The sequence below is a fragment of the Rhyacophila brunnea genome, unplaced genomic scaffold (assembly GCF_057557595.1).
Source record: "Rhyacophila brunnea isolate RB1 unplaced genomic scaffold, BYU_Rbru_1.0 scaffold_5, whole genome shotgun sequence".
Classification (NCBI taxonomy): Eukaryota; Metazoa; Arthropoda; class Insecta; order Trichoptera; family Rhyacophilidae; genus Rhyacophila; species Rhyacophila brunnea.
In genome coordinates this window covers 15,010,744-15,082,832 of record NW_028233170.1, presented here as the reverse complement: position 1 = coordinate 15,082,832, position 72,089 = coordinate 15,010,744, and the positions used below count along the sequence as shown (strand labels likewise).

General features: G+C 34.0%; 3 protein-coding genes across 4 annotated transcripts in view; 1 reads left to right on the top strand and 2 right to left on the bottom strand.

The window, feature by feature from the left end:
• The window catches only part of tim (timeless), a 16,839-nt gene extending 12,237 nt beyond the window's left edge, over positions 1 to 4,602 (bottom strand). The window contains exons 1-5 of the mRNA XM_085955719.1: positions 4,506 to 4,602; positions 3,855 to 4,393; positions 3,608 to 3,758; positions 3,142 to 3,299; positions 653 to 897 (exon numbers count right to left, since the gene is read on the bottom strand). Coding sequence (XP_085811845.1) covers positions 653 to 897; positions 3,142 to 3,299; positions 3,608 to 3,758; positions 3,855 to 4,393; positions 4,506 to 4,602 — 1,190 coding nt within the window. The remainder of the gene's footprint in view (positions 1 to 652; positions 898 to 3,141; positions 3,300 to 3,607; positions 3,759 to 3,854; positions 4,394 to 4,505) is intronic.
• Positions 4,603 to 29,899: 25,297 nt separating this feature from the next.
• Positions 29,900 to 36,794, bottom strand: Ccm3 (programmed cell death protein 10 Ccm3). Its single transcript, XM_085955580.1, has 5 exons — positions 36,586 to 36,794; positions 36,231 to 36,408; positions 33,744 to 33,876; positions 32,700 to 32,861; positions 29,900 to 30,831 (listed from the first exon to the last, which is right to left on the bottom strand). The coding sequence occupies exons 1-5, from the start codon at positions 36,655 to 36,657 to the stop codon at positions 30,747 to 30,749; spliced, it is 630 nt and encodes a 209-aa protein (XP_085811706.1). The 5' UTR covers positions 36,658 to 36,794; the 3' UTR covers positions 29,900 to 30,746.
• Positions 36,795 to 37,349: 555 nt separating this feature from the next.
• Positions 37,350 to 55,449, top strand: LOC147066074 (WD repeat-containing protein 55 homolog). Of its 2 annotated transcripts, XR_015071660.1 has the most exons (7): positions 37,350 to 37,499; positions 38,558 to 38,699; positions 40,700 to 41,022; positions 42,563 to 42,680; positions 45,238 to 45,412; positions 52,587 to 54,218; positions 54,714 to 55,449. XR_015071660.1 is itself a non-coding variant. In XM_085956111.1 (6 exons), exons 2-6 carry the CDS (start codon positions 38,558 to 38,560, stop codon positions 53,080 to 53,082), a joined length of 1,254 nt encoding a protein of 417 aa, XP_085812237.1. In that variant the 5' UTR covers positions 37,350 to 37,499; the 3' UTR covers positions 53,083 to 55,449. The 2 variants fall into 2 exon arrangements, 1 of the variants encoding a protein (XP_085812237.1); XM_085956111.1 differs by having other exon boundaries at positions 52,587 to 55,449.
• The last annotated feature ends 16,640 nt before the right edge of the window (positions 55,450 to 72,089 follow it).

The following is a 72,089-nucleotide window of genomic DNA, read 5'->3' as shown; positions in this document are numbered from 1 at the left end:
CCACAATAATATGTTACCAATCTATTGTTATAATATTGTCTTATAATATTAATAATTGTGACTACTGAAGTCGCCAAGTAGTTTGGTGTCGGCATATAATGTTGTGGATCTCGAGTTTGAATCCTGTGTCAGGAAAATTGACATGTTGATCTTTCAATGTCTGTTTGAACCCATAGTTTATGTACCCGATAGTTAAAGCAAGTTCTTAACATCAAATTCTAGAAATTAAAAAAAATAAATAAGAAACCTTTTACTGATGCGACTAAGATTCAGATCGGATTGTAGAGCTAATTAAAAAAATACAAGCTAATAGAATAAAATTGGCGCCAAAATATGTGTTGATTTGAAAGTGTATCTACCTAAATGTAAGTGGGAACTAGACAAATATAAATTATATTGTACTGGTTATTATATAACACATTATAATATATCGAGCGGTATTCATTGTAACACCAGAGTGGAGAGTGGGGAGGGTTAGCCATGACACGAGATCCTTGCTATTATGACACAAAGGTGCGGAACACATGTCCAAGCCACGTGAAGCGCGTTCTCGCGATTACATCCGACGCAATCTACGCGTTGAAGATTTCACATAACAGGATGCGCAGGACACTGTGCTTGGATGCTAGAGCGTGATAGATATGATACTTACATATTAGTTTTTCCCCGTTTCACCAACTTCTTTCTTCGTTTGTCTTTTTTGTCTTGTACAGAGACCACTGGTCTGACTTTCATGCTTAGCCAATGCTTTTGGTGAAATGGTTTTCGTCTCGGCGTCTCTTCTTCATTACTGGAAGGTGATATCGATTCTTGATTTTGTGTTACGTATCCACAGTCAGAATATTCCGAATGCACGGACATGCACTCCTTCTTTGCACTGCTAGGGCCACTGCACATCTGAAAAAAATAGCATGACCTTTATTTTCGATCTTTCTTATCCTGTGTGATTGTAGACTCTTAAGTATCATCAATTTCATACTATCTATAGTATTGCATATTCATAATTTATATTCAAAATTTAGCCGCCCTTTTTAATGATTTCGAATTTTATTTTATTGTTAATATATTTTGATCTAAGTTAAAATTGCGTTTTCCGAACACTGTTCGGCGCATCTATCCTATACACAAGACTACTATCGGTCGCTATCGAGGGTAGTTTATCATATGTTTGAATTGAGGTAATTACCTATTATAATTGTTACAATAAGTTAGCCATCTGTTTAGTCAAAACTGTATATCTCGCTCTAAAAGTTAGCACAGCCAAGAGAGATGCTGTTAAAATATTGCACTTATTGTAACAATAAATTACAACTAACTTATTGTAAAAATTATAATACTTCACTTCACAATTATAAAAACTATTGCCGATAGCAGTCTTGTGTATAGAATAGATGCGCAAGTATTCTTGTGCCGCGTGGATGATATATGGTCGTAATGTATACTTGTGCAAAAAAATGGCAAGTACACATATCGTTCACGTAACGCCGTTAGTCGGCTTTATATTATTATATACAGTTTCATTAGAAGGAATATAAAAATGTCACAAGAAAATGGTTATGTAACGTTCTTAACTTTATTAAGGTTACGAAAAGTATATACTTATTTGATTTAAAGTGTAAATGTGCCTTGTTTTCAAAATAATAATCATTATTATTATGGTTACATAAAGTTGTTTATGCTGCAACATATTTTTTAACTTCAACAAAAAGAGATTTTTCCGATAATTAAATTTCTTTTCATCCCCGATGAATGTTCCGGATATGAATTGTTCAATTTAAATTATGGCAATTCACATAATTAATTAACACTTTTGTTTTATTTATAATAAAAAAATACAACCCAACACTTATTTAATTATGGTGGGCATGAGGTACCAGTCTAATTAATGCAATGACATTTTTAATGGACGACGCACTTAATACAGTAGCTAGCAAGCAAATTCGCGCATTCGCATGTATAGGTAGACGTCACGCAATTTCCATTATGCGATATCACGCATCGGGAATTTATAGCAATATGACCTTTATTGTAATGGCGTTAGAGCAGTGTTTCTAATGTCAATGTTCATTTGAGCGAACCCGTTCGAACCGAACCATTCGGCAGACCCAACAGGAATTTATAGCAATATCACCTTTATTGTAATGGCGTTAGAACAGATTATGCCACTCGGCAGACCCGACAATAAAGTGAGTGTCATTTTCTTTTCCAGATGATTCGTCCATATTAATGTCATTGAATTAATGTAATGTTTGAAATATATCGTTTGTAAAATTAAAGCCAAAGAAAAAATCTACCATTATGCAAAGATAAATGAATAACTAAAGTTAATACATTCACTGCTGACCAGTTAATTACTTTTTTAATTACCAAATTTAAATATCATGTTAATTATATCTAATGGCCAACTACTGCAAATGCGCCAGTTGCGTTGTTAGCACTAAATGAATTAATCAAAAAATATAGGTAATTTAAAAAAAAATGAGATCCGTAGAGTGAGGTGTTTTTAGATGATAAAAATCATAGAGTATCTAAGTAAGGTCGATATGACACAAGACTGTGGTTTATGGTACACATATACATAGTTTAATGATCACTTACCAGTTGGGAGAGAGGAGTGGGAGGACCTCTTTTGCCAGGTCTGCTCTGTATGAATGAAGAATTGACGTTCATCTCTGCGCTCTAAATCAGACAACAAAATATCAAACAAAAATAGGTTTTAATTGACAAAATAGTTAATTATTGTAAAAGATACACAATAAAATAATAAAAACCATAATTTACGAACAAATCACATTTTAATTTTCATCTAGGTGAAATAAAAATAAATAAATACTAGCTGCGAAGACTTAAGCTTAAGTATATAGCTGATAGACTATGAAGAAAAATAAAGGCATTGGAACAAACATGTAGTAGATTACGTAGAATAACGAAGAAGTTTCTTGAAGATGATTTAGACCCATTTATTGACAGGATCAATTTCAATTTATAAATTCAAATATTATAGAATATTTTTTTAATACAAAGAAATTAAGCGATAGGACCTACCATTGTTTCTGTTTCTGTAAATTCTTGTTTTTCATAATCCGATGATCTTGTTAATTGTGATTGATTTTTGCTCCCGTTCATTGGAAACGTGCTCGCCCGGCTAGATTGACTTTTATGATTATCTGTAGATTGGTACGGCATTTGACCATGTCCACCATCGCCCAGTTGTGTCTCCATGCTGTTTCCACTTCCTCCGCAGTCAGAAGAGTCGGATGTTGGCTCAGATGTTAAAATTGTGGAATAGTCATCGCTCCCTGAGAAGGAATTAAAAAGTAGTACGTCAATATTATAAGTCTTGCAAATAAACCGAAACCATACTGTAGTTTGTAGTAATACGAAAAGATGCAGTTTTTAGTTAAAGATATATCTATTATCAATATTCAACACTTAATATCATAGTTTCTCAACCGGTGGTCTGCGGAAAACTATGATTTTTCACACACTACAGTTTAGTTTCTGGATGATGAATTATGTACGTACTCATGTTATCAACGTATAACGAATATGTAGAAAAGATTTAAGTACAATAAAATAATTATTTAATATTTATTGATATGTATACCTTGATCAGGCGATGTGTTGCTTTCATTATCCTCAGAACTTTCGGACACAGATGCTTCAAACCAAATATTTAGTAATTTTTGTAATGTACCAACGTGTTGATCTTTAAAAATGAGTGCGATAAGTTGTACCATGGCAACACTCCAATTGGGCTGAAAATAATAAGAAATATATTAAATTACTTATTCAACAGTTGAATGTAAATTTTTATAATGCTATGACGATAATATCAATAATATTGTATTTACCCCATGGCTGCTTGTAGATAGTTGCAAAATTATTTTGTCGATACTTTGAGTGAAGATGTTCCAAAGGATTTGATTCTGTGAAGAAGCATGGGAAGATGTTCCTTGGCCTTTACGAATTTCAGGTATATGCAAAATATTTCGCAGAAGGAGAAGACAGTTGTTAATGTTTTCAATATGATTGAGGGTGAGCTTTTCCTCATTTTCCAAAATGAGACTGATGTAATCCAAAACTGCTTTCGTCGCTCGGCTTTCTGTAAATGCCTCCTTACTGGATATTAGTATGTTGCTCAATTCATAGATGGTGTGTCGACCAACGTTGTTCTTGGACATTTCCTCTACGCACAGCAGACATTCTACTGGTATAGTTAGATTCACCAGGATCTTGATGGTCAAATCAACAATTTGTGGATTATTTTTAACATAGAGAAGGATGGGCACAAAGTCTTTCTTAATATTTTGCCCAAAACCGACCGCCCGTCGAAATGTTCTCAAGTTTCTATCTTCGCCTAAAAGCTTCTTCAAGATGTCTTCCAAAATACCTATAATAAAAATGATATAATATTAGAACGCAATATTTGTTAAAATGATGGTCATGTTGCATGTTTGTTAATACATATGAATAACATTGTGTAAGTAGTGATGTTAACTTACTTTGACAATCTTTGTCAGTGTGATAGTTATCTCCCTCGAGATATCCTAGCGACCCGAAAGCGCTATGGATTTGGGGGTTTACTAGTACCCACTCCATGTTTACCTGAAATGGAAAAAAATACGATAATTTTTTTTTTGTAACATCCGAAATATGGAAAAGACAATACACCATCAAGTTCTACGGTTCATACGAAGACTGCAGCATAATTATAAATCAATTTAAGACTGAGAGAAAACAAATCAGCAAATAAAGTAATCTAGTAAGGCACAGAAGAAGAGGCTGGTCAAAAACTCGTTGGTTAGATAAAAGCCACCAATGACTGTCGTATGCTTATGGTACTGAATTGGAAAGCGCCCATTTTAGGTAGGGGTTGTTGGAGGAAGAGAGACTCTGAAGAGTTGTTAGAAATAAGCGGGGTCCATTCCAGATTGTCGCGCACCTAATGATTATGATAATGACTAAAATATGGGATTGAATAAAATATGTCAAATAACTAATTTATTAGAGGGTATCTAAAATTAATATAGGTAGGTGATTAGACTGAATAATTAAAAAAAAAACTTCATTTCGGAAGAAAGTAAGTAGATGTCCTGGAAGTTTTTAATTTAAGAATTAATGTTACATACAAGTTTCATTCGTAATAATAAATGTTTTTATTCTGTTATTATAAAACATTTTAAGATGGCTTCTTGAGTGTCCTCTATACATTTAATGCATAACCTGTGATTATGCGATCATAAAAACGAAAGTCACTGTATCGTACCTACGTAATTTATATTGGAAATTGAGGGTATGACGTCAATATAATTTTTCCACAGTAAATTGTTTTTTCATTTTTGTATCTTGAATTTTTATGGCGGAGTGTGCTGTCACTATGCACATCTGGGGACAGAATTGTTTACTGTTTTATTTAATAAATATGTCTCCTACGTAATTTTACGTTAAGAAAAGAAAAGTAAAAAAATCAATTAAAAACTTGAGGCTGACGATTATTACTTATATTATTTAACATTTCAGCAGTTTCAATTGTTATTTCTTTTTAATGCTTATGTAGATACCTACATTTTGTTAACAATGTAATCGGTAAATTATATTTAATGGAATGTTTTTTAATACTGTCTCTTGGTGAACTCTACTCATCCCTAAGACATTTTGAGAATATTTCGGAAAATTACGATGTTTTCGGATGAGAGGGATAAAATTGCTTCGTTAAATATACAGAATAGAATAATACCTAATAATACGCATTCATTAATGGTACGAATACGTGGAAACACAATGGACAATAATTGATATTGACAACTATTTTTAAGCCGACAGAAAATTATATATCGCAACAAATAAAACTAGAGCATGTATGTAATGATGTTATTTTTTATAACCAAATCATATATTTTATGTACCATTTTATACTGACTTATGATTATTAACTGCAAATAAGGTGCTTTAATATTGTTTTCAGAACTGTGTGCAACAATTGAATGGTGCACAAATTTATAAGTATTGAAATATACTTGGTAATCTGTTATTGGGAAGGTATTATTGGACGGATAATTATTTATGTACCTATTGTTATATTATTTCTATCGCTTTGGATTTTGTTTGATAAATATGGTTTTAAAAAAATGTATTCAGTTGAAAATGTCTCTCTGAGGCGGACGAAACCGGTCCTAATCTATTGTATAAAAGTGGAAATTGCGTTTTATTAAATAAAAACAACAATACAATGCAGTTCCACCATGAATTGACAGTTAACAAAATAAAAGAAATATACTTACACCGAGTGATTTGAATATGTACAATTTTTATTAAATATTTAAAGAATGTTGTATCCAAAATATATTTTATTAAAAATATGCCAGCATGATTGCAGACATTATATTAATAGAACTTATAAAATGATGTTTGATGGAGGCATTTAAAGGACGGCGAATCTCACATCACACGAAAACACACAGTTTAATTAGTATGTAGGTACCTCCCGCAGTCACGCATGCATGTAAAACATAGACCCTAAAAAAGGAGAGATCCAGAATGGCATAACGTGGTATGGAGAGAAACACGTTGGGCATACAGCGTAAGGACAAACACGAAACAATTGCAAAAAGAAACATACAAGCCTATACGATGTAATAAAGTGTGTGATAACCTTAAATTGGTAAGAAACAACCGCCGCACAAATCTAGTCATCAACAATTACTGGTACCAATGATCTAGTTAGATACATGAGATAATTAGCTAAGTTATGAAGAGCTAAGTGGCAAAACAACTCACAGTTCTGAGAGGAATATAATGACATTGAAGAGGTCTAGATCTAGTAATAGATTAATCGAAGCTACTAATGATGTTGAATTACTATTCAAATTAATGTTATGTTTACAGAAAGGTATAAGAAATATAAAAGATTTCCTAAAATCATGTGCTCTTTATTGGAGACCAGTGGCTGTAATATATAATGTTAGGTATTTATCTGGATACTAAATGATTTGTGTGGGATTTACGTAAAATCATGTTGAAAGTGTCAATCGAGTCGACCTGATTTCGATTCCTCAACGGACGTCTAAAACACGCGGACCCGTGTGTACCCCGCAAATAACATTTGCGTAAGAAGAAACGTGGAAGGAAAATTTCCTGTGGCGGTGCAGGATCGCTGCATGTGACAGCCGCTCATTACAGGGCCGACTTTACGCATAATTTCTGGATGAGCGAAAAAATGGATGACAAGAATATTATTATTATCATATTTCGTCGTTGTAACAACTCGTCACGTTATACGACAGTGGCAACTTATGTGACAACGTCTTTTTAACTGCTTGATAGGTACGCTTTTTTAAATACATAGTTAAAATATTCAAAGGTACCTACACATACTAACCAACCAAAAATATTATTTTATTATCAATATCATATTCAGTTTAGACAAGATTTAATAAAAAAAAAATAAAAGAAAATTCAGGAAAGAAAATTGGATCCATAACATAGAAATAAATAGATTATTTCAATTTTCGTTTGAAATACCTTAAAGATAAAATATAACGACACAAAAAAATGATATAATATTTTACTTAGTATTTAGTAGGTAAATTTGTTAAGACTCGGATTATAACGGGAAACAATGCTAAGTAGTTGCGTAATCTAGGAATATTAAAATAATAAAAAATGAACATCCGGTATCTGTGTAGTTGACATATTTCCTACATAATATTACATTATTATCAATTGCAACAACTTTTCAGGAGATAATTTTATTTTTATAAACTATAATTACTTAATTACTTTATTATTAAAATGAAAAAAATGAAGACCACTTAATAGAATCTTCATATTTATGTTATATTCTCGATGAATTGTCAAAAATAAGAAACTGAATATGTTTTTTTTTGTAATTTAATATAAATTTTAATTTTTAACTTTATGAAGATTATATACCTACCCAAATATTATAAAAAAGCTCAACCTATTATTACGTAAACACAATTTTAGTATGTAGCACGAGAAATATAGAACCTTATAATAAAAGTAATTTAATATTTCACTTTAAATCTGTTTAATTTAATTTTATTTGTTATTGTTTTCTAAAATATAATAATTGCATTGTTTTTCTTCAACACATTTGTTGTATTCTAACGATATGATTAGGTAATTGGTCGCCATAATAGTATGATAAATTTATAATATATAAATACCTGTAAATAAATGTTTTGTAATATTCTCGAGTAAATAGTTAATTAATATGTATTATAAACCAGGTTTATGGTACGAAAAAGTATATCTTATAATATCTCAATATGATTTGGCTCATATTAAAGTAGCGTTGTGTGTTGCGTATGTACCTATAATTAAATTAAAAGACTTCTAATATGTAACAATATATCGATTAGAGTTTTTTTTTGTGTGTAGTAAGCTGTGGTTGAAACGTAGCCCGCCAAGTTTTCATTACACAATATTATTTCCGTTTCTTTAATTCTCCTAATCCGCTTCTGACAACGCTCGCCTTCGTGTCAATGACGCGCGCAGACGCTAGTCGTTCGCTCACGGGGCACGGCAGGTGCTAATCAGTTTTCCTATCGGTTGCAGACATAAGATATTTTCTGGGATGTACTAAATAAAAGAATGCATATCAAATGCCAAACCTTTGAAAGTAGTTTTTTTACTATTGATTGAATATAAATATCATTACTTACATTCAAATTCATCACATCAATGTTAAAATAATGTTAAAAAATAAATGTATTAATTTGGGATGGAAAAGTGTGTTCTTATTATTTTTACGGTGGCTTCTATCAAGAATTAATAGCCAACACTATTCTCACTCTTAATTCTTTATTGAACGTCAAAATTACTATATTATAAATTTTATTAGAGGTATTCCACAATCAATTAATATAATACAACATATGTCATTGAATACAACCAAATCCGGTTTCATCCTTCCGAATATTTTCAGTCAGTCAATATTCGTTGAAACCGTTGGTATAATTGAAGAGAACCCGGTCGGGTTGATTGGATTATAACGATCCTGGAATTAGTACTAATACACAGTGTCGAGTTTAGAGAGATGGGGGTCCAAGGCACTGCCTGATTTTGAGGTCCGTCTAAAGTCTAACTACCAATTATCTAATATTCTCCACCATTTACATTATTTACATTACATCCTGTAACTAAAAATAATTATTACTTATTGGAAATGAGAGTGATGACACATTACAATAATATTAGTGATTTATTATTTTCTATATAAGTATAATATACATAATGTCTATTTTTGAGTCGACCCTATAATGTTGGCTGCAAGGATTCTGTTATTCTTTAGAACCTCGGTGCTGCTAATAAAACTTTTACCTAACTAAACATTTGAAGTATTTGTTATTTTTAGTCATATTGATAATGTAAAGTCACCAATTTAAAATTTATATACGAACAGAGAAAAAGTAGCTTCTCAAAACCATAATATTTTACTGTACACATGCAATTACTTAACGTGAGTTCTTTCAAAATTTTCTTCCCCCCAATTTTTTTAAAGTAAATATTATCATGATGATGTAAAAAGAAGTAGTACCCGCTTCAAGACGTAGCATATGAAATGTTTTACAACCAAAGGGACATACAAGGATCTGAGTAAAACATGATGTAACTAATTTTGACCAGCTATTGGACTTTGACAACATTGAAACGTCATAATATGACAAATGCCTTGATTTGTGAACATACAGGTATATACGATTGGGCCCTTCAACAGATTGTTGACGTACTCTTATTGACTTATAAAATTGAGGTTCGGTATTGTGGTTATACGCCATACCATCAAAATGATTTCAACTTAAATACAATTGATTTTTTTGAATAAAAAACCGATATTTTAAAATAAAATTATAAATACAGTCTACATATTCGAGAGAACTTATCAAAATACATTTAAATGGTAAAAGTAATCATAAATAATAATGTTATAATAAGATAAATTAAAACATTCAACGAACGCTCATTTTACATAAGTTTCATACAATAATTATTGTAAATGTGGCTTTGAATTTTTCTTTATAATTATTTTAAGGTGCATATGGATAACATAATTTAAAATGTACACTGTATAACTAGAATACGAAATAATTGCATGGTACATAATTCCACCACTAAGAAGATATATGTCACTAGTAATGTTTTCTATATACAAGTTGTTAAGATGACAACGTGATAAATATTATTATAAATTACGTTCATGTCTATGTTTAGGTAATTATTGCCAGGGCAAACTGCACAGTCATAGATATTAAATTATTGTTTTATACATAGGAAAATACAATTGATGTACATAGGTATATCAGAATAGCAGACGCGCACACAAGTGAGTAGTTTCGGTTAAAAAATACAAATTATTCAGTTAGGTGAATAAAACATTGCTTCTTCTTCTTCTTCGTCAGGAGTTGATGACCACGTGATCATTTGGCTGTCAAACAACCTTTTCAACGGATTGGACTTACTTCTCTCGGCGACACATAAGGTCAGTGTTAGTGGTCTAATGTAGTCTTTTAATATTCAAGACAATTTTAAAAGACAAGACTGCGCGAACCACATAAATGGACGTTAACGACATAGGTAATACTTATTAAAACCGTTAGGCCGCTCGCACTCGATAACCACCTGTCAATGCAACAAGTTGCAGTAGCTTGTACGTGAGTGTTCGTTGTTGTAGCTTCCAAGTGTTCATCGCTAGAGTCAAAGTGCGAAGTGTCTAGAGTATAGGGAATGCACTCGGAAAAGTGTGGTGGTCCGCGTAGGTAAGTGCGAAAATTTGTGGCACCTTAAGAAGTCAATAATAAATTATTATGGATATATTTTCCAATGGTCACCTCCCCCATATATTTTTTTGTGTGCGAGCCTGATTAGTATAGCGTTTGATATTAACATCTCGCCAATGTGAGTAGATTTTAATTTATTTGTAACTGTTTAATAATAACTTTCATTCATACGGAAAGCATTTTGTATACAATGATAGCAACACATAATAATTGACAGTGTGAGAGGATTAGATATTGCACTGACGCGCGCTACCTAGCGATTAACTTATCACTCTTATCAGTTAGTTTGTTAGTCAGCTATCTAATTATTTTGTCAATACTAGTATAGTAGTAGAATAGTTGGAATAACATTTGAGATAGGAAGATAAACATTTATAATCATTAACGTCGATGTTGTTATAATTAGAAACAGCGATATTGAAATGTTTCAAATATAATAGATTCTGTAAATTTAAAAATATAACGTTTTATTTTTATCTTTATTTATTCGGCTAAAATGACTTTCATTGGAAAAAAGTAACAGCTATAATTAGTACTTATTACAATTACTTAATAGGTAACTAATTTAAGAAATAATGCAAAAAAACATAACACAGCCGATTTAAAAATATACAACACGAAGATCTATAAATAAAATACATTGCAACACTTTGATTATACGTATGTTTTGAAGTTTAAAAAAAGGTGTTACGCTAATTAATAATTACAAGTATTGGCATTTTTATAAATTATATTTAGGTACAGCAATAAATAAATAATATTATACCATCATGTTTTACACGATAGAAATTTGATTCATCTTTAAGTAGTTATTGGTCTAATTCCTTACATTTTTATAACGTGTGTTTATAATGTAAGAGTTGTGTAAAACTATTTTTATGAAAGGATATATGTACCTATAGAGTATAAGTAAAATGTATGTCCCTATAGTACTTACTATAGTATAAAATATTAGGTGACAAAAAATATGTAAATAATATAAACATCTTGAGGAGATAGATGGTGAATACATATATAGATTAACGGACGCGTCTTTGCTACGTTATCAATTAATTATTACCAACACGAACAAAAGAAAATTCATATTTTGTAAATCGTCATCTTCATCAGAATCAATCCACTGCTGAATGAAGCCTTCTTTACTTTAGTAAATTTGTCTATCTCAATAAAAAAGGTTTTTTTTCAACATCTTTGGTTGATAGTTTTATTATTATATATTATGTAATTCCGTATTATATCTACTTGAAATTATAACTTGAATGAAAGACCTGATTCCCGAGATAAGTGAAAAAATAAAATATATTACAAAAATAAATTTAATTTTAAGTGAGTGACCACTAAGTACCTCTTCATGTAGAAATAACCGTAGTACATACATATTTACAGAGGTGCTATTATAAGCTTAGGAATACTATCTAAATTGGGGTTATTAATTATTGTTATAATAAGACACTAGTTATTTTATCCAAACCACTTAACCACTTTTCAGTGTTTGATAGCTTGAACGAAAGACCTAGGTCCCAAGATGAGCGCAAAAATATTTTTTTTTACAAAATAATAACTAAAAAGCGAATTTGCAAGACTAATATAATAGGCCAAGATTGCTAATGTTCTAACATGCCAGTAGAATGTATAAGTACTTATTATATTTTAATGTAAAATAATTTTTATAGACATACTCGTATGTGCATGACTATTTATTGAAAAAATCTACTTACTGTTGATAGTTGACAGTAACTGTACAAGGGATTACATAAAATTTATCAATATCTAGCTACAATGTGTATGGGAAGCATGCACTGCGAACATCACGTTTCATAACACGCGACGCAAAAATGTAAACTGAATTGATTTACAAGGACTCGAGGGTGCGTACGAAGTGGAGCGAAGCGGTGAAGAGAAGCGATTTTAATCGCCGCCAACAAGCGTTACTCTACGACAGACAGGACTTAACAAGCAGATTAAGAAACCTTATGTAATTTTTAATATTATCACATAATTTTTGAAAAACCTCAGGATCATACAAATTCTCGTAGAAGGTAGGTACTTGTTACAATTAATTAGCATGTCTCATAGACGGATCGGTAGGCTAATGGATAAGTCACTCATCCGGATGGTGAAAGGTGTTAGTTCGAATCCCACCTGGTCTAACATTTTTTTTTTGGATTTTTCAATAGTTTTGTTTCTGTGTTTTTCAAAATTGCGAATTTTAAAAGTATCTTACTTGTACGCCTCTTGTGAAATTATTTCTTATATTTAGATGGTTAGATATTGATGAGATAAGATATTTGTTTCCTTCGTCGCTTTACCTTACTACGCACACACCCCAATGCAATAAATAATTTGTTGTACTTTGCCATACAGCTTTAATAATTATTATTTATTATATCTAAACCGACGTTTTAGGTAATAATTTATTATATCCCAGTTTATATATTATTAAAGTGTGCTATTCTGGAGACCATAACGTCCATATTATGATGCTTCATACCACTTTAATCCTGAATTTATTAAGTATGTATGGATGCATTTTTCATCATCTTCAATTCGGTTTTCCTGTAATTTGAAGGAATAAAAGAGGATAACATTTCACCTTTCAGTTTTACTAATATCTACTCCTAAAATTTCCCACGATCTGGGAACACTACACTGATGTATAGTTAGAAAGTGTGGATATATTATAGCATGCAGTTGGGCGATCTCTGGAAGGAGCTACACGATCAGCACCACACAGTTAGAGAAGCAGTGTCTAAAACGGATAGACGCAATGATAATGATTTAAAAAAATTTGTTATTCAGATCTACTTCAAAAGTTAAAATATTCGCATATCTTCTTTATTTATCGCCTCCTATAATGTGCCACACAAAGAGGCTTGTGCCACTCCAATTCAATGAATAATCTAGTCCTCTATCTCCTATTTGGCATATTTTACTAAATATTCATAAGAATTTAGGTTAAAATTGATAATTCAACTTCAATAATATTAATAATAATTAAAGATAATTCAATTCGACTGTACTCCGACACGAGGTAAATATTATATTCTAAGTTTTATAAAACAATTTATTATTTGTATAATTCAACTTTTTATTAAATGATTCTAATATTGTCTATGTTTCTGGTCTATTATGTATGATTCGAAATTATGCAATTTATTATAATATTGTGTGAAAGGTATTTATCAATGAATTGTTTTTAATTGCAGTTTGAAAAAAGTGATATTCAATCGTAAGCTTTCGCTGATGTGAATAAATCGAAGTGGTGATAGCTTACAGTGGTCTTTAAAATAAGCTAGCTGTAATAATATGAATGATATTCTCATGAGGTTGTCATTGTCAATAGGTTTAATTAAATCTACCTGTATAGATATTATTAATTAATTTAGTAGTAGTGTTTTATCACTCTTTTGTGTTTTGGTAAAATGCAAATAGGTACCTACACAATTCACAGATAAGACTACGGTCTACGCGGCGTAGATGGTTTTCGAGTGTTGTCAGAGCTACGCTGTAAACGAAGATGAATCATCAACGTACATAATATTGTATTTAATATACAGGAAAATAACTTTACTGTTTTTTGATTGAAACGCTTATGAGATACATATTATATTATCTTGATCAAAATTGCTAGTATTGCTTGATTATTACTGTTACATAAAGTCAAATTATTCAAGTTAAAAAAAGAATTTCCTTTTTATATCGGACACAATGCAATCAAACCGTCACACGTTTTGGTAAAAATAGGCTTTGATCTGATTTAAATTTGGAACCGCTTTTGGGAGGGTAATTAGATTTTGTATGGATTCATTATGAAAGAAGAAAGACTTCTATATTTAAACATCCGTCGTTATATTTAAATCACTTACCTAGATATGTACTCGTTCAACATTTTAAAGCTGCTTACCGTACGTTTGACGAATGATTATTATTACGTGTTGGAAATACGTGTCAAAATCTATTGCTCGTGGCTTTAACACGTGCCTTTAGCAGTGAAACCTTTTCAAGATAGAATAACAATTTTGGAGAATTAATTTTTGACTCAATACTTATACTGCTATAATGTCAGACTTTTTACCATTCTATGTCAAGGAGACACAATTTTATTCCATTATAAATAATTCACACATGAAGTGTGGAAGAATATTGAATGATCGATTGTTAACATTGATTTTAAATGAATAAGTTTCTTATTCATATAGCTGATTTTATATTAAAGGGTTGTACATATGGATTGAAATCCCTGACATAATTTTCAATTAAGGGATTTCAATTAAGTACCTACCTGAAATTTCAAAATAGTTACACAATTGTCAATATACTATGAATGAACCTCTTTAAAGACTGTCTAAGCAAGCGGGATTCAAGCCGTGCTCCGCGGTGCTGCTCGAAAAAATATGTACCTACTTACTAAAAATAATATGATCTCAATTTTTATGTATGTAGTTTGAGAAGTTTTTTTTTTGGAACAGAACAATTTAATTTTTAAACCTAGTCCCCTTAGAGCTACACATTTTGGTTCATCTCATCAGTTGTTGTATATTGTCTTGACTGCTGTTTGTACTTTAGAGGGGAAGGAGTTGATCCAAATTGAATGAAAATTTGTATGAATGCAGTAAGTTGTCCGTATCACAGCAGTTCACCATAAGTTGTTGTATCTGAAATGAATGATCGTATAGTATTGATATCAAATTCATCTAAATAAAACATTTAAGAAATACGTAATAAAAACCGCCGTAATACATTACAAAGGAAAGGCAGAAGAAAATGAGTAGGTAAATTATATATACAATCAAATCGTTTATATTAATATAAAATTCTGAATGATTAAAAAGTAGGTTAGCAAGTAGGTGACCGTATTAAGTGGTACCCATCAAATGTCTAATAATAATGACAGCGTTATATCAGCTATTTGATACCGATTAATGTAAAAGTAATGCTCTTATTGAATTTAATAAAATGGAAACACTTCTGTCTTTAATGCTCTACGAACATCGCGTCATTTTTTTTAACTCAATGCTATACGACCATCTCTTTCCGTTACGACACGTCATTGTGTACTGTGATACGACGAAATGTAATACGTATAATTTATATATTAATCGATTCAAGTTTTGTTTACAGTCACAAATCGACGCAAAAAGTCTTTCAGATTGCGATTACACGTAATCGACGAATACTGCAATGAAAAATGTGTATTTTTGGTGCCGCAGTAACTATTTTCTCTACAGTTATAGTTGCCACTTCATAACTTTGCACTCCGGCTCTAGGATGACAATGATGTAATATATTCTGAAAATATTTTTTTTACATAATATATCGATTTATTCATTTATTACAACATAATATTAGTAAATATCATTTGATCTAATTTTATGCACGGTAATCAGGCAAAGAGGCGTTTCAGTGTGGTAAAAAGTTTAAAGCGTATATGCGTATACTATAAATGTGATATTGACACTGAATAAAGGAAATATCATATGAATTGAACTGGCATTTACTCGTAGAACTCTATTATACGTAGTAAGTTTTTTCTGTTAATTCTGCTTTAATTTGTAGAACGTTTTAGTTTCAACGCCATTAGAAAAGAATTGTTAATTTTCAAAGAATATGTAGTATCACTTCCCTCCATTTCGGTATGTGTGGATTTTTCTCAACTGTCACTTTTATTTTTAGTTTTCTTTTTTATCGTCTGTATTTGGGATGAAGGTGGATAATTGACACACTGGAATGGTTTCGGAAACGACGAGGTTTATTTGGTGTTAATGTATACTATATGGTTACATTTTTTATCATTTAATTCTACGGAGCGCAAAATGTACGCGTTCGCGATTTTGCTGCTTGTCGCGATCTGCCCGCCAAAAAAAAAACCGTTGGACTCGCGAGCTGTGCACAATGCGACGTTGCCATACGTGTTTTTTTTGGACAATGTTGCCGGTCAGATATTATTTATTAGTGGTATTATACATTATTTAATTATTTTCGCAATCAGCCGTTATTATTTGTTGGCTTTGATACCGATTCGGGCGTCTCCAGGTACACAAAGACACACCCAAATGGGGACCATACGGGGGTGTCACAGTAGGTACGTACGTAGTTTTTAAGAAATGTGTTATTATTTTTTTTATTCAAAATTCATTTATGAATTTAAAAATAAACCATGCAATTTTTACGTTCTCACAGAGCTGCTACACAGGGTAGAGGAGAGCGTCGCAAATACGGTTTCATTATTAACAGGAACAATCAATAAAACCATGTTAATGGTTATCGATTAACCTTCTGCTTCTACCAGCAGAAAGTATACTCCAAAATCTTGAAGCAGTGGATGAGTTTGTACATCTGGGATTGACCATTAGTGGAATAGGCGGATGTGAAGCAGAAATAAGAAGGCGCATACAGATTGCGAAAAATGCGATGACACGTCTTACCACTGTATTATGGAAGGATCGAGGAATTTTAATTAGGTACCGCTAAAATGATGCTTGTGCAAACATTATTATTCTCCATGTTTAGAGTCATGATCCATGAGTTCATGGGAGCGGAAGGCAAATGATGCCTTCGAAATGTGGTGTTGGCGCCGAATGCTTGATATTTCTTGGACAGATTACATGATTGACATGCTTACACTTTAGATTACGAAACGGCTCTCGACAATATGGCTGAGACGAATTTTGGAGTTTTTTGGATATATTATTCGGCACGGATCGGATAACCTGGAGATACTGGTGGTTTTTGGTAGCAGGAAAGGTAGCAGGGAAAGAGCACCGGGGTACTGGATCAACCAGTGGAAGAGCTTGCTGAATGCAGCCTTCAGTCTACCATGAGAAAAGCAGAAGACCGAGAGGGGTGGAGAGTCTTCGTCGTTCAGAAATTTACTGAATTTAAAGGTAGTCACGATCCTCAGCAACGAAGGAACGACCAAGAAGATTATTATGGTAGAACACATATTTGACTAAAAAAGGAATCAGGGACAGGTCAAGAAAAAGACAGATAAACTGATAATATAGACTCCATAAAGTTTAACAGTTAAGTCATAAAGCGATATCTGGATTATAAACTACTACCATACACCATGAATTCATAATAATATGTTCAGAGGCGCCTGCTTAGAACACTCTCAAGTAAAACCAAAACAGCCTTTTGTAAAACCCTCCTGCGCCCAGTATTAAAGTATGGATCAAAATGCTGTGCACTCAGCGAACAGGACGAGAACAAATATGGAATATTGAGAGAAGAGAATAGAATCTTTGAGGCTGTTCTTGAAAACATGGTGTAATGAGGAGCTATACACACTTTATGGGGCGAAACGATCACGTTGCATATGAAAATGCAGAGACTGCGTTGGATCGGCCACGTGCATAGAATGCCGGAGGACATACCAGTAACGCGAGCTATGTTTCCATCCCCGAGGGCAAGAGAAGATCTGGACGGCCAAACTGAGATGGTTAGACGGCGCCACAGGAAATTTAAGAATGAACGGTTAAAGCAACTGGAAAGTGTTGGCGCTGGGTTCTCCAAGATGGTGAAAGTTTTTGAAAGAGGCCAAGGCCTGCAGTGCCACACACGACGATGGTAGTACGCATAAAGTACTATAGTTTCGCGTTTTCTTATTAATTCAGTGTACAATACTATAATTCTGGAAAAGATGATAATAATTCGTCGAGTAGACAAAATAATAAAATTGTGAGCTGAAAAAACCAAAAATTATGATATAAAAATTCTTTGCAGAAAAAGAATGCCGGAAGTGGTAAAAAAGCTCTTAACTTTAATTCCGAACGGAATTTTTAGAATTCGTTTCGAAAACAATCATTTTCATGCAAATACACTACTACTACTAGGTACGTACTATAATTATTATTTTACCGGAAATACTATAATTTCTCTGACCGAGTTTGGTGACAAAAGATGGCAACATCGGAAAATGTAACTGTGAGAGATAGATTAAGAAGAGTAGTGGGACCTTTCATGGTTGGATAGAATGCGAAAAGACCACAAAGAAACTAATGGATAATAGAATAAACAATAGTGATTTAACTCTTATTAATGTCTTAAATGCATCGAAACTTATAACATGGCAATGAGCTGGATACGTTGCTCGGTGAGTTAATAACCGTCGAAATATATTTTACTGATGTAAATCGTACTCAAGGGGGGGCTAAACGCCTATATGAAGGCTATAAGCGGCTTTAAAGCCATTATATCGACGATTCGTAAAGTTCGATGAAAATGCATAACAGCAAAAGTTTAACCGAGAGGAGTGGATGTAGTTAAGGGTTGGCCTTCGACAAACACCGAATCCCGGTTGAGCTAATTATATTTATAAAGAAAAAAAAGACAATTTTCTAAATGAATATGATTATTGAAGACGATTTTTCAAATAGTAATGTTATATTATTTCAGTAAAGAATACAAATAAGTAGAAGTTATTATAAGGTAAACATTGGGAGTTTTTTTTTACAGGATATTTTGTTTGGGCATACAAAGAAAGAAAACAAATAAAAACGAAAAAAGTTTTTGATCAATCACTCACCTGCAAGGATAACGTTTAGAAGAAAAGTAACTGCGCATTCTCCACAGGTTAGGGCCAGACAAAACCGCCTCGGAAATCACTTTTCTCCAAGAGTTCTTCAAATCGTATATATCTCGCACGGTGTTCAAACCACAAACAATACGGCAAAAATCCGCGAATTTTTTTTGAATTGTTAAAAATATCATTCGATATTTGAACGAATCAAACAAAATGCAAACACTTGGCTGAAGAATAAATTAATCTGAGTAGAGTGATATGAACGTTCTCCCGCGAATCGCCAGCATTGAATGATGCAAATGAAGTACAGAGCGAGCGTCCTCGTTTGTTGCGAGTCGATAATGGCATGTTTCACGTGGAAATGCAACGTGACTTCAGCGGTCGGCCATCACACGTAAACACGAGCCGGTTGTTTTTCTCTTTCTAGCGCACTGCGCTCTGAAATGTTACGTATTTTTCCGATAAAAGTTGTTCTGCTTTTTTTGCGATTCAAACGATTGAATACCTACCCTCTAGTGTTTGATTACGCCTTTTTGTCACAAAAGTAAATACTATGTAATTAGGGTATCATTGGGTTGGCGTTTCAAAATAAATGTTTCATCAGCAGTCGTCGTCGATCCACTGCTGGATGGTTCAGCGAATATTTTATCTTCGAGCGAGGTACCTCATCATCAGGGGCGCGACAACCTGGTGTGGGTCCTGGCCTCCTCCAACAGCTCCCTCCACCTGTCCCTATCCAGTGTGGCCGCTTTCCAATTTGGTACCCCCAGAATACAGCAGTCACTGGCAGCACCATCTAACCAGCGAATCTTTGGCCTCCCTCTTCTTCTACGTCCTATTGGATTGCTGGACATCACTCTTTTGCCGGTTCATTGTCATTCATACGGTGCACATGACCTAGCCATCGCAGTCTCCCAATCTTAATTGATTGAACTGCGCTGCAATCTTCGTACAGCCCGTAGAGCTCAGCATTATATATGCTCCTGCAATTGGTGCCATCCCTGATCGGTCCATATATACGGCGGAGAATTATTCTTTCAAATATGTTCAGGGCTCGTTCATTTCGCAGAGTTAATGTCCAGGTTTCCGATGCGTAGGTGAGCACTGGCTTTACAAGTGTCTTGTAAAGAGTGCTTTTAGTTCGGCGAGATAGTAAGCGGGACTTAAAATGTCTTAACAGACCAAAGTAGCATTTATTCGCATACATGATTCTCTTGTTGATTTCTTCTGTAAAATCATTATGTCGAGTTACAAGAAATCCAAGGTATATGAAACAAACTGTCGACCGTATCAAACTTGTATGCATCAATATCTAACTTTGGTGCGACTTCTCGTGGTGTGACATAGACAGGCATGTATTTGGTTTTTGCCTCGTTTATTTGTAAACCAATTCTTTTGGCAGATGCTTCTAGTGCTGTGAACAGTGGCGCATCCAGGGGGGGGGGGGGGCAAGGGGCCTTGCCCCCCCCAAAAACATTGAAATTGAAAGCCAATAGATTAGAAAAATAAAAACACGGCAAAAAAATGATTTGAAATTCTCCAGCACCCCCTAGAAAAATTTCTTAGATTTTAATTTCTAACACAAAAATTTCGAAACACTAATGTCGGGTTTTTTTAGAAACTCAATCTCTAATGGAAATGTCAAAAAATTCTCGGTGTTCACCCGGATTCCGGAGTGGTGTACACCGAGTGCAATAGACAAAAGTCCGATAAACGAGAAATTAGGCTGTGTTCTGTTGGGTAGGTTTGTGTACCTATAAGTTAAATGCAATAATACTTTTTTTTCCATTTTCAATTAATATTTTGGAACTTCACTATTCAAAAACCCAAAATCGACGATAAAAATTCGGCGAAAAGTACGACTACACCCACCACCATGGGCTGACAGGGCTACAGCCTGGGGGCCCGGGCTTAAGAGGGCCCGGCGTGGCGGCTCGTCTAATTGTGAGATAAACACACACCAGAAATTTTTTATATTATAAAAAAAATCGCATGTGGCGCTATACTACTTCATCAAAATTAACATAAAAAATATGAAGTATGATGAAAATATGATATACGTAACTACATGATAATAATTCACGTGTATAATTTTATATTACAATTATTTTTAGTGTTTCTAGAAAAATAAAAATGGTTATTTATCCAATATTGAAGGGTCGAATGCTACTTGGCTACCGCAAGAGGGGGTCGCGACCAATGGTTCATAGTATGATAACGATTGATAATATGATATGAGGTCCGACAAATCAAGAATTCAAGGGAATTATTTAACAATATAGATAAATCCACGGAATACCATTTGGGAACACTACTGTAAAACATCACATTCCCCTTAACCCTGATGATAGGTAAGGGGGCCCACCAAACATTCATGATGTGGGGGCCACCACCACCACAGTTGGTGGTGGTGTAAATTAAAAAAAAAAAATTTTTTTTCGGTGGATTTCAGCATAAATATTGTGGCTCTAGACCAGTGGTTCTTAACCGGTGCACCGCTGGCTTGTTGCAAGTGCACCGCGAAAATAATGATAAAAGCAGAAATTCAATTATGAAAGCCGATGAAATATCTAATGTGATTTCGATGTTGCCGAATCGATCGCACGCGTCTACCGTTGGCCTCACAGGTTTTCGTTTCATGAATGAAAACAAAATCTATGCTGCAAAGAACTCACCGAGCGTACGACATGACAAGATGTTTTTGATTCTATTTCTTCATATTAGAAAAATCTAAAATATCATAGATGAATTTTATGGATGGTGCTCCGTCAATGTTAGGCTCATTTAAAGGTTTTGTTACCCTCGCAAAGACAAGAAACCTTAACATTATATCTACGCACTTTTTTATTTACACAGGGAATCTATAGTTTCGAAAATATTACCTCAGTGCTAAAACCTGTACTAGACCAATATGGTAAATTTCATCAAATCCAGACCTTTAAAAACAGGCATTTTTAAAAAAACTTTGCATTTCTATGGAAGCTAAGTACGAATGTTTGCTTTTTCACACTGAAGTGAGGTGGTTACAGTGGCGCACCCAGGGGGGGGGGGGGGTGCAAGGGGCCCTGACACCCCCCAAACATGAATGACATCAGAATGATTTTAACCATTGAAATTGAAAGCCAATAAACCTTTGGGCTTAGACAAATAAAAACACTGGCAAAAAAAATGATTTGTCATTCTCCAGCACCCTTTTTAGAACAATAACGTAGATTTTAATATCTAACACAAAAATTTCGAAACACTAATGTCAGGTTTTTTTAGAAATCCAATCCCTAATGGAACTGTCAAAAAATTCTCGGTGTCCATCCGAATTCCAGAGTGTTGTAGGTCATGGCTGGGGAGGGCTGACAGGGCTCTAGCCTGGGGGCCCATGTTGTGGGGGGCCAGCGTGTCGGGTTGACCAGATAAGTGAGATAAACACACATCATAAATTAGCTTTAATCGTAAGCTTTAAAATCGATGAACAGGTTATACGTGTTAATATTGAATTTAGTGGTCTTTTCTAGAAGCTGCCTTAGAGTGAATATTTGAGTAACACATGATCTCCCTCGTCGAAAGCGCCCGATAGTGCCCGAGTATTCATTCAACAATGGGTTCCAGCCGCTGGAATATCAGAATCGACAACAGTTTATATGCAGAGTTAAGGAGTGTCACCCATCTGTAGTTACTACATTCTAGTTGGTCTCCTTCCTTGTGCAGGGGACAAATCAGCCCATCCTTCCACTCCTCTGGCATCTTTTCCGAAGTCAATACTTGGTGGATTAGGCTATGTAAATGTTTGAGCAGGCTTTCTCCCCCACATTTTATTAATTCACTCTGTAGGTTATCTATTCCAGGCGATTTGTTTGTTTTTAACCTTGACATGGCACCTTTTACCTCATTTAATGTCGGTGGTTCTTCGTTATCATCCATGCCACTTTGTACTGATTCCTGGTCATGAGTATTAATGTTAGTGTTGCCGGCATCATTATGGGGGGTATTTAAATGTTGATCAAAGAAACCCACCCACCGGGCAAGAATACGGTGCTTTTCTGTGAGTATCATGCCATTGTCATCCTTGCACATTGTGATACGAGGCTTGAAACCCTTCCTTACATTATTTATCTTTCTATAGAACAGCCGACTTTCTTGGGCTTTATAGTGTTCTTGGAGTAGGATCATTTCCTTTTTTAAATAATCACGTTTCTTTTTCTTGTGTAGTTTCTTTTCGTAACGCCGGCGCTTTTTATACTCATTTTCTGATGCCCGTGTTTTCTTCTGTAGCATCATTAAGTAAGCCTCGTTCTTTCTCGTAGTGACTTCGCGGCAATCTTCGTCAAACCATTCTGATCGTTCACCTGTTTTTCGGCGTCCTAAGGTATCATTAGCTGAGGATACTATGGCAGTCTTGCACTCTTCCCAGTGTTGATTCACCTCTTCATGGTCTCCAACCTCAACATTGTCGCTCAGCTGAGTGTTCAAGCTCTCCTGGTACCGAGCCAGTTCCTGCGGAATCTTCAGTTTGTCTGTGTCAAAGGGTTTTGCTCTTGCTCCCATTTCCTTTTTGGTGTTTGAGATCTTTGCTCTCACTTTTCCACACACTAGGAAATGGTCTGAGTCTACATTAGCCCCTCTGTATGTCCGAACGCTCTGTGCCTGTTGTCTATCAAAATATGGTCTATTTGGTTTATTGTGCACCCATCCGGGGATTTCCAAGTTCCCTTATATATATTCTTACGGGGAAACATTGTGCTACCAATAACCATATTTAGTGACGCTGCACAGTTAATTAGTCGGGTACCATCGTCATTACTTTCATTGTGAAGACTATGTTTTCCGACAATGGCAGTGTAGATCTCCTCCCGTCCTATTTTGGCATTCAGATCACCGAGTATTATTTTCACATCGTGATTTGGGCAACTGTTGTACGTGCTTTCTAATGCATCGTAGAAGTCCTCTTATTCCTAGCGAGCGAGGTACCTGGTCCATTTCAATTTGATTTGTTTCCCCAGCTTTATTAAAAACTTCTCTACCTCACCCATTGATTTATTGTGAGTTTTGACATAACGATGTATTTATAATAGCACATACCTACCGTTTAATCAGACGCTGCGGTAGTTTTTAGACATTTTATATTCATTATTAATATTCATTCGAGGGTCCATGTTTTGCATGTATTCTTACGATACTATACTGCAGTGTTTCCCAAAGTGTGGTACGCGTAACCCCTGGGGTACGGCAAGAGTTTAGTGGGGGTACGCCAGAGAACTCAGAAATAATGGGAACTGAAATACATAACTGGTAAGGCGATAGCAGGTAACCGACTCGAGTAAGGAAGAATCAGGGTTAAAAACTTACACACATGTCAAGAATACGTTTTACGTCGAATACTGAAAACTGCTCTCGGTTAATGCATTTACGCTCATTTAATGTTGGTGTATTACACACACTATTACACGTGCATAATGCGTGCTTCATTTTCGTAGGCCACTCACACATTCAAAACCCTGCATCAAGATACGGCGTATTGAATATAGCCTATCGGTATTCTATTTATTATCTGTTCTGTGGGGTACGCGCTGCACCGGGCTTTGGCTGCGCCTGGTGCAACAATCATTAATACGACATCACAACAACATCCGTGGTAGAAGGTTTATCGCACGCGGAAGAAGAGCAATTATTGTTGGAATTAGCTTCAGACGGATTCTTGGAAAATAAAATATAAGGAGAGTACTTCAACATCATTTTGGTTGCAAATGCAACATGTGTATCCAGTTTTAACAGAGAAAGTCTTGAAATACATCTTGCATTTTCCAACTTAATATCTAGTGAAGTTGCTTTTTCAGCATTTGTAGACATTAAGTCAAAAGCAACAGGCTTTTGGATGTGGAACCGCATCTCAGATTAAAATTAACAACCAGGGAACCAAATTATGATGATCTGTCTCAACCAATGACATTATTAAGTCTCAACATAAACAATTTCATCCTTCTCATTGATTATAATGAATGAATTTTATTTTTCGTTCATTATTTTGTTTATGTACTAAAAAAGGAAAAAATAAATATATTTTGATTGTTATTAAAGTACATAAGTATAGGTATGCATTTTTTTTTTGACGAGGGGTACTCAGAGTTCCGAAAATTATAGAAGGGTTACACAGATGTCGAAAGTTTACTGTTTACTGGTTTTAAGTTTACTGGAACAGTATATTTTAAAGATCCTTTAATACGTCAGTAGGTACTGTCAATATTAGTCTATGGGTACTGTTGTCCGTTCAGTTTTGATAGGGAGGTGTATTTAGACGATCCGTTTAGTTATCCGTTCAATATCAGTTGACAGTTCAGTTGGGAAATGGCGATGTAATATTTACGTATTTTTTATCCATTAAAAATGAACATTATTTTTATAATAACTTTCTAAACATATTGGTTGGTATACCTAATACAGTAGATACTTATATTTTCCGTCTCGGGACGGAATGAGCACTTAAAATCACTTCTTTCAAGCACGTTTATAGCCTCGTGGAAGGCGGCCGTGCATATCCATGGCTGTACATACATGACGGGTGGTGGTGGAAACCTAGGTAGTACCTATATTTAAAAAAAATAATAATATTTCAATCGAAATAAGAAAAGTAGTGTGAAAAATACGGCAATATTGTAATTTACACGTCAATTTAACTGGCAGATCTAAAAACGGATACGATAACTGATGGAAAATCCACGCTGTCTCGGTTTCAGTCAGCTGCTTCAGTTTTGCATTTTCACGTCAGTTTAAATGACAGGTCGAATGAAACGGAGACTGATCGGACAGCGTAATTGATCGTCTTAAAGCACATTTATTATGCTCGAAGCATACCGTCATATTAACAGGTCTGGCCCGTGACGCTTTGGCGCCCACGCCCATAATCACGAGGTAGGGTACTGTATACATTTGCTAAGGAGGGTGAGGTGATAAGGCAATATTTAAATTGAAACATGCCAGCTTGCTCTTTCCACCATCTTTACATTGATTTTTAATACAGATGATAGATATATTATGTATGTACGGGTTTGACATATTATTTATGATTGTTAATCAGCAAGCAGAAGCAATATCTGCATGTGTTCCAGTGAATCTGTTAATAATCACGTTTCAATTCCATAATGAGAAGACAAATTTTGACGATCTCTTACTAATTGTCCGATCATTTCGGGATAGGCTTCTTATTTTCACTATTACCTATATGAACGCAGCATTCTTTATTATGTACCATTTTAAAGTCTCAGAAGTGTACATATTAGAAAAATATTTATATCATGTGGACATGTGGGATAATTATTCATTCTAATAGGTTTCTGATGTTGTAGAAATCGTTATGTAAAGGAAATATTTTCGTATTATTTTCCCATTGAATTCTGCATTGATTTTTTTCACCCATTTTCATTTCATCAACATTTCTCGCAATGTATTATTTGCTCAATGCAATATATATATTATATATAAATAGGTATATATTTTCTGAGATTATATGAAATCATATTCGAGAAATATACAAACAATACTCTGTCATAGAACATGAAAAGATGATAGCAAAACACCAGTTTACGGTGTCATTGATTTTTCAACAAATTAAAAATATGAATATAATGTTATCAGTAATCTGGGTCAATCCAGTGCTAGATGAAGTTCTCCCGTAGTTCCTTCAATCCCTCTCGAGTTTCCGTAATTATTATTTTAAATCAGCGTTTCCGCTGGACTTGATGGAAAAAAAATAAAAAAGCTCACAAGATATGGGTTTATGGAAGTTTCGATTTGTTCGTTACCTCTGATGAAGACAGCGATATTATATGTACGCTAACAACATTTGCAAAACAATATCTTCAAATATTATTTTGCCATCTCCATATGTAATACCAACGCAAATTAAAACTTTTAAAAATCAATAATTTATTAGTTTACTTACAATGATAATACTTTGGTCTTAAGTTTGATCCCTGTCATTGCCTTTGATTTTTAATTTGTTTGTCGAATAAAACATGATCATCTCATTCATCACAGGTTGGCAGGATTCACTCTATTGTAGATAAAAAAGTTTCACTTAAAAAATAAAACAATGGATGCTGGCAACATTAGTTTATTGTAAACAATGATAGTTACACGTTGCAACAACTTTATATATTACACATAATAATTTTATAACAGTCGCCTATGATAAAACCCGTCCCCAATCACCATCTTTAAATATATCAAAACATAAAATATTTCTATCATTCAGCTATTGTGCTTATTGAATGATTCTTTTAATATACATTTTCTATCGCAGTAATACATTTTTAATAATTAATTCACTACATTTACATGTTACAATAATAATAATATATTTATTGTTAGATACTATATTACACTAGACAAAATCAACTTGAAAAACCAAACGATTTCCAATGTTGAATGTTAATAAAATCCAGTATTCCGAAGGTATTTTAGAATGTATTGGCACAAGATTAAATTAAAATCCATAAAAAATTGAAAACAGTCTTTTCATAAGGAATTCGAATATTATAGAAGTAACTCAAAAATATTTCTCTAACTACCTGTACACGCATCCTGCTTGAGAAACATTTAAAAAATAATAAATTTAAATTATAATAGAATCACAAAGTGTGCTATTATTATTGTAAACAAGAATGGACTTTTTGCCCAAGAGAATTAAAACAAAACGCTGAAATATGAGAAATCATTATTTTCTCATATTTTATTTAATAATTTGTAATTTTTCTTTGAAAGGTTTCATTTTTATTTACATTTCATAATTTGGACCGCAGAGTGTAAACAAATCAAGCGTTATGTAAAAGAAATGTGTATACCATTTGCCAGTAAAACCTTCAATATAATTAAGAAAAATTTAAACAAGTTGATTCACATCACTTCAATTAGGCGCATATTGCTCCGATTACATACATATGTAGGTATTTTAGAAAACTTAATTTTTTAAAGCTAAATAAATACTAGTTTTTCAAAAACGACTTGGTCTACAAATGCGTAACACCACACTGTCCATTTATTTTGTAATTCTACAAACATTGAAAATTATTGTCGCAGGTATTTTCACGGTCATAATAACGTCTCCATTTAGATACATTCATGTCTTTTATGACACTCATTCGGAAGTGATCAATGTAAAAAAATACAAATAATCAAGGTTCTACTGTAGTTGCTGAATTAATGGTTCACATGGTGAAATCATGTATGTAATTCATGGGTATTAATTTATGGCCGTGACTATACACACGATTTCACAACTTAACCAAAATGTCTTCATAAGCCGTTTTGTATTTTATACAAGATAATTGGACTATACTAGAATTAAATATTTACGTTTGCACACTGTTTATCGAATATTTTAAAAGAAATTTAAAAAGTAAACATTTTATAAATAATTAATGTTGACATGATCAAAAATTGACAGTAAAGAATTCAGGATGATATGTATTGAAACCATCAATGGCCTAACCTACAAAACTAAAATAATATTTCACGATATTTCGATGACAGTCAAAAAATACTGACACATAATAAGCAATACTGATATTATAGAATAAATATTGAGAAAACTGTATATATTTTCTACCTTTAATGACAACATATTAGATGCCTTAATGACATGTTCGAGACTCGGCACCTTACTCAAATATGTTGATTGCATTGATTAAAAATGTGTTTTACAAATTATGGTAGTGAAAATGAAATTTTGAAATTGACCTGGTTGGAATGGATGGATATGACTTAACAATAGTATAAATGTAAATAGGTAGCGATGACAATTTAGTATTTAAATAATCTATTTAAAGTTAAGTGTTATATTCTGTCTGAATGCTATGTATTGTTGTTGCGGTGGCGTTCTAATACAATAGTTTATTTCTAGGATGACCACAGTACATATTTATTATGAAGCGTGTTCTATAGAAAGAAAAATGATTTTAGAAATTCTTTACATAGAGAATGGGACAAAGGAAGCATTAGATAATAATTTCAGTGGTTAACAAATTCAATCTGTTAGCATTCAACAATATATAAATATATTACAATTAAATTAAGGCGTCTTAGTTAGGTTTGATAGTAAGGCAAAAAATGCCTAACGTTAACAAGTGGCGTAGAATTGCTGAGGACCAGACCAACTGCCAGCCCACATAGTCCAGTGCGTAAGGCACTGGCTTCTGATACGGGGGCTCCAGGGTCAATTCCAGTGAGGTCATAATACAATTATGTGATTTTCTCAAAGCTTGGGTTATTATGTAATCATTTCACTTCTACTACTCCAATGTGCACTGTCATTGGGCCTCATATATATATTTAAAATTGAAAGTTTATAAATTGAACCAGAAGAAAGCATTGAAAGAGGCAAAGCTTCTATTTGTTGTAGTATGTACCATCAAAGAAGTAGAATATTGGTTGCTGAAAGCTTCGTGTGTCTCAAGAACTGAATAGGTTAATGTGAAAATTTATTGTTTTTAGCTAAATCAGTAAGTAGTATGTATCCAATTATGTGAATGTATATATGAGGCTATTAGTTTCAAAGTCGGTAACCTACATTTATTCCTTTTTTGATCTTTTCCTTGATTCTATAGTACTCCATATGAAGGACTTTTTTATCGTATGTATATTCATGAAACAGCTTCCATATTTTATATTCTATGACTGACTATAAATATGATTTTTTATTAATTTTAATGACGTTAAGGACATTTTTTATTTCGCTATCCGATTTTGCTAATTTTTAATAGTGTGTTTGCAAAAAGCAAATATTCCTTAATAATGGTCCTCGACAGTTTTTTGCGAATATCTCAAAATAGCGGAATATGTAGGTTACTAACTTTGAAACTAACAACCTCATATAAATGCAATGATTGTGCAATCAAAAAGTTCAACACCAGACATCAAAGGATGGAAAATATATTGCACCACAATAATATGTATTCATAATAAAATTATAACAAGAACAATGTTATGGGAAAGAAAATATAGATTAAACAAATACGTATATGACTGCTAAATGCTACTGGCAAATAAATCAGATATATTGCGAAATGGTTAAAATATATATATTCACAAAAAACTATAAAACTAAAAACTGTAAGAATTACGCTAACAATATTATTTTTTATACTAAAGATATACTTTATACAAGTCTGTAAATATTAAGACACTTAGGGTTTATCAGGCCATATATATTTTTTTTAAATCCACTGAATTACCATCGTATTGGAGCATAGTCAAAACTCACACCAAAACGTGTCGAAAGAATGTAATTATTTCAGCAGTCTTTGGACACTCATGTTCATTTTTTTTTGTTATGTTGCAGCAGTCAAAGTATGGAAATTGAAATCATCTTTGGATTTAATAAATAGTTGAACATAATGCCGGAATGCCTTGTGATTAGAAGATGATTTTTTTTACTCGCACTTGCTCTTGACTGTGAGCATAATTTGGTTAGTTTGATGGATAAGGTACAACGCCGTAACGAATACAGCATTAGCTCTGAAACAAAAGAACAAAGAAAGTCATGAGGAGTGTATTTTAAAATACTGATAAACCCACAATTTCTATTTGTGATAAACGACATTTTTGTTATTCAACCGTAAATGCAGAACGCATTATTTCAGTTTTTGCTGTTTTTCTGTTTTAAATGCCAAAATGTATACAATTTTACGCTCTACGTCCTGGTAAAACGCACAAAGGCATAGGATATAATGGTGAGAAAATAGAAACATTATTAAATCATATTGTCATTTTTTTATTCTGATAGAAAGCATGATAATGACCTAATGCGTTATGCATATACAAAATACAGGACTTGTAATATGTCGTATATTGTGTTTGCCATAAAGGTTAGTCTTTATAATGTAGAAAAAATGTTTTTAAATCATTAAAAAATCTACGTGGGAGAACGCTTTGAAAAAAAAATAAGAATCCTTTTTGCGATTATCTCAGAACTTGTTTTAATGAGGTAATGCTTTCTGTCAGTATACCCTCGTAATGTTAGTTTCATTAAAACAATATTACCCAATAAACCAAGATAAACCGTTTATTGCAAAAAATGTAGGCAAAATAAAATTAGACATTCAGCCTTATTTATAAGATTTTAATCAATAGGTTTTCGTAGTCATCGAGGTTTACAAATTTTCCTCATTAGCTTTTGGCACATTTCGGGTTATATAATAAGTATATTATATTGTGTGAAATTATACATGTTTAAAATGTTATATTTGATTTTAAATCAGTAAATTTTAGCATCACTTGATATGCGATTTACAAATGGCAATGCCATGAATACAAATAGTCATGGTGGTCTTTTTGTCAACATGTTGTTCTGACACATTGCTGCACTAGAAGACAAGCGTTTTGTTTTTCTCTCTGGTGAATGATTTATTTCATGTCAAAATCAATGTTGCATGTTGATCAATAATAAGATTTGGTCATACTTCTTTTAAGGACAAAATTTGTAAGATTCCAGTCAACTTGTTTAGTTTATGCAGGGCTATTCTAAACAGTTAGTACTGTAAAACGTTTCCGTTGTTTTTCTTGCTCCAGAATAACACAGATATAATTTGGAGTAATTCCATAAACAAGGCGGTTAATAATTACAATAAATTTTTAGCACAGCTAACACGTCTAACTTGATTCCAAGCGTATCCGATTAGAATCTCCAATTGGACTTTTTATATCGAATTGGAGAATCTAATCGGATGCATTTGGAATCAAGTAAGACGTGTTTACTGTGCTATTCAATGACATTTGACAGGTCACTGTTACCGTGATCATGACTGGCCATGGACTGGTGTTAAAAAACATCACACGTAACAGTGAACTTCCCGGGATAATTAACTGCCTGAATGACATATAATGTTTATCATTGATTTTGCAGTTACGTGCAAGTGTTAGAATTGCACTGCTGAGGTGGTTACATCTAAAGCCGGGTACTCGTAGCTAGTGAGCTGTAACTGTAACCGTTAAAATAACTAACCGCTAACTCTAGATAAGAAATAATTATTTATTAGGCTTGTGTTTAACTAATTATTTGGGGTCCATACTGGTTACTAATCTGCAACAGTCACAGTTACGGCTTGTTAATTGGTACCCGGCATTAGAAAAATTAGAATGTAATTTATGATATTCTTCCGGTAACAAATTGTCAATTTTTTTAATACAAGCCATCGAAGCAGATAAATTTCATACTGTGTTAATAGTAGTTAAAAAAGAAATACTAAGTGTTCATCGATATATTTTAGCTCAGCCTTCTAGCCCATGGCCAGAACAAATATAAATTGGGGAATGTTACATAATACATGAAAAGAATATGCCACACTGTCATAATAATTTTATGGCTATTGAATAATGTTACTTACTGTCCTTCCTTGAAGTACTCCTTGAGGGTATTCGAGAATCTTTTTGAATATTTAACAAATTCTCGTTTACGCTGTTCTAATGCTTGTTTTCCAGCACCGGGGGTGAATCCAGCTACTTCATTTACTGCGTCTAACAATTTTTTTATTGCTGAGGCTATTTCTCTGCGAATAAAGAAAATGCAATTTATTAAAAAAAAAAATTAATCAAAAAGCCATCCAACGAAGATTCTAATCTCATCGATAACAACAATGAATAAATGAATGATTCATAATATGATAAGCTGTAATCTTATAGATATTATATTTATTAGAAAACACAAAGGAATGTTAGGTATTTATTAATGAATCATTTAAGTTCATTGAGATCATGTAAGATGATCTATATATTTTGTATTCTACTCAATAATAGTTGTGCACAACCTGTGGCCAACCCACCACATCAGTTGTTGCTGTCCACTGACTAGATATGCAAAAGAAATCCTAGTACATCCTGAAAATTACCTATACTAGATTTTCAGTGAAACACGCTAAAACGCCTTCATACGTTAATAATACTTTTATTGTTCTATGTGTTGCAACCAATATTATTGAAACCTATATGATAAAGTGCCGAATTATTTTGCCCTTTGGTGTACCGCGCATATGACGATTAATGTGCATCAAATTATGAGTATGTACTTCTTTCTGCTTCTGTGATGTCAGCGATAACGCGATAGCGATAACAGGCCAATTCAGCCAGTATACATGTAGCAGAATTAGTGCGAGTAATGAAAACTAATGATTACCACTAAGCCAGTGTAAACAAGCCTTAATGCAAACTGAAGAGTAAGATAATAATATATGTCTAATCTCGGAAGGAAATATAACATTGCCGCAACACTTGTTTATACCCTGTGTGACCCAGGAATAATTACAAAATAGATAAAACAACTAACGATAAAAAGGTTGCACAGCACTGCTTTATAACCTTGATTCATTACATGTCATGTCCTATACATTTTATCCCCTTAATTAAATTTAAATGGTGAAAACAGGAACACTTACTTAATAGTTTCCAGGAAAGTCTTTCTATCAGTTATTTCATCTGGTATACGGCTAAGTATCTTTTTGAGGGCAGCAGACTTTTTATTCAGTTCTTGGAAGGCATCTTCTGTTCTATTGAGGCGAAGTTCCATAGCTATAAACATCAATTATTAATAATTAGGTATTTAAATGGGGTCAAGTGGAGTAGAAGGGGTAGCACCTTTACTAGATAAAATACCAGTTGTCACTATTAACTACACATGTAATGGTGACGTGAATATAGATCTGTATCATCCGTATGTGGCACAATTTCCACATGGTTCAAGAGGCGATCTTGTTAGAATAAAATACGGCATATTTAGACTGGAAAGTCAATGAACATTCCTCCAATGCAATGTGAACGCAAGGAAAATGATTATTGCTGATAAATACAATGCCCCCAAGTATAAAAGCTCCTTAAATAGAGCAAGGTGCGAAGAATCTCCCGGTTAGCCGGACTCAAATAATCTTATGAAAATTTAGAAGAGTTCAGTAGCTACTTCATCTCTGTTTAGAACAGTGATAGGCAGAGAAAAGATCAGCAAAATCATAGACGGTATCTGATGATGAATGAATATATCAAAAAAAAGAAGAAAAACAGAATCTAAATAGATTTTTTTTGTGATATATTATAAAGTGATTGCAATACCGAATGAAAACACTGTTATATTATGTTAAAAACATTTCCTCATGGCACTCCATCTTTTCCATCAACTTTTCGTACAAAATGAAAGAAAAGAGCATTTAGCAGCTCTAACCAAACTCCGTCCAAAATTAAAGTCGACAGCTATTTTTAGGTTTCCTTGTCAAAAAAATATTCCAAGCAAACTCAAAGCGTTTCCGCTGATATACCTACCTATGGTAATTTTTTTGTTAATATTTCATTTTTGTTAATGATTTTTTTTTAAATTTCTCCGCCTTAAGGCGAAGTCTTCACTGAGCCTTTTTTAAAGAGGCACCTAGCGGAAAAATACGAAGCTTGCAATTTGAGACATTTTTTTGATAATTTACAATTCCAACTATATTAATGAATAAATATGTATCTGAAAACATTAAAAAGAAAAATATTTTTTATTTTAAGTCAAAGACAAACTTACAATTGTAAAAAATGTAATAAAATGTGAATTTGTTGTATCGGACCGCACCCTATTATTACATATATTTTATGGTCATATTTATTATTAAAATTTAGTTTATTAAGTTTTCTAAGCATCACCTAAGAGATATTTGACTAATTCATAGAATATTTTTTATATCTATTTTAAAAAACATCGATTTTTATAAAAAATATAAATGTGTATAACTTGAAATCATTTTTATTTATATTTATATAAATATTTTATTTATATTTATAAAAATAATTGATTTGATATAAATAAAAAGGATTTCAAGTTAAACACATTTATATTTTTTATAAAAATCGATGTTTTTTAAAATAGATATAAAAAATATTAAAACTATGAATTAGTCAAAAATCGCTTAAGTGATGCTTAGAAAACTTAATATACTAATTTTTAATAATAAATATGATCATAAAATATATGTAATAATAGGGTGCGGTCCGATTGAACAAATTCACATTTTATTACATTTTTTACAATTGTAAGTTTATCTTTGAGTTAAAATAAAAAATATTTTTCTTTTTAATGTTTACAGACACATATTTATTCATTAATATGGTTGAAATTGTAAATTATCAAAAAATGTCTCAAATTGCAAGCTTCGTATTTTTCCGCTAGGTGCCTCTTTAAAAAAGGCTCAGTGAAGACTTCGCCTTAAACCGAAAATCTCGGTATTTTGGATTTCTAAAACCAGTATTTTGGTACTTACCTATCGATGAATACCGAGATACTGGTTTTCATAATACTTGTATTGCAATCTCTAATCTAGTACCTCACAATAAAAACAATTAAACAAGGAGTGTTCTTTAAGTAAGGATTATAAAGGTAAACTATCATTTTCAAAATTGAGCATAATATGGATCTCCACCGAACCAATAGACCACTGATGGCGGTACGCAAGTAGGTATTACACGGATTCATCAATATCTCCTTCAATATGAATGTAAATGTGGACTATAATATCATCCCTGTTCTGGCAGAACACACTAACTGGAGAATACTAGTTTTATAGGTAATTTGACTTTGAAGTTGTTAAAATGTTTGAAATGGTCTATCATGTGAGTTTATTAAGTAATCGTAAAAAGGATGACTTTAAAATAAAGACTGTTTATTTATTAAGAAGGTTTCCAGACGGTAAAGTTTTAAATAAGGAACATTTTGGTATAACTAACTCAATATGGCATTTTTTCGAATTAGTGTCTTCTGCCAGAACAGTGACGATATATTGATGGATTTGTGTAAACATTGAGCATGTAATTCAGATATTAGAAACATATTGAGTAACTAAACTTGATTTAAAAATAATGTTACTAACATTGTAAAAGTAGGATAGTGTCAATTATCTTACCATCAGCTTCTGTGGTGCTTCCTTGTAATCTGAGAATGGTTTCATTGATATTTACAGAAATATCTGCCCGTCTAAGAATTCCTGCAACCAAGTCATATCCCAGGCCAGGGATAATTGATTCGGCTCTTGCCAGAGCGACTCCCAAGGTCTGTGCGGCGCCAACATCATTTCTTTCCAACTGTTAAATATGTGACATTAAATAACTAATATACAGACGAGAACGTGTACTTTGTAGTAGATCGTAAATTAATGTAAAACGTTAAGGAATAAGTGCGACATAAGTGTAAATTAATACAACATAGATATGAGATCATTAGAATATAACGTAAATATTTATGATGGTTTTATGGTTTACCTGTGTGAGAACTGGGCGTATTAAGACTGGAAGAACAAGCGAAGTCACAGGAGTTTCATCTCCCATTGTCATCCTTAGAAATAAGTTGTGTGTACAATATATTATAATACAAATCAAATACAATATTACTCGTAAAATGTATTAAATAATCGTAATCAACTCAATATACCGAGCCCTGTCACCATTTATTGCTGTAAGCAGATCAATGCAGTGTTGCAAGTTTAATTAATATTAGTCTATGGTTTAATTCGGTAAATAGGTACCTACCAAAGAGATTAGGTACCTACCTACCTTATCTTCTCGTGTTCTTTATTAATATGCTTTGTAATTGAAATTATAAAAATATGTTTTCGTATTGCCGGCGGTCCATTGGCACGCAAGTTAGACGATTTACAGTCTTCGGACTTTTTTTTCGCGTGGAGCACCCCAGATCTGCGGACTTTTTAATCCGCAGACCAGGCTCGTTGGATTTCAAACATGTTTGATAGTAACCGGCTCTGCTACGGACATATATTTACAAAAACTGTATAAGAAAATAATACCTACAGTAGGTACCTAGGTATTTCCGCAAGTGTGATCCGCATTTTTATTTAAAAGTTGTTACTGTTTTTAATCTCTTGATTAAAAAATGATCATTTTTCTATTATTACCAGGTATGACAGCGGTTGTTAATAATAATATTATTATATACTTTAAGAATGTCATTATTCTATTTTGTAGTCTATGTATGTACAAAATAATATTATCTAATATTATCTATGGTTACAATGTGACAAGACAATGTGTGAGAAGTTGTTGTTTGTCAATTTGTCATAAATGATTAACATTTTACAATATTTTTCAGCCTGTCAACAGTAATATCAAGTAATACTATACGTAAAGTAATAGCGTTCGAATAAACAACATCAATAAAAGTAAGTATTGTACTGATCTGATGTACTAGATGTTAATAATTAACATTCTTATTTGGTGTACTGTATGGTTTATATGCGGTACCGTTGCTTGTTGCGTTGTAACCAAACTAATTTCTAAATTTTAAGACGACTGTTGTCTTCAAGTTTTGAGACTACGGACTTGACTGATGTTATTCCATTGAACGATGAAAAAAACGGTGGAGTATTATTACTCTTCACGATGAAAAGTTAAAAAAAACTGTTGACGACATGTGTAGACGGAGAGGAGTTCGATAGGCGATTAATAGGCAATTTTATAGTAATTCACATCGTCATTGTGGTTAAGGTGTTTTGAGACAAAAAACCAAACCAAAACCTAACAACTTACTGAAAAACAATTCAAAACAACACAACTAAATACTTGCCTTCTTATTTTTGGGTTACAGTAGTTGTTAGGTTTTGGTTTGCTTTTGTTCTCAAAGGACCTCGGTCACAAAAACGATATGGAGTAAGTACTAACTATAGCTTTACTGACTTTTTTTGGGATTTTCTTGACTATGCAAGCTGAGAAATTGACTCATCGTTTGTGGTGTTGGATATTTTATGCGATGCAGGACATGGTGACTGCAAACCTTAGACTGAAGACTGCAGAATTTTTTGACTCATGAAAAGTTTGTTTTTGTGGATAGTGTCATTTGAACTTATGCCCTTGAAATATGGCTCATGTTTATTTTTATGGTAATGGTGCCACAGATAACCGCATGACCTTTTATAACTTTATTTTTAGACCAAACCCAACCTAACCTAATCTAATCTACCCCAACCTAATCTTACCTAACCTAACCTTCGTGTCTGATAATGATGCATCGAAATGTTTGAAAATATCAAACTTTAAATTAATAACAATATTGGATCGTAAAGCATCTCTGCTGACAGAAAATGGTATTTAATATAATTGTCTACATGGGATAAACTGTTTCCAGCAAAAAAATGATAAATGGTCATGCGGTCATCTGTAATTATATATTATATTATATCATTATGTATATCGATAATTGTAATTGTGGCCTTATTTTCAGATGGTGCTAAAAAAACTCGGTACGGGTGGGAAAGGCGAGAGTTCGGATGACGCTTTGGAAGTGGAGGATTCTGAAAGTGGAATGAGTGCATTTGATGAAACCGATTCTGAAAGCCTTGATGTCAATATTTCTGATGTTGAAGGTACATTTATTTCCCATCCCATCCCATCTGACCTTTCCTTACCTTAAAATTAGGCCCCTCCATCTACTATACATTTGTTTGTAAATCTATCAGTGGTTGTTTTGATCTTATTACGTGCTCTCCGTGCTTCTCATTGATTCAACAGTGTTTTCTTCTTTCTTCTTTCACCCTGTCACGACCCAGCATTGGAGCATAGGGCAAGCACAAGTTCACGCCACTTCCCTCGATCCATCACTAACTCTTGCTCCTCCTGCCATCCCAGACCTGCAGCGTGTATATCGCTTTTGTAGCACCGCTGCAGGGTGAGGGAAAGCCGGCCATGACAACGGAACCCTTGAGGCTGTGCCACAAGGGTACGGAGTGTCACACTCTTTGGCGGCATCCAGAACATGTCATGTCCCAGCCACGTATAACGTCTCTTCTTGATTACCTCAATCATCGAAGGCTGCTGCGATTGCTCGCAAACTCAAGTTTTGTAACGCGGTCGTACCAATGTACCTCTTCGGCGGAGACATCAATTCTCAAACCTGAGACCTTTGAAGCTTAGTAAGATGCCATGTCCACAGCTATTACTGTTAGTATTGTAAACTCAACCGTTTAGTTAAACCAAAGAGTTTGAATAGAGTTTTAAAAGCTAACCAACATCATCTGCAATTATTTATATTCTTAGTTCGATGAAAACAAAGTGACATATGACCAACAAAGTGTGCACTATGTCGGATCTGCACAGCCTACCTCCACCCTTCTGCACTGGTGCCTTGGCACCATTGAAAAATGGCGGTCAGTTTTCACATACATACCTATTAAGTATGTTCCTTAGATATCATATTTTAAACAAATCAAAGCAAGGATCAATGCGATCGAATCGTGTAACTGCTTATAGTGTAAAGACGATTGGTCACGACAGTCGGCGTGGATCGTTGAATCTGGTTAGATCTGTGCGTCTGTACACTGAGATAAAAACCCATTGCATTAATGGTTATAATGAATCTCAATTGTCACAAATTCTAAATAATATGTTTCATCTTATAAACTATTACGCTTGTATAGAAAATATTTTTGTTTTATGTAGGTATCAGTTATTCTCTAAGCGTATCAGTTAAGATTGATTGTTGCAAGTATGGACTCGCTGTCAACGAAAATACTGGGTCAAAAGTTGGTTTAGTGAAGAACAGCGCGATCGGCATGATTTTATAAATAACCTTATTAAAGAACTAACCCTAATTAAGTGTATTAATTCAACGAGGAGTAAGTCCTCTGCGCTAGTCCACAATGTTTAATTTTTAGCCATCTTGAGGATAGTTATTTGATGGTATTTGAAAGAGTCGATAGAGAGATGTGATGTTTGACTATCGAATCCAGAAATACTTTGGATACTTTCACACGTTATCGGCAATCTTTGGTAGGTGAATCGTTCCCGAGAAATAGAAATTGTTCCAATTTGCTCACGATTCCAAAAACGTGACTTTAAACCATAGATAATAGTTTTTCGCAATCGTAGCAGACGGTCGGGCCAGACGGAATCTGCCAATGTAATTTGAGCATAACTCTTGACAACTACATCTCACAGTGTAAAAGTCTGAAGCGTACTGCTGATGAATTTTCAATGCGAAACTACTCGTAGCCATAATATAACTGTTGCAAGTTGGTATTGGTGAAATATTGATTTTCAGATATTTTCATTAATTTTCAAATTTTTTTAAACTAATATGAACAACATTCCTAGTCACAATTTAATATTGGCCAAACATTCAGTAGCTATTTTGTAGTTCTTGGATAAGTTTGACTTTTTTTTTGAGTTTTTCTTTTGGCTTGTGGACAACTTCTTTTGGTCCACCCACGACCTGTAATCAAATTATTTTTCAGTATTATATTCATTATAAAAACTCTTCTGCATACAAGATAATTTACCTTCAACATCTTTGGTTAAATACCTTTTATCTTCGAAATATAGGTATATTGCTTGTTTTCAAATAAATAAATGTTTCTATTACTTACAGCTGATGAAGACGACGAGGAAGCCAAATCTGATACACCTGAGGAAGAGTTAGATGAAGAAGATGAATTAGTGAAGGCCATCAAAGCTGCCAAAGAAGTACACCGAGACCACCCTCCCGACATCCTCATTGACGATGGTATTGTGGACATATGCTTTCATCCAGTTAACGATGTCATCGCTGTGGGAACTATGTCAGGCGATGTTTTAATCTACAACTATACTAATGATGCCAACGAGCTAGTCGCCACTCATGAGATACATTCAAGCGCTTGCAGAGATATAGAATTTAGCGAAGATGGAAACGTTTTATACAGTGTTTCAAAGGTGATTATTACGATTCGTTTGTATTGAATACTTCTGTTAGGTAACGTAACTTCATGTATCAAGGATGGAAGATAATGAGTTAAATTGCTTAAAATTTAATTTCCCAAAAGTCCTGTCACCAAGAGTCATACCATGACAAAATTACAACATTTTTGAGAGGACATTAATTATTACAAAAATTACATTTATGCCTGCCCTGATTAGTTTTGCAAGAAACAAATGGTCAGTTTTGATGGCGCGATGACGATATGTGCCACCAATTACATTATTCGCCGTCTACAAGTCAAAAAGTCATGTAAACCGAAAATCGTAGTTTTAATAGAATATAACAGCAGAAATAAGCAATTGTGTGCTAGATTTGTTGATTAATATGTATTTTTAGATAAATTCATGAACATAATTATAATGTATACTTCTGGTATATGCCTTTTTGTCAGATAAGTCACTTTCATACTTATATTATTTACACCATCCTCCTCCGTACCATCTTCCGTGTCATACAGATTACAAAATGAAGGCTTCTAAACTCTGCTTGCACTCGAAAATGAAACCATTCCAATTTGTTCCAGTATGAAAATATTAATAAGAAACTGTGATTAGTTTGGATTTAGTAGATGAAATTTTTTTATACTATTCATACATCATAACGAGGGTATACTGACAAAAAGCATTAACTCACTAAAACAAGTTCTGAGATAATCGCAAAAAAGACTTTAATTTTTTTTTCAAAGCGTTCCCCCATGTAGATTTTTTTATGATTTAAAAACATTTTTTCTACATTATAAAGACTAACCTTTATGTCATGTTACAAGTCCTGTATTTTGTATACGCAGAACGCATTAGGTCATTATCATGCTTTCTATCAGAATAAAAAAATATCAATATGATTTAATAATGTTTCTATTTTCTCACCATTATATCCTATGCCTTTGTACGTTTTATCAGGACGTAGAGCGTAAAATTATGTACATTTTGGCATTTAAAACAGAAAAACAGCAAAAACTGAAATAATGCGTTCTGTCGTATACCCTCGATAATATGAATAATATTATGTTATGCATGATGGGAGATAATAATCGAATAATAATGTAATTTTGGCCTGATCGTGTTATTACCTGTGTGATTATATCGTCGGTGTTTTGTAAAAAGGGCGAATTAACTAAAATGCTATTTTACAGGAGGAGGATTTTGAACTTTTGACATTTATTTGTTTATTACCTGTAGATGATTATAAATATCTAACAAGTTTATAATAAAGCTTAGAAAGAATACTGTCATTATAATAGATATTATTATATTATATTTTAAAAGGCCTAATATGTCACATTTGCTTTTTATTTCGTAATTTTAATTAATTTAATTTTAGTCGATTATCGTTTTTAAGGACTTTCCTGTGGAGATACAAATTCGCCGTTTTTACACAACAAAGCTAGTGGGGTACATATTGTATTTTTATTAAAATCTCGATTTCGCCAAAATGGTTGATTCGCCCTTTTTACAAAACACCGACGATATAACAGATTTTTTTATATGTTTTTAGGACAAAAGTATCATGATGACAGATATGGCAACTGGAAAATTGAAAGGATTTTTTGATAATGCTCATGAGGAACCTATTTATTGCCTCAGCGTCATTAGTGAAAATATTATCACCACTGGTAAGAAAGACCTTTAAATTATCTACCTCCTTAAAAATAATGTATCGAGGATGCTAAACCAAAAAGACATTAGGGATATTATTGTGATTGACAGGTATTTAAGGGGTTAGATTATTTTTAATGTCATCTCATTATGCATCTCAACATTGCATTGGCAAGAGTTATACTTTGTTTACACATGGCATGAATTTACTGCTTATAGTATGCTTGATACTGCTGATAGTAGAAAATGCACGTGTAAACACATATTATCGTGGAAGTTGCAAGATTGCATGCTGGTGTCAAAAAAGTTCAGCAGCATCTGAATTTTCACGCGACAGTTGGAACTTGTGAGAAATCTATGCCTGCGCAGTAGAACGATAATGGCGAAATTGGTGGAAAAATAATGAACTACACCATGCAAAGCATTATTGACATTTACCAATTTCCACAACAGTCAAATATACACCTTAAAATGACAACAATGCAACTCGCTTACACTTGAAGAATGAGATTGGCGAGACAGTCAGCACATTTACATTTAAACAGTTATTATCGTGATAAATTATACACTATTGGTGCCAGTAAATCCATGGCTGTGTAAAGGTCACAATTACAATTATTTTTTGGTGAGGTAGTTGGTCAAAAATAATGACAAAACAATTTAATTTTTTCAAATTGGTCCCCTGTAAAGTTGAAAACTATGTAGTATAATTAACACCTCTTTGGTTTAGCACAATCAATATGCACTTATCATTCTCTGCATAATATGAAGTAAGTATGGACTCTTTAATCCTTTGAATGTGGACGGCACACCTGTTGTGTCCTCGTTGGGCCGTTAGATATAATGATATAATTAGCATGTTATTTAAATATGGTAATTAAATAGTAATTAAATGCTTCGCGGTGAAAAAGTTAATGGTGTCAATATGAAATTATTGGTGGAAAGACATTACCTATGTAATATTAAAAAAATAAAATAATAATCATAATAAAAATTTAATAATAATCAGCACCAATTTCATCCCCTTATGGCATTTAATGAGCTCTTTGTTATTTTGACTGTTTTTGATAAAATACACCCGTCCCCTCCATGGCCACTTTTTTCGCTATGTACAGAAAAACCTCGTTAATACAAATTCCATGGGACGGAAAATCGAAAAGAAAAAAAAAAGAAAAAAAAGTTCGAATTGCGAAATATGAAATGTATGGAGGAAAAATAAAAACATTTAAAAAATAATTGATTTTCATTAATTTCGTTTCCGATCATAGAGTGCCTACCAAATTTCCGATACAATCCTTTCAAATTAAAATCTGTGCAAATACCATGCGTCATTAATCCATAAATTGAAGTTACCAAGTAGCTAGAATTACAGAAAAATACGAAATATTTCTTATTTTTCCAATTTGTCAACACAATTGTTTGGCATTGGTTCTGTCGTAAAACTATGTGAAAATCCAATAAACAACAATTTAATACATACAGCCCTGAAACATGTGAGTTATTGTTTTTCCTTTGGGTGGAGTGCAGTTGTGCTTTTGATGAATACCGCTTAATGGGTCATAAAATATCAGGATTATTTTTATTACCTTCATAAAATAAGTAATTTTTGATGTTTTAAGAAAAGTCTGTCACAATTTTCAATGACTGGCTCATGAAATAGTGTACTTTATTACGATTTATTGAATATTTATATATGCCTGGACTCGGAAATCATTTTGAATTACAAAATTCGAATTAAAGGTTTTATATGAAAATAATGTTCAAGGGACTTTTTTTTCGCGAAAATTTCGAATTACGGCGAATTTCGAATTATCAGTGTTCGTATTAATGAGGTTTTACTGTATCGCGTCAACTTGGCATTTTAACCACATAAATATGGATTTTAATATGTATAATTATAAAATAAATCTAATAATTAAGCATTGACTTGAGGTGCCTTTTTACTTTCTGTAGCGTGTATTTGCAGTCAGAATAATTTTTTGACCAAAACTGACCAAGGTTAATTTTATTAATTTCAAAATTTCTTTCTTGCCAGGCATGATTCATAAAGCAAAAGTTTTGCTGCATACCTAAAAAGATCCTTTTGGGTCGCCAGTCGAGAATAGATGGCAAACAACACACCTTTGATATAATTTTCACATAATGTCAATTTTTGTTTAAAAAAAGACAATTTTTAGCTGCTGGTTGCCTAACGTCAAGCATCTCGCCACCCTGTGTTTAAATTGTATTTGTAGTGCTTAATCCTCAATGTAAATTTCTTTGCTTAGCTAAAGACCTAACCATAAATTCAGTTTTTAAATACATATAACACACAAAAAAACAGTCTCCCTTGACTCATGTCTCCCTTACCATAGTTACCTGAAGTCATTTGGTTATAGGATTTAGGAAGACATCATGTTTTTCCTTTCGACAGACTCGCTCTATTGTCAGTTTGACATAAATTTTTCATTCACATCTTCTTTTATCCCGTATCGTAATCATTTCATTTTCTTTAAGCATTATGCCCAGCACATATATTACTATTATTATATAAATATTAATTCATTGATTTTGATTGAATGATTTCGTTTACAGGTGATGACGATGGTGTCGTCCGGATGTGGGACGTTAGGCAGAAGAGTACAAATTCTATATTTTCCCTCAAATTATCCGAAGATTACATATCTGACATGCTGACCAACGCCGGAAATAAATATTTAGTCTGCTCTAGTGGGGATGGTTCCCTAAGTACTATTAATATGAATGCAAGGTTTGTACAAATTAATCTTATGTCATCGTACAAAGTTTTGAATCATCAGCTTTGTTTGGCAATATGTTGTCTTTGGATTTTGTGGGTGAAGCGGAGGTGTGTAAAAGGAAAGAAAGAAATAAGAAATATTGATACACAGCAATATATCGTCATCATTTATGGCACTACAACTTTTGGTGGGCCTTGGCCTCCTTCAAAAACTTCCTCCATCCTGAACGATCCAGCGCTGATGCTCTCCAGTTGCTTTGACTGAGCATTCTTAAATTTCCTTTGGCCGTCCAGGTTTTTCTCTTGCCCTCGGGGGTTGTGTAAATAGCCCACCTTGCTGGTATATCCTCCGGCATTCTATGGACGTAAACAAAAGAAAAAAATACATATATTCACAGTTATTAATTAACATTATAATACATATTATAATATATAATACAATGAACATTATATAATTTAGAAAAACACTAACTGAGAGAGTATATCACAACCAATAGAAAAAACTTCGGCAATCGATTTTTGTTTATTAAATCAAAGTAGGTAGCTATTTTACTAATACAAAGATTACTAACCGACGTCTAGGAATTCAAAAAAAAAAAGTTTTTTCTATTGGTTGTGATATACTCTCTCAGTTAGTGTTTTTCTAAATTATATAATGTTCAATAATCAGAATGATATATTCTTAAATCTTGTGAATTATTCGTTTGAATAAAAGAAATAGTTAATTAAAAATTATTAGCAAGTACAAGAAGTTGCTTAAAAAATATTGGAGAAATTCCTAGACGTCGATTAGTAATCTTTGTAATAGTAAAATAGCTACCTACATTGATTTAATAAACAAAAATCGATTGCCGAAGTAGCATGATTTCGAAGAGCGCTGAGTGGTAGGTATTTAATAACCAATAGCTAAAATATTTGTCGGTATTAGTATGTCTTACCGTAGCATAATGGCTGAATGCGACGAGTTTGGGGCGTTTACCCGTTGGAGATGCCGGGTTCGATTCCCGACCGGTTGGCTTACTTTTTTCAAAAAAAAAAAAAAAGTTTTTTCTATTGGTTGTGATATACTCTCTCGGTTAGTGTTTTTCTAAATTATATAATGTTCAATAATCAGAATGAAATATTCTTAAATCTTGTGAATTATTCGTTTAAATAAAAGAAATAGTTAATTAAAAAAAAAAAAGAATATAATACAATAATTAATATTATAATATATAAAACATCAATAATGCATTAAATCTAGTCATATGAATTAATTAAATTAGCCTCACATAGTACATAACATTAATTACATAATTGGTTAAAAATAATCAAATAAAATCCAATTTATCAGTAAAGTTACAATTAAATCAATCCACATCAATCAACAGTGGATTGTATCATGCAAAAAAATCCACATGGAAACTTTCCATCAAGCATTTGCAGTGGGACACGGAACTGTATAGCAGCATCTACTCTGAAGTTGTTTTTTTTCCGATGCAGAAGACGGTTTTTGGTTACTCTAATCTCGGCGGTTGTCGAACACATAAATAACGGAGTCATGTCTTCGCACCCCACTTACACCCTCTGTCTGTTAACTAATGCCGAACACGAAGCCAATGATTCAAGACTATTTGTACGAGCTCTACATATCAATTACAAAACTGAATATACTAATTAATTGTAAATGCGGCTATAACAATACTGAGATTGATCTTCAAACAGCTTTGTATGGATTTATTGTCATGCAAATGTATGTAGAATATTTTTTCGAGCATACTAAGTACCCATACTTATTTAATCACTTAGCTGATGCTAATGACTTAATTTGTAATACCCATTGACTGGAGATGGAGAGTACATTCTGCATTCCCATTTACTAACCCTTCATGTCTCAAGATATGTCTTAAATAACATTCTACCATACAAAAATGCAAAACAAGTTAAGGTGACTTAAATGAAATTATGAAAGAGGTATCAATTTCTTACATTGTACAGTAATAAATCATCATGCAATATTATTTTGTATGTACACATTTTAGAGGTTTTGTAGATATCTGTTTTAAACATGGAAAAATAATTCAAAATCCATAACTAAGTTAATCACTGAATAACGAAAATGTTAATGTACTGTGTCCATCCAATGACTTTATAGTTATGTGTGTGTATTTAATTTCTTCATTTTGTTGCCGTCATAGTAAAGCGTATCGCTATGGTAGTTTTACTAGCTTTATATAGAAATAGAATATTAAGCATGGATTTTAAACAATTTTCTGATAATTTACATTTTAAAAGAGATTTTTGAATAATGCATAGTTTTGTATATACTTTATTTTATTGTTCAATAATATAGGTTTCCACAGAGTAGAAGTTGTCGTAAAATTTTTTTTTTTTTTTCTATAAAATTAATGTGTATGTTACTTGAAATGTTGAATGAATTTACGGTATCGTAACCATTGATTTGATGATAAGTAAAGAAGAATTTAAATTATCAGAAAATTATATGTTTGTATCATATTCTGTTGCTAGAAACCTTTTTGGAGCCTGAATGCATAATATGTCTTCTGCGCAGTTTCAATTTCAAAAACATTATTTTGATGTCAAATAATGACATGACAGATGAATAAAACAAATGAAAATAGCATGCTGTCATTCACATTGTGCACTGAAAAAATAGTTACTAGTTATATTATAATAGTATGTGCATATTATATATTTTGGTGGTTCCTTAAAATAATAGTAAAAATTTTGAAAATCATGAAAAAGATTTATTAGAAGGTTTTAGAAGACATACTGGCCAATTGGATGACTTCTTTAATTGTCAGTTGTGGAAATAATACTTCTACATACCGTAAAACCCCCTAACTTCGCCAAGTGTCCCTAACTTCACCTAAATCAATTAAACACTAAAAACTCATGTTTTTACTATTGCACCACTTTAAGTCACTGAGGCGATTTTAAAGATAATATTCGTCCTGTCACCACACAATTTTCAAACCGCCATTATTTTCGCCGTGTTTGTGTTAGTACCGTTTTTTCGAGCCCGGTTTGAAGAGATTTTTTCGGAATACCTCTGAACTTTTGCTGATTTCTACGAATCTTGTAGAGGTAGGTTCTTCATAATTTTAATATAATATAGTGATATAGTCTGCTTGCCAAATGTAACGTGCGATTTCCGATATTTATAATAAAACATCAATTATTTGAGTATGCAATGTCAGGCTATGTTTTTTGAACTACTTGTTCCTACACTTCCCCTGGCTTTATTGTTGTCACAAAAAAACGATTTTCTTGAAATAAATGTGTTTATTTTTATTTTTATTGTTTTTAGACTAAAAACTATTCATCACTTTGAATCACCAGTTAACAATTTTTCTCATATTTCCTTTATTAAAAATTTACTATGTAAATCAACACATAAAAATGATACTATAAGGCTTTGGGTTTTGGCAGCCCTAGCGTAAATTGGTAGGTTGTATGAAACAGTCATTGAAGTGATTCCTATCTTCGCCAACGTAGATATTTCTTTAAAATATGTCAAATTGTCTCTAGCATAAGACCTGAATTTGCTTAAGGCTATTTTTTAATAGATTTCGTGAGTATCCATAGACAATATTTTTTTATTCTACCTACTAAAACACATTAGGCGAAGTTAGGGAATCGTGCCGTAACTTCGTCTATATAAAAAATAGTGATTTATTGTATTATTTAGTATGAAAAGGGTATTACTTCAATATAAATAAAATTAAACACTATCATTGTGCATTACATAAGATCTATAAGACTTCATATTGGTGGATATTTTGGTGGCAAAACGACTTTCTGTTAAAAAACCGGGCGAAGTTAGGGGGTTTTACGGTACGCAAGACAATTTTCTTGCAGTGGTAAAAACATTATGATGGGATTAGGCACCAACTTTATAGTGTGTCTTGAGGTAATTCTGTTATTTTATATGAGGCACGTTCCTAAATTATAGATGTCATTATAAAATTCTTAGTAATTAACAAGAATTTAGATATATTTTTGTTCATCATTAGGTGTGCTTTCCACCCAGTAAATGAATAAATTTGTTAGAAATTCCCTCAAAATTGTTTCATTGGTTTTTGCCAATAATATTTTTGTCATATTGAAATAAGTATTTGTTTTGACAGTGTTAAAGCCTCCATTATGTAGAGCAAGACCACTTTAAAAGACAATGGCCAATTATTGTAATTTGTTCATTTTGATATGAGCTGGACACTCCCTCTTCTTCTCTTCTGGTGCATTGTACTTTCTGTCATCTCATATTATTATTATCCCTTTCAATGTACACATTTTTTTTTGTCATGCCTGTGTTGTAATTTATTTTATATATCCATTGTCTTTGTTAAAACACCAAACAAATGAGTTTTGTCCAGTCAAGTGTAAAGGCACATGATTGCTTTAATTCAAGTTGCCATTACTCATTTCATTGTTCATATTTCCATCACAATTTTTTTGAGTGCTTTTATTAAATTTGATGTTCAATCACTGGAACAGGCTAAGAAAAGGGGAGAATATTTTTATTTCACACAATGAAAGCTGTTTTATTCAAATAGTCAACATTCTATATTATACTTTTTTTATAATCAACATCTTTTTTATGTATACTTACTTACCTACTTAAGATTTGCTAACTAATTTTAGCTAACACATTAGCCCAATTTTCACAGTCTCCAATGAATAATATTATACAAGATTTGAGAATGTAGTTTTATTGACCATACATAATTTGGAAAACTTCAGAACTGTTACTATTTGAAAAATATTTGTACCAAATGGGACTTGAACCGTGGCCATTGTAATTCGTGCGGTAGAAATATTTTAATTTTATAATATGTATGTTTCTGTATCTGTATTCTAAATTATGTATGTTCATATATTATTATGTCAGTAGTCGGTAGGTACATATCAGTGGCGAAGGGTGGAGGCAGGCTGTAGAGATCCGTCATAAATGATGCATACTAAACTTGGTCAGTCACACTTATTTGTTTTCATTGAACTTAGAATACAAATTGCAGATGGTTTTCAAATTCGGTTAAACCCTGTTTAAACAAATCCATAATAGGTAGAAAATATTTTTTATCTAATAGGTATCTACATAATATCTGTACCTCAGAGGCAGACGGATGCAACTCCGTTTTTGGGGAAAATGAGTTTTTTTAAGAATCATCATGCTAAAGGCTTTATCTATTAGTGGCAGAGAGATGAAAGTCCTAGTCCAAGATATGCATAGCATAAAGATGCAAATGCCATACCTACCTCAGAAGCAGAAGGATGCAAATCCAATAATCCACTAAGATAAAATTCTCTCAAACCGTCTGCAATATGTACTAAACGAGAACCAGCCAGGAGAACGAGCTTTAGAGGAGGATACAGCGCTATGGACTACATTATCCAAGTCATCAGAGCAATCAGAGCGGTAACAGGAATACAAGCTGCCGCTATCCATGGGTTTTGTAGACTATGAGAAAGCGTTCGATTCCATAAAGAATTTTTCAATACTCAATGCACTCAGAAATCAAGGAATCCCCGGGCGCTATATAAATATTTTCAATAATATATACAGTAGCGCAACAACATCTCCATAAACCATCGCGCATTTCCTATCAGCAAAGGAGTCCGACAAGGTGATACAATCTCACCTAAACTATTTACAGCTACATTTGAAGACTTATTTAGACAACTTGACTGGAATGACACGGGTCCCCGTAAATGGAGAATACGTGAGTCATCTACGCTTTGCCGATAACAATAAATAGTAGTTTGCAAGACTCAGAAGGCCTCCAAAGCAGAATGCAGTAACTCGCTGAAGTAAGCAACAAAGTAGGCTTGAAAATAAATGTATCAAAGAATAAAGTCATGTTCAACTGCTTTGCGGGCCAAAAAGAGATCCTCATCAATGGCATTCAGCTCGAACAGGTGAAAAACTATATCTATCTGGCACAATAAGTGTCTATAGATGGATGTATATTTGATGAAATTGTTCGCAGAGTAAAGCTGGGCTGGAGTGCTTTTGCTGCCTGAATAATTTCTTCGAAAATGCCTTAAGTGCAAAGTGTTCAACCAGTGTGTACTTCCCGTAACCACATGCGTGTGAAACATTAAGCCTAAGTAAAAGAGAGATCCAGAAACTTAGAGTAGCACAACGTGGTATGGAAAGGTGCATGCTGGGCATAACGCACAAGGACAAAAAAAAGGAATGAGTGGATAAGGGAACAGACAAGGATTAATGATGTGATAGAGTTTGCTAAAAACCTCAAATGGAAATGGGCTGGAACATGGCTCGAAGAAAGGACAATCGTTGGACAAATTTAGTCATCCAGTGGTATCCAAGAGGTAAAAAAACATCCGCAAGGTAGACCTAGAGGCCGCTGGATCGAGGAAATGATAAAGTTCTGCGGAAAAACTTGGCAACGCAATGCACATGAACGAGAGAAGTGGAATCAGCTTGGAGATTAGCGAGGCCTTCATCCAGCAGTGAATAGATTCAGGCTGGTGATGATGATGATGACATAATAAAAATTTAAAAAAAAAATGTATTTTGCTTTGTTATATTTATACCTATAAATTTTTTTAACCTTTTTTTTGGCTAGGTAAATAAGATACAAATCCACATTAACAAAATATCTTTAGAGGTAGGAGGCAGAAGGATGCAAATCCACACTACGTTTTTTATTTTATTTTTTTTAGAAATAAAATTGTATTATATTTATTCCTTTCTTACATATTCCAGAAGTACTTTAATTGAATTAGAATAAAAAAAATAATGATCATTCTATGTATATTTTCTTAGAAGTAATGAGTATTCGTTTAAAATAAAAATTGTTTTTTGGCTCTCCTGAACAATTGGGTATTTGGATTTGCATCCGTCTGCCTCTGAGGTACAGATATTATGATTTGCTTTAGGCAGGGTTTAGTTGAATTTAAAAACTAACTAATACCGTCTGCAATTTGACAATGTGCACTATTTATGTCGGGTCTCGACAATCCTCCACCTCCACCCTTCACCTCTGGAACTTATACTATGTAATAAAAAACGTTGTTTATTTTGTTTGTTATGAAGCAATTATTTTCTTTTTTCTCCACTATTAAATAATCATATAGTTTAATCTCATTGATAAATCACACTGTGTAGCTTACTGGACTATTTTTACTTACAAAAGTATATATTTTTTTCTTTTTGCAGAAAAATATTTGTGCAATCTGAAGAATATGAGTCAGAACTGACATGCCTCGGACTGTTTAGAAACGAGACAAAAATATTGGTTGGATCTTCTAAAGGCAAAATGTATCTTTTCAACTGGGGAGAGTTCGGTCTCCACAGCGACGAATATTCTGGACCGAAACAGTACTTAAACTGCATGGTGCCGATCACGGAAAACATTGTTGTCATGGCTGGCGAGGAAGGAGTCCTGCGAGCCACACATCTCTTCCCCCATAAGCACCTCGGAGTCGTCGGGCAGCATAAACTATCGGTTGATCGCCTCGACATTAGTAATTCTGGAGAATACATCGCGTCATGCTCAAACGATAATGATATCAAATTTTGGAATATTTCTTACTTCAACGATATGGATGTGAATACCTCTTACAAAAAACAGAACAGGAGAAAAGACCTTAAAAATAATTTGCCGTCAAGTAAAGTTAGAAATGTCACAGACTTCTTTTCGGCTATGATCTGAATGAACAACTTAAGCAGGCATTAGATGTTCAATTTGGATCGTGATCGCGATGATAATGAGCAGATTTATGGATTGAGCAATGAATCACTTCTAATCATGATCCAAATTTAACCAGTAATGTCTGCCTTACAACTATGCTCACTCAAAAACACTGTGTACATATATATAATTATTATTGATGTTACATTCTGGAATATTTACTTTTTAGTTTACATTTTGTTAGTTCCACATAATGTGAATAAAATGCTCTAATTTGAACACTATAAAATTCATGCAATTTTGTATCATTTTTGTCTCTCAGATACAGGATAATATACTTGATGTTATTTACGTCATAATGTAAGTCTAATATTATGTTGTATTTTATATTTGTATCTGAGAGTTTTTACCTATGATTCTATTTAATAATACCATAACAGGCAGTGCCTTGACATTTACTTTATAAGACAGTACTACTATGTTTTCTCTTATACATATTTAATTTCTACTATTTGGCTATAAATTGTATGTCATTCTTCAAGGTGATAATAGGATTATACATACATTTGCTCAATGATTATTGATTGTAAAATATCATAATATATCTTGGCACTAATCCACTGGAATATATTTTTATATTCTTTCAGGACTTTTGAAAACATGATAATATAAGACCTATTTTTGTTATAAATTATATGGAAACATATTACTTATATAATAAGTGCTTCATCATCGTCAACCTAGATGATTTCACTGTTTAAGTAAAGCTTCTCCAAACTAATTCCATTCCTCTCGGTAATGTGCGTTGTGTTGCTACGTTATTCTGCAGAACTTAACTATTTCTTTGATCGTGCAGTCTCTAGGTTAATCATTCGGACGTTGTCCATCTATATACCACTAGATGACTAGATTTTCCCAGCGATTGTCTCTTCTTCGAGCAATTTGTCCTGCCTTCACCCTTGTTTGTTGCCATATCCAATTAATATGTTTTTTTATCCGCGTTATGCCCAGCATGCACCTCTCCATACTACGCTCTGAGTTTCTGGGACGCTCTTTTTTTGCATGAAGTATATGAAAACTAAAAGAAGTGTTTTTTTAATTGATTGTCTGATGAAATAAAGCTGATATTCTGTTAAATAAACTTTTCTTTTTTTGCTGTACATATATATTTTTTGTCATGTTCACAAACATTGTGGATGTCATCATTGAAATCTGCAACATTATGCTATGTGTAATATTAGGTGGTTTTGAGTTACCTATATACATAGTTGGATAGGTTTGTTTGAAATCTGAAACAATCAAGAAGATAATCTAAACAAGTATATAATATATCGAGGGTATACTGACAGAAAGCATTAACTCATTAAAACAAGTTCTGAGATAATCGCAAAAAGGACTTTCATTTTTTTTAAAGCGTTCTCCCACGTAGTTTTTTTTATGATTTAAAAACATTTTTTCTACATTAAAAAGACTAACCTTTATGGCAAACACAATAAACGACATGTTACAAGTCCTGTATTTTGTATACGCAGAATGCATTAGGTCAATGTCATGCTTTCTATCAGAATAAAAAAATAACAATATGATTCAATAATGTTTCTATACCGAACAGAAACAGAAAAACAGCAAAAACTGAAATAATGCGTTGTCAGTATACCCTCGATATATTTTGCTATTATTTCAGTAATGCTCATTATCTTCTATGTGCCTATAAAGTATCAACATGATTGAATGGTTATTTTCAATCTTCTAACTGAAATTTTTCCAACTCAAGTAATATTTTTAAAAAATTCACCTATTTTTAACTGTACAGTTTTATTTGAGGCTGTTTCAATGTTGGTAACCTCTATATTCCATCATCTTGAGACAATCGCAAAAAACTGTCAAGCGGATTTAGGACTACAAATAATAGAATATTTTCTTTTTGCAAACATTATTAGTAAACAATTCAAAGAGCAGATGGCTAAATAAATTGTCCTTACCATCATTAAAATTAATACAAAAATGTTGTTTAAAATTAGTTGTAAAATATAAAAAAATGGCAGATGATAAATATAAACAACATTGTACTCTACTTCCTGTCTAATTTTATTTAACTTACAAGCGGAGAATTTGATATTTTATCAATATTCCATACAATGGAAAAAGTACTTATAGAATAAGAAAAATGCAGATTACTGACTTTGAAACTAATGTCCTCATTTATCTCATGAAAATATTGTTTTGTGCACATATTAGCTTATTGCAGAATCAATGAATGACAATATTTTTATGTTACATTCGAGTTGTGACTCATAAAAATATTCAGTCAACAAATTTATGTAATATGTCAATTGTTTTGAATTATGAATTACTATGTATGAATATTAAAAAAATATCTATTACTCATTAGTATCTTTCATTTTTTATCCTGCTCACAATCAACAAAACATCAACCAAAACTGGTTTATTATGAATGAGATGAGGCAGTGTTTCACAACCTTTTTCGGATCTCGACCCACTGTAAGTCTAAGTAACTTTAACTGCAATGGATAGGTTGTTACCTGTCTACATACGTCAGGAGTGTCCGACAAGGGTATGTATTTAAATAATTTGATTTTGTGATTGTAATCAATACAAAAAGTCATGTATTTCTGTTTGAAAACTTCACAATATGATGGAACATTATATTAAATTTAAGGTATGTAAATATGCAGCTTCGAGAAGTTCCGCAACTACTAATATTTTTCAAGAACATAATGCAATGAAAAATACCATTCATCGAAAATTGAACTAAGACAAAATATCTAAATAACGACGATTTAAGTTATATTTTATTTTTTGAGTTCAATTTATTCGTTTATGGTTGTTGCATTATTCTGAAAATTATAGAAGTAAAAATAATACTGCAACTCATAATAGGTTGTCAATTCAAATGATTTTGATATTATAAAGAAGACCTCCAATCCGCATGATTAAAAGTTATTTGTGAGGAAACAAATTTAAGTCATTTACGTTTACAACTGTTTCGGGCTATAAACTCATCTTCGGAATGGTCGACTTTAACTCGACGTTCTTCCGAAGATGAGTTAACAGCCCGAAACGGTTGTCAACGTAAATGACTCAATTAAAGTAGAATTAACAAAAATAACTTTGTTTCAAAACTATTATAATGGAATTCTACCACGTAAACGCCAGTTCAATAAATTAATTATCGCTTTGAAATGTCAAAGTGATTATCAATTGACTTGAAAATCGCAATTGCAGTGAGTAGCAATTTGGTTTATTGAATAAATTAATGTATGAATCTGTCCGCACTTATAATTATCTGGGCGCTGAGTTAGGTGCATATTTAACATAGATACTATTACATAAAGTATAAAGTCTTATAAATTATAATGACATCTACAATCAGGCCCGGTATTAGGGCTCCTCCCGCCCTACGTGTGCCCGCAGTTCGCATTATAAAACCAATAATGACATTGACGTCCCTAGACAAAATGCCGCCCCATATTTTTTATTATCCTTTTATGAGTCCAATATCTAAGAAATATGTTGTATCGATGCATTACTAATAAAATATATACAACTAAACCATACAAAATTAAATTTAGACGTAAAAAGCGAATAAATATAATATCGGTAATTAAGTTAGACTCCCAAATCACCAGAGTCTGAGGCCTTATTTGGTTGATATTTCTGACACATTTTCATACCATTTTTACTATGCTATTATTGTAGAACGTGAACATAATAATTTTAGCTATTTCTATATAAGTATCACATTATTTCTATATATTCCAAATGATTCTCCTCGATTTGCCGCCCTTCGAGTAACTGCCGCCCCCAAGCGACGCTCAATCTGCCTACCCCCACGGGACGTCACTGATGACATGACATGCTGTATTGAAGTCGGGTTTTGATGTCAATCAATTGTGCAGTAGAATCATAAGGAAACCGAGAACGACTGACGTTCGAATATAGCTACTTAGAACCACTATTGACAAACACATTCAAAATTAACTCATTAGCATCATGGGAGATGCAGTACAACACAATATTGTTGGGTGAATACAAGCCACTAATATCTTGTTTTTTTGCAATTTTAACTGTTAATTAATTGTTACTGAAGGTTGAAAAAGGTAAGACTTAAATTTTGAATAATAATTATTGTAAGTAATTTGCATATAAAAAGGTAAGAAATATAGCAAAAGTTGGGAAATGCCAAACTGCCAGCAAGTCCCATCTGCTGGCCTCCCCGTGGCGACCTCCGGGCAATGCAGCGTATGCTGTAGCTAACAGCAGGGGGCGAAGGGCGAGTGACCGGCGCCATAAAACTGGCCTTCTGGCTAAGGGAAGGAAATCCCCGACAGAAAAACCTGGTCGAGCCGACCTTCAGGGCCCTCGTGGCTCAGGCCTCGGGAGCGCTGGGCTAATCACCTTGCCTCCTTAAACGAAACAGATTAACATAACACCTACACAGCAGCCTCGGACGACAACCGGCTCTGTAAAACGACGACCTTGCATGGAAATGGACAATGAAACAGGTAGAGTAATCCTCTCTAACAACTCGAGTATGCGCATTGGGACATATAATGTTCGCACCCTGCGTACCCCCGGAAAGGACCTGCACGCCACACGCATCATGCACACCTATGGTGTGGACATCCTAGGGCTGAGCGAAGTGCGCTGGAAAGGAGCCGGGAGAAAGTTGATTGAGGGTTACTCTATTGTCTACTCAGGTCAGGAGCAATACCATCGCCAGGGAGTGGCAGTGTTGATGTCAAAGAGAGCGGCCCGTTGCCTCGTGAAATGGGAACCAATCTCGGAGAGACTGATACGTGCCTCCTTCAAGACGCCTGGTAGCTCATTGACCGTCTTTCAGTGCTACGCCCCCACTGAGGATGCCGACGCGCAGACAAAGGATGCTTTTTACGATTCTCTCCACGCGGCAGTCTCCGCCATCCCCCGTAGAGACCGCGTGATTGTAATGGGGGATTATAATGCGAGAGTAGGAGCAGACCCGGTGCTTGGCCCCACGGTGATGGGACGACACGGCCTCGGTGACCCCAACGATAATGGTGAGCGGCTCGTAGAATTCGCCACTCTGAACGAGCTTGCAATCGGAGGCACTGTTTTTCCCCACAAAGACATTCACAAATATACGTGGACGTCTCCTGATGGACGCACGAGGACGCAGATTGACCACTTCTTATACAGCTTGAAGCACCGAAAGGAACTTCTCGACGTGCGTACTTACAGAGGCGCCGATATCCATAGCGATCATGAGTTACTTATTGGAAACATCCGAGTAAAACTCAGTCGCCAGGCGAGGCCTCCAAAGTGCGAACGAATTGACGTTGAGAAGCTCCGACGCCGAAGAATTCGGACCGACTTCGAAACTGCTGTACGAGATAGTGTAGATTGTATCTACGAGCGGCACAAATCTGAATCCGACCTCATTGAGGCGGACTGGAGCCTCATAAAGAGTGCGATTGTGTCGTCGGCTCGTACCGTCCTTGGTACCAGAAGGAGTGAGCAGCCAAAGTGGATGTCTGACGAAACGTGGGTTGAAATTGGTGAACGAGTCAGGCTGAAAGCCCTGAGAGACGAGGAGAGAGACCCCGACCGAACCGAGGACCGCCGGACTGACTACCAGACCCAAGACAGGGTAGTCAAACGATCCGTGCGGTTGGACAAGCGCAATTTTATGAACCGGCAAATTGAAGCGGCAGAGGAGGCAGCAAGCAGAAATGACACCAGGAAACTCTTCCGAATCACCCGTGAAGTCTGCGGCAGGCGACCACCGACTCCCGGAGCCATTCGTGGTCCCAGTGGAGCAATAGAGTCTGACGCAGAATGCGTCAAGAAGATTTGGAAGAATCATTTCTGCGGAGTGCTGAACCGCCCACCCCCCTTGGATCCCTTTGACATATCTGCGGAAGCTTTACTTTTGGACATTCCCCGAGCGACCGACATTTCCGATTGCCCGCCCACGCACACCGAGATAAAATCGGCTGTGAAAAGGCTCAAGAACGGAAAGGCACCGGGGGGAGACGGGATTCATCCTGAATTCCTCAAGTACAGCTTGAGCGCAATCCTGCACCCTATGTTTCATCTGATGACAAAGGTGTGGGAAGAAGAGCGCTGCCCAAGGGACTGGGTGAACGGTGAAATCATCACACTTCTTAAAAAAGGTGACCCTCTAAGCTGCGACAATTACCGAGGCATTACGCTACTCAGTGTTCCGGGAAAGATTTTGGCAAACATCATTTTGATGAGAATAAGGGACCCAATAATGCACGTCCTCAGGAAAAACCAAGCCGGGTTTCTACCTGGTCGAGCGTGTGCAGACCAAATCCACAACCTTCGATGTCTTCTCCAGCAGAGCCATGAGTTGAACAGTCCGATGGCCTGCTGTTTTGTGGATTATGAGAAGGCTTTCGACAGTCCGCACCGCCCCTCCCTCTGGATGATACTGGGAGCATACGGGATCCCTCCCAAGATCATTGCCATAATCAAAAGCCTGCACGAGAATAGCGAATGCTGTGTCAGAATTGGAGACACTGTCACGGAATGGTTCGGGGTCACGACCGGAGTCAGACAGGGTTGTGTCCTTGCACCGTTTCTCTTTATCATTCTCTTTGACTTCATACTACGGAAGTCAATACCACCCGACCGAGGCATACCTGTTACCCCCACGGTGAAGCTATGCGACCTGGAATACGCCGATGATGCTGTCCTATTCGACAACTCAATCGAGGGCATTCAAGAGACAATCGACAGGTTGCATAACAACTCCTCTCGCGTTGGTTTGAAAATCAACGCGAAGAAAACCAACGTCTTGTGCAATAGCACCTGTCCTGATCCAGATTTCCCTCTGATTAGCGATGGACAGAGCATCGAGAGCGTCGACAGCTTCAAGTACCTGGGGGTACACATCACGGGAGATGGCATTTTGCAGAAAGAGCTCGCTATCCGAATGGGAATGGCTGGAGCAACATTCAACTCGATGCGAAATGTCTGGGACTCACGATTGTACTCGGTCAAAACCAAATGCCGCCTATTCGACGCTTGCATTCTGACGGTGCTGCTTTACGGTAGCGAATCATGGCACCTTACGAAGGCTCAGAGCAACCGTATACTGAGCTTCGAAAATAGATGTTTGCGACGAATACTGGGTGTGCGGTGGTATGACTTTAGGAGCAACGAGGAGATAAGAGAACGTACCAAGCAGCCTCTCATCACGCTGAAAGTGAAGAGGCGACGTTGGACCTGGCTCGGCCACGTGCTGCGGATGCCAGAAGAGAACTTTAACCTGGCTTGCCTGTTCTTCAAGCCGACCGGATTCCGGCGTCCTGGAAGGCCGCTAAATACAATCTACAGAGTGTATACGGCGGAGCTACGGGATGCTGGTTTGACCTGGAACGAAGCAAGAAGACTGGCGAGCGACAGGGATTCTTGGAGGCGCCGCGTGGTGTCCATATGCTCCAGTTAAGGGGCGGATATGGGCAAAGAAGAAGAAGACCTATGTAGTATTTTTTTAAATAAATTATTGTCAAAATGTGGAGACATCCTCAAACGAATGAATCATATTATCACCTGTAACTTCGGCCACATATGAAAGGGAAAAGTTCAGCATTCCTCAACATGTTATTCAATGAAAGATGAACGATGCTGCTTTCGTGGATGTAGAACTTCCGTGATTAATATCAGTGCAGCTCTACCAAACTGTTCCGGGTAGTAGATGGTAGAGCAAAGATCGCCCTGAAAGGGGATGACCCAGAAGAAGATAGAAATGTCCAGTAAATTATTGTAATATACCGTATAAATGGTGGAGATTTCTTTCAAATAAGTTATTGACATTAATAAATAATCGTTTTTGGAGGAGAAAATAATATACGTAGAGGCCTCGCGCGAATACTCCAATCGGGCCTCGTACTGACTAGCACCGGCCCTGTCTACAATCTACATAATATTAATATGTATGTATGTAATATGCAACTTACTCACAGGTAGCTGACTTCTATAAAAAGGTAGATTGGTGTAACGACTTTGTTGATTAATCCCGTTTGTCATTATTTAGGGCCGCACCTTCCGTTCACCTTGGATTTCAAAATGACGGATTCCATGTGTGGTACGTTGAGAATTTCTGATTCCATATCCGGGAGTCCTTTCGGCGTTATTTGTATACCCACATTAATTATGCGTGCGATTGTTTTAACAAAACTATATCATGTGGAACTAGTTGGGCTCTATTTATATTACGAGATTTAAATCTTACTATTTGACGTGTGTCATAATAAAATATTCTACAATTAAATATACTTCGACAACTCAATTCATTGTAAGAGAATATTTTTTATTATCCATCACAATGACATAATATCGATAATAATAATTACATGGAATAAGATATAGGCAAATGAAAAATGTGCCTATAGGAGCAAAGAAAAGTTTAGATTTTAAATAATAAGATTATGACAATTAAATATCTACATTGGTTAAAACCAATAATTATGTAAGTAGATTCTTCCAGGAGCCTTCTATCAAAATCGATGAATCGAGTTTCAGTTTGTCATAAATATCATTTTTCTAAGCAGTACCTACACGACGAAAACATTTCTGAAGTGTTTGACTTCATCAGTAATTCAGCTTCACTTTCATGTAAAACCATCGTTTCAAAATCAGCGTGTTACAAGGATAATAATTCAGGCTTGTCGCTATTAAGTATGAATAGTGAAAATTTTATGTGTTAACTATTATTTCAAACAAAACTTTAAATGCAATATTTTGGTGTGTCGCTAAATCAAAAAGGTTGATAAATATTGCTGTAGAATACGGTTTTATTCGACATATTATTTGGTAAAACTAACCTTCAAATTACTGCTACTTACAGAAAGTCAAATTTCTTCAATTTTTTTCCGAAACTCAATAACTTATTATTACGCCAGAATTTTCCACATTTATATTTCGCGACACAATTTTCAGTACTTTTCCGAATGTACCGTATTCGATTCAAATACAATCCATGATTTAAAGCGATCGAAGGAACAATACGTCGGTGGTTCAAAAAATATTAAAAGGTACATTTTTAAAATAATAATACATTCTTGCTTTTTGTTCGAAAAGCACTTATTTTCGGACTTTATTGACATTGGACGAAGTAAACATAATGTGTGCTAGTCGATTGATCGATGGAGTATGTTTTATTAATTCGAGGAAATCTGTAGAAGGACTTTTCCCTACGGTAAATTCTGGAAAATATTTGTTAAAAAATAAGAATTTTGTATGTTTACTGACAATTTGTAAGATTTGTCATTCACTAATCTTTGATACATTTACATTATTGTTATAAATATAAAAATACTAAATACCACATTCAAAAACAGATAGGTCACAATTAAATAGATAGGTACTTATATAATATATACACAGCTACCTTCCAGATAAATAATAATAAATTACATGCATTAGACACTATTATAATTCATTCGCACAAAAGGTTATAGGTAAGTACAGACAGATAAAAATAAGAAAAACTATAATAATTTATGAATGATTCATTTTATATTTCAACACATTATAATATGTATACAGTATTATTTAGTATGACAAGTTGGTAGGTACCTACTTATTGTGAAAAAAATACTCATTCAACAGTAATGTACGGGCTAAAAGCAATAATTTAAAGAATGCAAAACGATTGGCATGACATGTTACGGCTAGCTCAGCTGCCAGGTTATTTTTTTCGCTGCCGTGGATATAAATAAATTTATACATATTGTTGTTCTGACAGATGTGATTGTGTCGCCCCCACATTTCGGAGCACGCGCCGCCACTGAACCACACCCTGGCGCCCAACTATGCTAACTTACTTACAGCTTACAGCACTAATTTGTTTGCAATGGCTTGAACACGTCTTGAACATGGCGATTGAGCCGCGAATAGAGACATTACGAAGTTCGCTGAAAGTAATAATGTATTCACAATTGGTCAGTTTTATGCATTTTGTAGATCACACGATGTCATGAATCTGAAAAAAGTTTTGTTTTTTCCAAGGAATACAATCAGCGCTCGAAATGGAAAAGTTTACGAACCGGAGCGCTCGGCAGTTTTCTGATGATATTTACATACTAAGTTATCAAATTTTATCTGTATTTCTTAAAAATAATTGCGTTAGATTTTCTATCATATGGCCTATCCTAGCTCAGACGTTCAAATTATTTTTTCCACGAGACGGAGCGATAATTTTACCGATTTCATGAACAGGAACGGCGTTCCGATACGCTCCAGTCCATTTCAAGCCCTGAATACAACAATAATGGAGAGTGCGTTATTTTATGGGTGTGGTAGGTATAATTCGTGAGTGTGGAGAAATATGGAATAAGCTTAAACACGTATTAAAGAATATATGTAGGCAGTGCCTATTAGGCACATATTGTTTTCAATGTTTATATATGTATCATCGTATTTCTCTTATTTGACCATATATGAATACCACATGGCGCCTTCAAGAATCTCTGTCACTCGCTCCACCTTCCTAGGACCTAGGTCATACCAGTATCCCGTAGCTACGCCGTATATGTATACTCTGTGGATGATATTTAGCTGGCTTCCAGGATGCCGGTGTCCGGTTAGGTTAAAAAACAGGCAAGCCAGGTTTAAATTTTATCGTCTGGCATCCGTGGCATTTACAATATTTTACAAAAATACATCAATATTTTACAAAAATTATCTCGTAATAAATTATACTAATGGTTTCATAAATGCGTTTAAAAATTAATAAACGTAAAAAATCTGCACCACTACACCACTGCACAGTTATGTACCGAAATATGACTATATTCTAAAACATTAGAGCGAGAGGTTTAAAAGAATACTATTTTATGTAACAAAAATACTTTATGCAGTCATCAAATCTTTAAAATAACTATAAAGGATAATAAGGCTTCAAAATTATATAAATAGATTATCTACACGTTTAAGGAGTGTCCATGATCATGGTTTGAAAATACAATAAAAACTCAATTTTGACATACGACGAGCACGTGGGCCGAAAACGCTACTGTAGAGCGTCACACTGCCTTTATCCTCAGCGACAGGTAAGGGGGGCCGCCAAAGATCCTAGCCTGGAGGCCCGCTTCAGGATGTGGGGACCATGGATATAGCATTAACTGTCACTATCATTAGTTTTACCAAATGGTATGTACGTATGTAGGTATAATAAAATAAAGGAAATATTATTAAGACGGAGTTTAATAGAATTTACGAATATTTCAAGTACATACTTACCTAGGGGACTCGTTATTATACGAACTAAATATTTTTTATTTAGTAAAAGAGAATTCAACTAATAGATTTGCAGTAGATAGTATAATAAACATTATGAAGTTTTTATAGTGTTTTTTTTCACGATTATGAATAGAGAGGCATGCTGTTTAAAACAAGGGAGGCGTAAAAAATCTACCGTTACTAAATGGTGCAAACCATAATTTGCAGTTTGTGTTTTAACACCTGACTATTATTAATGTTATTATTAGATTATTTTGCTAAACGGCAGGTGAGATCGCAGCGGGGGAGGTGAGAGGAAGAATAACAAAAACACTGGGCATGTGTTGTATTAATCAGAATAGCCAATTATAAAAATGTAGGTATAAACACTGCATTTTAAAGTGGAATTTGGGGATTTACTGCGATGAAATAAAATTGTTTTACTCGGCGTGAAACACAGGGTAACTGATACCTACTTGCTGAAAATAATATGTTACTAAGGTTTATGATTAAATGAGTTGGAATCAAGGCCTGAACAAAAACGAACCATAAGTGCGAATGTGAAAGTATTTGGCACGCTTATATCTCCGCAAGATGCTTTAGGTTAGGTTAGAGTAAGATAGAATCTCTACGGCTGCTGAATTAAATATTTTTTGGAAACGTCGCTGGTATATATTGATTTAAATGATTACATTAATTTAAAAACTGCGAGCACGTGTTGCTGAAATTTATTGTTTTTGTGTTAAATATAAAGTTGGTGGTCATTATTTTTAGTTAATTTAGTTGAAAATATGTTTAACTCACTATGTTGTGTTTAAATTTGGTAGCCGTACTGAGATGCAACATGATGGCATAACGTTTCATAGCTAAGTTAATAACAATAAAATTGAGGTTCTACCGTGCGTTATACGTGAGAAACACGGCTTAATTTTGCCAAACAATAGCCACTCTCTTTGTATTATTACTCTGAAATTGCAAGTCATTTAAAATTGCAGATTCATTATGTAGCAAACTAGTTACTGTCAAAAACCACGACCATTTATTGTCACATTGTTATCAAGCCTGGTCTCAATCTAAGCAAACTTAATATTGATATTGGTGTGACAACCGTAATAGACAAGAAGTATGTAGGTACACGAAGACATCCTTTTGTAAAATCACGATAAGTCTTGATAAACATTGCATATTTATTTTATAATATCACCCAAAAGCAGTTCTTCTTTATGACCATGTCCATTTCTTATGTGGAGCATGGACAACATGCAACGCGTTCACGAATATCTGTAGCTCGTCGGTTTTCATGCGTCTTCTGATGCCATGCCAGTATCCCAGCTACTCCGCCATATTCATACACCATGTGCCATGTGGATGGTATTTGAGGTTTCCAGACCGTTGGAATCAGGATGGCTCAAAGAAAGGGCAAGCCAGGTTGAGAATATCCCGTCGATCAGATGCAACTTGGAATCTAGCTAGTATACATGCTACGGATTCTGCAAAAGAAATCTCAACACGGCTTGCCTTTTCTTCAAGCCAACTTCCTTATGATAATGATAATAAAATGAATTCCCGACTCGTTTTCTTCTGGGTATACTATCAATGCAATCCATGTCCACCCGAAGAGTGATTGCTCTTTTAAAGCATTTCTTTTTACTTCTTCGTGGGTTCATTTACAATCCGTATATACTGGCAAATATTAATTTTCATGTTCCCACCAATATCACTCGTAACTCTACGGTCTTCAAGATACCTCGTCGCAGGACAGATGTTATGTTTCATGATACTGTATATCGTGCGATTAACTTATTTGATGGCACCATAAAGGTTGATTTATTTTTTATTAACTATATAATGTTTGTGGACGTGTTAAAAAGGTTAAATTTATGTTTCTTTAATATTTACATAAACACATGCTGTCTTTTCTACTTTCTCGTTATATTAGTTGTTATTTGCAATTAAGATATTTTTATAATTTTGTATTTATTATGTGTTATGGCGCATTGGCCAATCGCTGTAATGCCGTAATACTCTTTTTCTAAATAAATAAATTAACTTGATTGCGGTGTCGTGAAAATCTTGCAATGATACAGGAAGATTGAATTCTTGGAGCCGCCAATGTCCAATGAGCGGGCATGATACAAGAAAGAGAAAAACAATTAAAAAATGTTTTAATATTGATTTCAAATACCTACAAAAAATAAATAAAAATATGGTTAACCCTACTTCTTGTTGCCGAATATGCTTTGTATTTTTTTTATTTCGCACCTACGACTTCATAATAGCAGTGATTAGTGATATTCGTGAAAGCGGCTATCAAAATGAAATTGATAGAACGCTTTACCTTTTGGCACCTTTACTGAGTAGGTTAATCTGATAGTTTTTTGGAATAGTTTGTGTGCCAATAAAAAAAGATAAATTATTTTTACTTGTGTTTTGCTACACCTGTGAGAGGCTGTAAGTTGTGATACATAAATTATTGTAGTAGGATCTACTTACATATTGTATTATTATAGTAATAAAATGTAAGCACTGGTATATTTGAATATGTGCGAATATTGAATATAATGATTGTTATAATTAAGAATTAATATAATTGGTATATTTTCACGATATTTGAAGCTACTGAACACGTTGCAAATACTCTGGTAGAAATAATAGCGTTCTTCAGAAATTATTAATCACTCCAAAATTAACATGTGATAAACCAATGTACTTATAGGTACTCCTTTTAAAAGTATTGAAGAACATACTGTTAGAATATTATTATCCTAGGCAAGACATTAACCAAAATAAAATGGCGTCCGTTTCTTCTGGCAATTTAGGCGACTCATTTAGGTGCTGGTATTACTACTTTCAAATGACTGTTGCAAAATAATTTCGTTGTAGCCATAATGTTAGAAAAATTTGTCCTTTCTCTACCTAGTTGGTTCGTGTCCGGAAACTTGTACGTATGCAGTTCGCCGTATCACACTTCACCGTGAAATGTTGTATCGGAAATATAATATTATGGCCGTATGACCTTCCAACGTCTCTGGGTCGTATAGTAGGTACTGACATAAAATTAATGTCTGAATAAAACACGGTTCTTGTCGGTTTACACTTTACAGGAATCCAGCGACAAACAAATTTTGAAATTAGCCGATATACTGAATTATTTGTTAGGTTAGGTTAGGTTGGGTTTTCATCAGCTATGTAAATCATCAGCTATGGACACCGTATAGTAGGTATACGGTCATCTCTTTCTGATAGAAAGGTCACGCCGAATTGTGTCATGGTGAAATGTTTTACGTACAATTTACATGTAACCTAGTTGGTTACTATCAATATTCGGTAATCAATATAGGAAGAAGAATAAAAAGTGACAGGTTCGGTTTCCAATCCATGTTCCAACAAATCACTATAATAGCGAAATCGACCGAATGCTTACGTAGATTTGTCGGGTTTTTTAAACTATACCCAGTATTATTTCCAAGCATATTATATTTTATAATCTACGTATCTTAACTTCGCGAAAACTTCGTTTGATATATGAAAACGTAATAATAATATACTGTCCAATTTTTTTAAATGCAATTTTATACCAGAGTATGTTACTTTTTAAAATTATTACAAAGCATTTGCACTTTATCGATTGCAGTTTTCGATTCTATGATAAATGCATCAAGGTCCGATAATCAATTGGTAGCTTGGACCATTATTCTTGTCATCGCGACTAGGTACTAGGGTCCTTATGGCGCCAAGTAAGTAGGTAGCCACTGAGGCTGGAAAGCAGTGACTTTCTTACGGGCGAGGGTCATGACTCGGCCATGTCAATTGTTTTAAAATTATTATTTTAAACAATGCGTATTCATATTGAGTGTCAATAGGTTTATTAAATATATAGTATATATGAATACTTTAGTTAGAGCTAAATATATTTATCATACATAATTTGAAAACACCTCAGATATAATATACAGTGACGTCCCTGGTCAAAGTCTCGCCCTTAAACAGACTTAGAATGACACCCCCTTTCATTTTTAATTTTAAATTGTCTGAAACTCGTTAGGTGCCTATTTATATATTTATTTTCAGTTATCTTAAACAGAAATACACACCACTTACTGAGAATTGGAGTATTTCCATGAAATATACTGCCAAAGAGTGGTGGTTTTAGGTACGTGGAGGCCCATGGCGCTGATAGGGTTGGAGGCACCCTTGAACAAGTTTTTCCTGTGCAATAAACCGCCATTACGATATGTAGTGCAATGGGTATTAGAAAACAACAATAGTTATGTAGTGAGGATTTTTATGCTACGGTTATTTTTTAATTTAAGATTTTTATACTTTTAACGAAGAGACCGCATCGTCTGCTTCATGAAAAGACGCCACTCTCAAAACTTGTAATATTTTTATTCGTTCCTTCGTTCTCCGCCCCTATGCAACGCATGACCTGTCCACCCTCAATGGACGTCACTCGATAGAATATACCAACTAGAAAAAAAAATCTTTGAAGAAAAACGACACGCGGCGGGAGTCCTGCGGATCCTGGGGATACCTGAATAGTTAATTGAATATTTTTGTGTAAACATGTCCGAATTATTTTTATTTCTCCAAAGCGCAGCGCTAGTTATATTTATTCAAATACTAGTTACTATTACAGACCAGTAATTTTATACTATTATTTACAATGTAGCTGGTTTTTTATTTTGTAATTTCATTACATACAGATGGAATAATAAATTAATTCGTATTGTTCGTGGTAATTCGATCATAATACGAGTATGTTTTAAAAAATAGTACTGTATTTAAATTATAAATATCAATGTAAGCGTCGAGTCTTCTGGATGGATTTACCTATATTATACTTGTATCGTTTGGCGTATCACGGGAAAATAATTGAAATATTATTATATTATACCATCGTACCTATACTCTATTGGTAACCTAATTTAACTAGCGTGAAAAAAGAAACTCGGAATTACCAACATAGTTTTTGCGTAAATGCGTAACGAAACGGAATGAAGAAGTGGATTTTTAAAACCTAAATACATAGATCGTATCCACTTATTTCAATTCACCATGTGCACCTCCAGGCATGTAATTTGCAATAGTCATGACTGCCCCTGGTGGCCGGTGGCAGGTCGCGGGGTCGAATCCCGCCTCCATTGTGAGGACCAGGCTCTGCAGAGCACGACGTTTCGACTGGCTACTGAAGTTATTATTGCGCTCGTTGGAGTTTCCAAACACCGGACAATACATACAGTAAAGAGCTTACATATTGTTTTCAGTTTAACAATAAAACACAATTGACATGTGTGAACTTGTGGTAAATGGTGAGTTATTGGATTTGGCTTTTTAATACGAGAAATAAATAGCCTACCATAGGTATCACATTTTACTTTATTCCACAAAACATTTTACGTATATTCTTCGATGTTTTCTTATATTATAATTTTTCATGAGCACTTTTGAAACAGTACTAAAGCTCCTGGTAGAAAGCTCGGTGAATAAATTAAGAAAAACACTGTTGACATTATGTATCTATAGTCTATGGTTGACATACTATTATAGCGCCTGTCTACGCGCATGGATGTACTTGCAGCAATAGTGTGTATTTTAATCTATTGCGATAATAACTGTTTACACGTAAAAAGTTTTACCTGTCTCGCCAATCGAATTCTTCAATAGTACGCGAGACGCTATGTTGTCATTATACTGCGCAGGCGCAGATATAGAATAAAACCCAACTGTTGTGTGAACATTCAGAAGCTTCTGAACTTTTTTGATTCATGCATGCGATCTTGCAACTTGCATGATAATAGATGTGTACACGTGCATTTTCAGCACTGTCAGCAGTACATCCTTGCACGGGATATTAGAATCTATATTAATTATTATTAGAGCGGGTGTTAAAAATCTGTATATCCCGTGTACGATTCTCAAGGCAAGCATCGGGCGTGAGTAACTCCCTCTTACTTGGGAGTCCACTGTACAAACTTCTTGACTTTAGGGCTCCACGGAAATATGGCGTATGTCTCATATGTCCTGAATATATTATGATGCATTATGCGAGATTTGAAAGAGTTTCCACTTTGCGAGTGAGGCGAGATTCAGAATACGGAGCACACACACCATGGAGTCGTACAAATTGTAAGCTTTCCCCCGAGGAGTTTCAGCCATACACCAAACTGAATGGATGCTGTTTCCACTGGGGTCTGTTATAAGACTAGTTTGGTGATTTGTTTTCTAATATATTTTGTGTTTACCCATTTTTTTGTTATCGTACTATCGCCATATAATAACAAAACAATATATATAATAAGATTAAGTACGTACATATATAACGAAAATAAATGAAATCTTTCAACAATGCAGTTGAGTTTACTAATAATAAATTAAAGATACAATCATTCTAACAGTTGTAATAAATTAATTAGTATTTTATTCACGTCGCTTTTAATGATTGGTATCTTACTATTAAAAAAGATAATAGAGCTGGGCAGGCGCCATTTTGTTGATTGACAGCTTAATGTCACTTTATGGTGCTGATCGAATGTATCAAGAATATCAATAGAACTTGTTGAAAGAAAGACAATCAAATAAATTATTGTACCAGGTATCTAGTAACTGGACCTATACGAGGTACCTATACCTACATACTACAGTTAACAGCATACACACCTATTTATCAATATATATATATATACCTATATATATTATGTATGCCATTGTGTACAGATTTTTATCAGACATTCTGAGCATCAGTTTGTTGTTTCTGTTATGGCGGAAGAGGGCGGGAAAAAATATGTTAAACATGGCATATTCTTGAAGATGTTATGCGGATGTCTATATGCCACATCCAGTAGCAAACGTGGACGAAGAATAAGATCGAGAAGACGCTGGTTGAAGTACTCTTGAGACTTTCCACGATAATTGTTTAGTCCGCAGCTTGACGTTGCGAAGAAACCAATTTCCGTGCGTTTCGCTGAAACCCTTGTCACCGTGATGCACGCGATAGGACGTAGGGGTAGGAGTAGACCATGTACAGGTGACCTGTGGTAACCACTGGTAGGTACGCTCAGCTATCAGTGGCTGCGGCCTGTTATAGCTACAACGACAAGAAAGCAGGCGTGTCTCGCTATGCCACACTGAAACATCACGAATGAAAGTATACACGTAATCATACAAATTAACCAAAATAATTATAATTACTGAGTTTTTATGATCATAATTATTATATTTTGAAATGTTCATTCTCATTATAAATAGATGAAGTGTTTATATACATAGAAATACCACATAATTTGGCAGATAGTTTAAACCAATTTCAAGAATCGACAATGCTGAAGACATCGATTTTTTTCAAGGGACGTACCATCCTACGACCATGCTAATGGCATGGTAATGGTTATTGGTTTCAACTGGACTTGGTTTCATCTATCTATATATCTAAATTGTAAGTCAACGTATTCCATTTTGTCTACTTAAGCACTTAGATTATGATTAATAATATTTTCATGAAAGGTCGATTAGTAGAAATCGATGATTGTGTATAAATGTGAAATGAGCACAGACTAAAAAAACATACAACATTAAGACTAATGAGTAATGATAGCGCTCTAATCACTTCATTTAAATTGAATGATTTAATGCATTTGATAGTTCATTGCGTGGCTGCTGTTCACTTAATTAAAAAAAGTTAATGCACTCAGATCAACACTATCTCAAATGTGAAAATAATTATTATAATTAAAGTTCATAATTGAACATAGACAAGTGTATTTAATGAACAGGCT

Excerpts from the sequence above, each read along its gene's own strand:
- Ccm3 (XM_085955580.1), bottom strand. The coding sequence starts at position 36,657 with ATGACAATGGGAGATGAAACTCCTGTGACTTCGCTTGTTCTTCCAGTC. Across the intron at positions 36,409-36,585 it reads TACGCCCAGTTCTCACACAG|TTGGAAAGAAATGATGTTGG; the intron begins GTAAACCATAAA and ends CATATTTAACAG. Across the intron at positions 33,877-36,230 it reads AAGCACCACAGAAGCTGATG|CTATGGAACTTCGCCTCAAT; the intron begins GTAAGATAATTG and ends TGATGTTTATAG.
- LOC147066074 (XM_085956111.1), top strand. The coding sequence starts at position 38,558 with ATGGTGCTAAAAAAACTCGGTACGGGTGGGAAAGGCGAGAGTTCGGAT. Across the intron at positions 38,700-40,699 it reads CAATATTTCTGATGTTGAAG|CTGATGAAGACGACGAGGAA; the intron begins GTACATTTATTT and ends TATTACTTACAG. Across the intron at positions 41,023-42,562 it reads TTTTATACAGTGTTTCAAAG|GACAAAAGTATCATGATGAC; the intron begins GTGATTATTACG and ends ATATGTTTTTAG.